Here is a 70,976-nt window from a genome sequence, read left to right as displayed (position 1 = left end):
CCTCTCTGCCCGTCTCCCGTGGGTGAGGGGACACAGCCAGATCCACACTGCGCCTTGTCTGCCCGTCTCCCGTGGGTGAGTGGACACATCCAGATCCACACTGCGCACTGCCTGACCGCCTGCTGTGGGTGCGTGGACACAGCCAGATCCGCACTGCGCCCTGCCTGCCCGTCTGCCGTGGCCGAGTGGACACAGCCAGATCCGCACTGCGCCCTGCCTGCCCGTCTCCAGTGGGCGAGTGGACACAGCCAGATCCGCACTGCGCCCTGCCTGCCCGTCTGCCGTGGGCGAGTGGACACAGCCAGATCCGCACTTCGCCCTGCCTGACCGTCTGCCGTGGGTGAGTGGACACAGCCAGATCCGCACTGCGCCCTGCCTGACCGCCTGTCGTGGGTGAGTGGTCACAGCCAGATCCGTACTGCGCCCTGCCTGCCCATCTGCCGTGAGTCAGTGGACATAGCCAGATCCACACAGCACCGCCTCTGCCCATCTGCCGTGGGTGAGTGGACACAGCCGGATCCGCACTGCGCCCTGCCTGCCTGTCTCCCGTGGGTGAGTGGACACAGCCTGATCGGCACTGCGCCCACCTGACCGTCTGCCGTGGGTGAGTGGACACAGCCAGACCGCACTGCGCCCTGCCTGCCCGTCTCCCGTGGGTGAGTGGACACAGCCAGATCCGCACTGCGCCCTGCCTGCCCGTCTCCCGTGGGCGATTGGACACAGCCAGATCCGCACTGCGCCCTGCCTGCCCGTCTGCCGTGGGCGAGTGGACACAGCCAGATCCACACTGCGCCCTGCCTGACTGTCTGACGTGGGTGAGTGGACACAGCCAGATCCACACTGCGCCCTGCCTGCCCCTCTGCCGTGGGCGAGTGGACACAGCCAGATCCGCACTGCGCCCTGCCTGACCGTCTGTCGTGGGTGAGTGGACACAGCCAGATCCGCACTGCGCCCTGCCTGCCCGTCTCCCGTGGGCGAGTGGACACAGCCAGATCCGCACTGCGCCCTGCCTGCCCGTCTCCAGTGGGCGAGTGGACACAGCCAGATCCGCACTGCGCCCTGCCTGCCCGTCTGCCGTGGGCGAGTGGACACAGCCAGATCCGCACTTCGCCCTGCCTGACCGTCTGCCGTGGGTGTGTGGACACAGCCAGATCCGCACTGCGCCCTGCCTGACCGCCTGTCGTGGGTGAGTGGTCACAGCCAGATCCGTACTGCGCCCTGCCTGCCCATCTGCCGTGAGTCAGTGGACATAGCCAGATCCACACAGCACCGTCTCTGCCCATCTGCCGTGGGTGAGTGGACACAGCCGGATCCGCACTGCGCCCTGCCTGCCTGTCTCCCGTGGGTGAGTGGACACAGCCTGATCGGCACTGCGCCCTGCCTGCCCGTCTCCCGTGGGTGAGTGGACACAGCCAGATCCGCACTGCGCCCTGCCTGCCCGTCTCCCGTGGGCGATTGGACACAGCCAGATCCGCACTGCGCCCTGCCTGCCCGTCTCCGGTGGGCGAGTGCACACAGCCAGATCCGCACTGCGCCCTGCCTGCCCATCTGCCGTGGGCGAGTGGACACAGCCAGATCCGCACTGTGCCCTGCCTGACCGTCTGCCGTGGGTGAGTGGACACAGCCAGATCCGCACTGCGCCCTGCCTGCCCGTCTCCCGTGGGTGAGTGGACACAGCCAGATCCGCACTGCGCCCTGCCTGCCCGTCTCCCGTGGGCGATTGGACACAGCCAGATCCGCACTGCGCCCTGCCTGCCCGTCTCCGGTGGGCGAGTGCACACAGCCAGATCCGCACTGCGCCCTGCCTGCCCGTCTGCCGTGGGCGAGTGGACACAGCCAGATCCGCACTGTGCCCTGCCTGACCGTCTGCCGTGGGTGAGTGGACACAGCCAGATCCGTACTGCGCCCTGCCTGCCCGTCTGCCGTGGGTGAGTGGACACAGCCAGATCCGCACTGCGCCCTGCCTGCCCGTCTCCCGTGGGCGATTGGACACAGCCAGATCCGCACTGCGCCCTGCCTGCCCGTCTCCCGTGGGCGAGTGCACACAGCCAGATCCGCACTGCGCCCTGCCTGCCCGTCTCCCGTGGGCGAGTGGACACAGCCAGATCCGCACTGCGCCCTGCCTGCCCGTCTGCCGTGGGCGAGTGGCCACAGCCAGATCCGCACTGCGCCCTGCCTGCCCGTCTGCCGTGGGCGAGTGGACACAGCCAGATCCGCACTTCGCCCTGCCTGACCGTCTGCCGTGGGTGAGTGGACACAGCCAGATCCGCACTGCGCCCTGCCTGACCGCCTGTCGTGGGTGAGTGGTCACAGCCAGATCCGTACTGCGCCCTGCCTGCCCATCTGCCGTGAGTCAGTGGACATAGCCAGATCCACACAGCACCGTCTCTGCCCATCTGCCGTGGGTGAGTGGACACAGCCGGATCCGCACTGCGCCCTGCCTGCCTGTCTCCCGTGGGTGAGTGGACACAGCCTGATCGGCACTGCGCCCTGCCTGCCCGTCTGCCGTGGGTGAGTGGACACAGCCAGATCCGCACTGCGCCCTGCCTGCCCGTCTCCCGTGGGCGATTGGACACAGCCAGATCCGCACTGCGCCCTGCCTGCCCGTCTCCGGTGGGCGAGTGCACACAGCCAGATCCGCACTGCGCCCTGCCTGCCCATCTGCCGTGGGCGAGTGGACACAGCCAGATCCGCACTGTGCCCTGCCTGACCGTCTGCCGTGGGTGAGTGGACACAGCCAGATCCGCACTGCGCCCTGCCTGCCCGTCTCCCGTGGGTGAGTGGACACAGCCAGATCCGCACTGCGCCCTGCCTGCCCGTCTCCCGTGGGCGATTGGACACAGCCAGATCCGCACTGCGCCCTGCCTGCCCGTCTCCGGTGGGCGAGTGCACACAGCCAGATCCGCACTGCGCCCTGCCTGCCCGTCTGCCGTGGGCGAGTGGACACAGCCAGATCCGCACTGTGCCCTGCCTGACCGTCTGCCGTGGGTGAGTGGACACAGCCAGATCCGTACTGCGCCCTGCCTGCCCGTCTGCCGTGGGTGAGTGGACACAGCCAGATCCGCACTGCGCCCTGCCTGCCCGTCTCCCGTGGGCGATTGGACACAGCCAGATCCGCACTGCGCCCTGCCTGCCCGTCTCCCGTGGGCGAGTGCACACAGCCAGATCCCCACTGCGCCCTGCCTGCCCGTCTCCCGTGGGCGAGTGGACACAGCCAGATCCGCACTGCGCCCTGCCTGCCCGTCTCCAGTGGGCGAGTGGACACAGCCAGATCCGCACTGCGCCCTGCCTGCCCGTCTCCCGTGGGTGAGTGGACACATCCAGATCCACACTGCGCACTGCCTGACCGCCTGCTGTGGGTGCGTGGACACAGCCAGATCCGCACTGCGCCCTGCCTGCCCGTCTGCCGTGGGCGAGTGGACACAGCCAGATCCGCACTGCGCCCTGCCTGCCCTTCTGCCGTGGGTGAGTGGACACAGCCAGATCCGCACTGCGCCCTGCCTGACCGTCTGCCGTGGGTGTGTGGACACAGCCAGATCCGCACTGCGCACTTCCTGACCACCTGTTGTGGGTGCGTGGACACAGCCAGATCCGCACAGCGCCCTGCCTGACCGCCTGCCGTGGGTGAGTGGACACAGCCAGATCCGTACTGCGCCCTGCCTGCCCGTCTGCCGTGGGTAAGTGGACATAGCCAGATCCGTACTGCGCCCTGCCTGCCCGTCTGCCGTGGGTAACTGGACATAGCCAGATCCACACAGCACCGTCTCTGCCCATCTCCCGTACGTGAGTGGACACAGCCGGATCCGCACTGCGCCCTGCCTGAACGTCTCCCGCGGGTCAGTGGACACGGCCAGATCCGCACTGCGCCCTGCCTGACCGCCTGTCGTGGGTGAGTGGTCACAGCCAGATCCGTACTGCGCCCTGCCTGCCCATCTGCCGTGAGTCAGTGGACATAGCCAGATCCACACAGCACCGTCTCTGCCCATCTGCCGTGGGTGAGTGGACACAGCCGGATCCGCACTGCGCCCTGCCTGCCTGTCTCCCGTGGGTGAGTGGACACAGCCTGATCGGCACTGCGCCCTGCCTGCCCGTCTCCCGTGGGTGAGTGGACACAGCCAGATCCGCACTGCGCCCTGCCTGCCCGTCTCCCGTGGGCGATTGGACACAGCCAGATCCGCACTGCGCCCTGCCTGCCCGTCTCCGGTGGGCGAGTGCACACAGCCAGATCCGCACTGCGCCCTGCCTGCCCATCTGCCGTGGGCGAGTGGACACAGCCAGATCCGCACTGTGCCCTGCCTGACCGTCTGCCGTGGGTGAGTGGACACAGCCAGATCCGCACTGCGCCCTGCCTGCCCGTCTCCCGTGGGTGAGTGGACACAGCCAGATCCGCACTGCGCCCTGCCTGCCCGTCTCCCGTGGGCGATTGGACACAGCCAGATCCGCACTGCGCCCTGCCTGCCCGTCTCCGGTGGGAGAGTGCACACAGCCAGATCCGCACTGCGCCCTGCCTGCCCGTCTGCCGTGGGCGAGTGGACACAGCCAGATCCGCACTGTGCCCTGCCTGACCGTCTGCCGTGGGTGAGTGGACACAGCCAGATCCGTACTGCGCCCTGCCTGCCCATCTGCCGTGGGTGAGTGGACACAGCCAGATCCGCACTGCGCCCTGCCTGCCCGTCTCCCGTGGGCGATTGGACACAGCCAGATCCGCACTGCGCCCTGCCTGCCCGTCTCCCGTGGGCGAGTGCACACAGCCAGATCCGCACTGCGCCCTGCCTGCCCGTCTCCCGTGGGCGAGTGGACACAGCCAGATCCGCACTGCGCCCTGCCTGCCCGTCTCCAGTGGGCGAGTGGACACAGCCAGATCCGCACTGCGCCCTGCCTGCCCGTCTCCCGTGGGTGAGTGGACACATCCAGATCCACACTGCGCACTGCCTGACCGCCTGCTGTGGGTGCGTGGACACAGCCAGATCCGCACTGCGCCCTGCCTGCCCGTCTGCCGTGGGCGAGTGGACACAGCCAGATCCGCACTGCGCCCTGCCTGACCGTCTGCCGTGGGTGTGTGGACACAGCCAGATCCGCACTGCGCACTTCCTGACCACCTGTTGTGGGTGCGTGGACACAGCCAGATCCGCACAGCGCCCTGCCTGACCGCCTGCCGTGGGTGAGTGGACACAGCCAGATCCGTACTGCGCCCTGCCTGCCCGTCTGCCGTGGGTAAGTGGACATAGCCAGATCCGTACTGCGCCCTGCCTGCCCGTCTGCCGTGGGTAAGTGGACATAGCCAGATCCACACAGCACCGTCTCTGCCCATCTCCCGTACGTGAGTGGACACAGCCGGATCCGCACTGCGCCCTGCCTGAACGTCTCCCGCGGGTCAGTGGACACGGCCAGATCCGCACTGCGCCTTGCCTGCCCGTCTCCCGTGGGTGAGTGGACACAGCCAGATCCGCACTGCGCCTTGCCTGCCCGTCTCCCTTCAGTGAGTCGACACAGCCAGATCCGCACTGCGCCCTGCCTGCCCGTCTCCCTTGGGCGAGTGGACACAGCCAGATCCACACTGCGCCCTGCCTGCCCGTCTCCCGTGGGCGAGTGGACACAGACAGATCCGCACTGCGCCCTGCCTGCCCGTCTGCCGTGGGCGAGTGGACACAGCCAGATCCGCACTGCGCCCTGCCTGCCCGTCTGCCGTGGGCGAGTGGACACAGCCAGATCCGCACTGCGCCCTGCCTGACCGTCTGCCGTGGGTGAGTGGACACAGCCAGATCCACACTGCGCCCTGTCTGCCCGTCTGCCGTTCGCGAGTGGACACAGCCAGATCCGCACTGCGCCCTGCCTGACCGTCTGCCGTGGGTGAGTGGACACAGCCAGATCCACACTGTGCCCTGCCTGCCCGTCTGCCGTGGGTGAGTGGACACAGCCAGATCCGCACTGCGCCCTGCCTGACCGCCTGCCATGGGTGAGTGGACACAGCCAGATCCGCACTGCGCCCTGCCTGACCGCCTGCCGTGGGTGAGTGGACACAGCCAGATCCTCACTGCGCCCTGCCTGCCAGTGTGCCGTGGGTAAGTGGACATAGCCAGATCCACACAGCACCATCTCTGCCCATCTCCCGTGGGTGAGTGGACACAGCCGGATCCGCACTGCGCGCTGCCTCCCCATCTCCCGTGGGTGAGTGGACACAGCCAGATCCGCACTGCGCCCTGCCTGACCGTCTGCCGTGGGTGAGTGGACACAGCCAGATCCGCACTGCGCCCTGCCTGCCCGTCTGCCGTGGGCGAGTGGACACAGCCAGATCCGCACTGCGCCCTGCCTGCCCTTCTGCCGTGGGTGAGTGGACACATCCAGATCCGCACTGCGCCCTGCCTGACCGCCTGTCGTGGGTGAGTGGTCACAGCCAGATCCGTACTGCGCCCTGCCTGCCCATCTGCCGTGAGTCAGTGGACATAGCCAGATCCACACAGCACCGTCTCTGCCCATCTGCCGTGGGTGAGTGGACACAGCCGGATCCGCACTGCGCCCTGCCTGCCTGTCTCCCGTGGGTGAGTGGACAAAGCCTGATCGGCACTGCGCCCACCTGACCGTCTGCCGTGGGTGAGTGGACACAGCCAGATCCGCACTGCGCCCTGCCTGCCCGTCTCCCGTGGGTGAGTGGACACAGCCAGATCCGCACTGCGCCCTGCCTGCCCGTCTCCCGTGGGCGATTGGACACAGCCAGATCCGCACTGCGCCCTGCCTGCCCGTCTCCGGTGGGCGAGTGCACACAGCCAGATCCGCACTGCGCCCTGCCTGCCCATCTGCCGTGGGCAGTGGACACAGCCAGATCCGCACTGTGCCCTGCCTGACCGTCTGCCGTGGGTGAGTGGACACAGCCAGATCCGCACTGCGCCCTGCCTGCCCGTCTCCCGTGGGTGAGTGGACACAGCCAGATCCGCACTGCGCCCTGCCTGACCGTCTGCCGTGGGTGAGTGGACACAGCCAGATCCGCACTGCGCCCTGCCTGCCCATCTGCCGTGGGTCAGTGGACATAGCCATATCCACACAGCACCCTCTCTGCCCGTCTCCCGTGGGAGAGTGGACACAGCCAGATCCGCACTGCGCCTTGCCTGCCCGTCTCCCGTGGGTGAGTGGACACAGCCAGATCCGCACTGCGCCTTGCCTGCCCGTCTCCCTTCAGTGAGTCGACACAGCCAGATCCGCACTGCGCCCTGCCTGCCCATCTCCCTTGGGCGAGTGGACACAGCCAGATCCGCACTGCGCCCTGCCTGACCGTCTGTCGTGGGTGAGTGGACACAGCCAGATCCGCACTGCGCCCTGCCTGCCCGTCTCCCGTGGGCGAGTGGACACAGCCAGATCCGCACTGCGCCCTGCCTGCCCGTCTCCAGTGGGCGAGTGGCCACAGCCAGATCCGCACTGCGCCCTGCCTGCCCGTCTGCCGTGGGCGAGTGGACACAGCCAGATCCGCACTTCGCCCTGCCTGACCGTCTGCCGTGGGTGAGTGGACACAGCCAGATCCGCACTGCGCCCTGCCTGACCGCCTGTCGTGGGTGAGTGGTCACAGCCAGATCCGTACTGCGCCCTGCCTGCCCATCTGCCGTGAGTCAGTGGACATAGCCAGATCCACACAGCACCGTCTCTGCCCATCTGCCGTGGGTGAGTGGACACAGCCGGATCCGCACTGCGCCCTGCCTGCCTGTCTCCCGTGGGTGAGTGGACACAGCCTGATCGGCACTGCGCCCTGCCTGCCCGTCTCCCGTGGGTGAGTGGACACAGCCAGATCCGCACTGCGCCCTGCCTGCCCGTCTCCCGTGGGCGATTGGACACAGCCAGATCCGCACTGCGCCCTGCCTGCCCGTCTCCGGTGGGCGAGTGCACACAGCCAGATCCGCACTGCGCCCTGCCTGCCCATCTGCCGTGGGCGAGTGGACACAGCCAGATCCGCACTGTGCCCTGCCTGACCGTCTGCCGTGGGTGAGTGGACACAGCCAGATCCGCACTGCGCCCTGCCTGCCCGTCTCCCGTGGGTGAGTGGACACAGCCAGATCCGCACTGCGCCCTGCCTGCCCGTCTCCCGTGGGCGATTGGACACAGCCAGATCCGCACTGCGCCCTGCCTGCCCGTCTCCGGTGGGCGAGTGCACACAGCCAGATCCGCACTGCGCCCTGCCTGCCCGTCTGCCGTGGGCGAGTGGACACAGCCAGATCCGCACTGTGCCCTGCCTGACCGTCTGCCGTGGGTGAGTGGACACAGCCAGATCCGTACTGCGCCCTGCCTGCCCGTCTGCCGTGGGCGAGTGGACACAGCCAGATCCGCACTGCGCCCTGCCTGCCCGTCTCCCGTGGGCGATTGGACACAGCCAGATCCGCACTGCGCCCTGCCTGCCCGTCTCCCGTGGGCGAGTGCACACAGCCAGATCCGCACTGCGCCCTGCCTGCCCGTCTCCCGTGGGCGAGTGGACACAGCCAGATCCGCACTGCGCCCTGCCTGCCCGTCTCCAGTGGGCGAGTGGACACAGCCAGATCCGCACTGCGCCCTGCCTGCCCGTCTCCCGTGGGTGAGTGGACACATCCAGATCCACACTGCGCACTGCCTGACCGCCTGCTGTGGGTGCGTGGACACAGCCAGATCGCACTGCGCCCTGCCTGCCCGTCTGCCGTGGGCGAGTGGACACAGCCAGATCCGCACTGCGCCCTGCCTGCCCTTCTGCCGTGGGTGAGTGGACACAGCCAGATCCGCACTGCGCCCTGCCTGACCGTCTGCCGTGGGTGTGTGGACACAGCCAGATCCGCACTGCGCACTTCCTGACCACCTGTTGTGGGTGCGTGGACACAGCCAGATCCGCACAGCGCCCTGCCTGACCGCCTGCCGTGGGTGAGTGGACACAGCCAGATCCGTACTGCGCCCTGCCTGCCCGTCTGCCGTGGGTAAGTGGACATAGCCAGATCCGTACTGCGCCCTGCCTGCCCGTCTGCCGTGGGTAAGTGGACATAGCCAGATCCACACAGCACCGTCTCTGCCCATCTCCCGTACGTGAGTGGACACAGCCGGATCCGCACTGCGCCCTGCCTGAACGTCTCCCGCGGGTCAGTGGACACGGCCAGATCCGCACTGCGCCTTGCCTGCCCGTCTCCCGTGGGTGAGTGGACACAGCCAGATCCGCACTGCGCCTTGCCTGCCCGTCTCCCTTCAGTGAGTCGACACAGCCAGATCCGCACTGCGCCCTGCCTGCCCGTCTCCCTTGGGCGAGTGGACACAGCCAGATCCACACTGCGCCCTGCCTGCCCGTCTCCCGTGGGCGAGTGGACACAGACAGATCCGCACTGCGCCCTGCCTGCCCTTCTGCCGTGGGCGAGTGGACACAGCCAGATCCGCACTGCGCCCTGCCTGCCCGTCTGCCGTGGGCGAGTGGACACAGCCAGATCCGCACTGCGCCCTGCCTGACCGTCTGCCGTGGGTGAGTGGACACAGCCAGATCCACACTGCGCCCTGTCTGCCCGTCTGCCGTTCGCGAGTGGACACAGCCAGATCCGCACTGCGCCCTGCCTGACCGTCTGCCGTGGGTGAGTGGACACAGCCAGATCCACACTGTGCCCTGCCTGCCCGTCTGCCGTGGGTGAGTGTACACAGCCAGATCCGCACTGCGCCCTGCCTGACCGCCTGCCATGGGTGAGTGGACACAGCCAGATCCGCACTGCGCCCTGCCTGACCGCCTGCCGTGGGTGAGTGGACACAGCCAGATCCTCACTGCGCCCTGCCTGCCAGTGTGCCGTGGGTAAGTGGACATAGCCAGATCCACACAGCACCATCTCTGCCCATCTCCCGTGGGTGAGTGGACACAGCCGGATCCGCACTGCGCGCTGCCTCCCCATCTCCCGTGGGTGAGTGGACACAGCCAGATCCGCACTGCGCCCTGACTGACCGTCTGCCGTGGGTGAGTGGACACAGCCAGATCCGCACTGCGCCCTGCCTGCCCGTCTGCCGTGGGCGAGTGGACACAGCCAGATCCGCACTGCGCCCTGCCTGCCCTTCTGCCGTGGGTGAGTGGACACATCCAGATCCGCACTGCGCCCTGCCTGACCGCCTGTCGTGCGTGAGTGGTCACAGCCAGATCCGTACTGCGCCCTGCCTGCCCATCTGCCGTGAGTCAGTGGACATAGCCAGATCCACACAGCACCGTCTCTGCCCATCTGCCGTGGGTGAGTGGACACAGCCGGATCCGCACTGCGCCCTGCCTGCCTGTCTCCCGTGGGTGAGTGGACAAAGCCTGATCGGCACTGCGCCCACCTGACCGTCTGCCGTGGGTGAGTGGACACAGCCAGATCCGCACTGCGCCCTGCCTGCCCGTCTCCCGTGGGTGAGTGGACACAGCCAGATCCGCACTGCGCCCTGCCTGCCCGTCTCCCGTGGGCGATTGGACACAGCCAGATCCGCACTGCGCCCTGCCTGCCCGTCTCCGGTGGGCGAGTGCACACAGCCAGATCCGCACTGCGCCCTGCCTGCCCATCTGCCGTGGGCAGTGGACACAGCCAGATCCGCACTGTGCCCTGCCTGACCGTCTGCCGTGGGTGAGTGGACACAGCCAGATCCGCACTGCGCCCTGCCTGCCCGTCTCCCGTGGGTGAGTGGACACAGCCAGATCCGCACTGCGCCCTGCCTGACCGTCTGCCGTGGGTGAGTGGACACAGCCAGATCCGCACTGCGCCCTGCCTGCCCATCTGCCGTGGGTCAGTGGACATAGCCATATCCACACAGCACCCTCTCTGCCCGTCTCCCGTGGGAGAGTGGACACAGCCAGATCCGCACTGCGCCTTGCCTGCCCGTCTCCCGTGGGTGAGTGGACACAGCCAGATCCGCACTGCGCCTTGCCTGCCCGTCTCCCTTCAGTGAGTCGACACAGCCAGATCCGCACTGCGCCCTGCCTGCCCATCTCCCTTGGGCGAGTGGACACAGCCAGATCCACACTGCGCCCTGCCTGCCCGTCTCCCGTGGGCGAGTGGACACAGACAGATCCGCACTGCGCCCTGCCTGCCCGTCTCCCGTGGGCGAGTGGACACAGACAGATCCGCACTGCGCCCTGCCTGCCCGTCTGCCGTGGGCGAGTGGACACAGCCAGATCCGCACTGCGCCCTGCCTGACCGTCTGCCGTGGGTGAGTGGACACAGCCAGATCCACACTGCGCCCTGTCTGCCCGTCTGCCGTTCGCGAGTGGACACAGCCAGATCCGCACTGCGCCCTGCCTGACCGTCTGCCGTGGGTGAGTGGACACAGCCAGATCCACACTGTGCCCTGCCTGCCCGTCTGCCGTGGGTGAGTGTACACAGCCAGATCCGCACTGCGCCCTGCCTGACCGCCTGCCGTGGGTGAGTGGACACAGCCAGATCCGCACTGCGCCCTGCCTGACCGTCTGTCGTGGGTGAGTGGACACAGCCAGATCCGCACTGCGCCCTGCCTGCCCGTCTCCCGTGGGCGAGTGGACACAGCCAGATCCGCACTGCGCCCTGCCTGCCCGTCTCCAGTGGGCGAGTGGACACAGCCAGATCCACACTGCGCCCTGCCTGCCCGTCTGCCGTGGGCGAGTGGACACAGCCAGATCCGCACTTCGCCCTGCCTGCCCGTCTGCCGTGGGTGAGTGTACACAGCCAGATCCGCACTGCGCCCTGCCTGACCGCCTGCCATGGGTGAGTGGACACAGCCAGATCCGCACTGCGCCCTGCCTGACCGCCTGCCGTGGGTGAGTGGACACAGCCAGATCCTCACTGCGCCCTGCCTGCCAGTGTGCCGTGGGTAAGTGGACATAGCCAGATCCACACAGCACCATCTCTGCCCATCTCCCGTGGGTGAGTGGACACAGCCGGATCCGCACTGCGCGCTGCCTCCCCATCTCCCGTGGGTGAGTGGACACAGCCAGATCCGCACTGCGCCCTGACTGACCGTCTGCCGTGGGTGAGTGGACACAGCCAGATCCGCACTGCGCCCTGCCTGCCCGTCTGCCGTGGGCGAGTGGACACAGCCAGATCCGCACTGCGCCCTGCCTGCCCTTCTGCCGTGGGTGAGTGGACACATCCAGATCCGCACTGCGCCCTGCCTGACCGCCTGTCGTGCGTGAGTGGTCACAGCCAGATCCGTACTGCGCCCTGCCTGCCCATCTGCCGTGAGTCAGTGGACATAGCCAGATCCACACAGCACCGTCTCTGCCCATCTGCCGTGGGTGAGTGGACACAGCCGGATCCGCACTGCGCCCTGCCTGCCTGTCTCCCGTGGGTGAGTGGACAAAGCCTGATCGGCACTGCGCCCACCTGACCGTCTGCCGTGGGTGAGTGGACACAGCCAGATCCGCACTGCGCCCTGCCTGCCCGTCTCCCGTGGGTGAGTGGACACAGCCAGATCCGCACTGCGCCCTGCCTGCCCGTCTCCCGTGGGCGATTGGACACAGCCAGATCCGCACTGCGCCCTGCCTGCCCGTCTCCGGTGGGCGAGTGCACACAGCCAGATCCGCACTGCGCCCTGCCTGCCCATCTGCCGTGGGCAGTGGACACAGCCAGATCCGCACTGTGCCCTGCCTGACCGTCTGCCGTGGGTGAGTGGACACAGCCAGATCCGCACTGCGCCCTGCCTGCCCGTCTCCCGTGGGTGAGTGGACACAGCCAGATCCGCACTGCGCCCTGCCTGACCGTCTGCCGTGGGTGAGTGGACACAGCCAGATCCGCACTGCGCCCTGCCTGCCCATCTGCCGTGGGTCAGTGGACATAGCCATATCCACACAGCACCCTCTCTGCCCGTCTCCCGTGGGAGAGTGGACACAGCCAGATCCGCACTGCGCCTTGCCTGCCCGTCTCCCGTGGGTGAGTGGACACAGCCAGATCCGCACTGCGCCTTGCCTGCCCGTCTCCCTTCAGTGAGTCGACACAGCCAGATCCGCACTGCGCCCTGCCTGCCCATCTCCCTTGGGCGAGTGGACACAGCCAGATCCACACTGCGCCCTGCCTGCCCGTCTCCCGTGGGCGAGTGGACACAGACAGATCCGCACTGCGCCCTGCCTGCCCGTCTCCCGTGGGCGAGTGGACACAGACAGATCCGCACTGCGCCCTGCCTGCCCGTCTGCCGTGGGCGAGTGGACACAGCCAGATCCGCACTGCGCCCTGCCTGACCGTCTGCCGTGGGTGAGTGGACACAGCCAGATCCACACTGCGCCCTGTCTGCCCGTCTGCCGTTCGCGAGTGGACACAGCCAGATCCGCACTGCGCCCTGCCTGACCGTCTGCCGTGGGTGAGTGGACACAGCCAGATCCACACTGTGCCCTGCCTGCCCGTCTGCCGTGGGTGAGTGTACACAGCCAGATCCGCACTGCGCCCTGCCTGACCGCCTGCCGTGGGTGAGTGGACACAGCCAGATCCGCACTGCGCCCTGCCTGACCGCCTGCCGTGGGTGAGTGGACACAGCCAGATCCGTACTGCGCCCTGCCTGCCAGTGTGCCGTGGGTAAGTGGACATAGCCAGATCCACACAGCACCATCTCTGCCCATCTCCCGTGGGTGAGTGGACACAGCCGGATCCGCACTGCGCGCTGCCTCCCCATCTCCCGTGGGTGAGTGGACACAGCCAGATCCGCACTGCGCCCTGCCTGACCGTCTGCCGTGGGTGAGTGGACACAGCCAGATCCGCACTGCGCCCTGCCTGCCCGTCTGCCGTGGGCGATTGGACACAGCCAGATCCGCACTGCGCCCTGCCTGACCGTCTGCCGTGGGCGAGTGGACACAGCCAGATCCGCACTGCGCCCTGCCTGCCCGTCTGCCGTGGGCGAGTGGACACAGCCAGATCCACACTGCGCCCTGCCTGACCGTCTGACGTGGGTGAGTGGACACAGCCAGATCCACACTGCGCCCTGCCTGCCCCTCTGCCGTGGGCGAGTGGACACAGCCAGATCCGCACTGCGCCCTGCCTGACCGTCTGTCGTGGGTGAGTGGACACAGCCAGATCCGCACTGCGCCCTGCCTTCCCGTCTCCCGTGGGCGAGTGGACACAGCCAGATCCGCACTGCGCCCTGCCTGCCCGTCTCCAGTGGGCGAGTGGACACAGCCAGATCCACACTGCGCCCTGCCTGCCCGTCTGCCGTGGGCGAGTGGACACAGCCAGATCCGCACTTCGCCCTGCCTGACCGTCTTCCGTGGGTGAGTGGACACAGCCAGATCCGCACTGCGCCCTGCCTGACCGCCTGTCGTGGGTGAGTGGTCACAGCCAGATCCGTACTGCGCCCTGCCTGCCCATCTGCCGTGAGTCAGTGGACATAGCCAGATCCACACAGCACCGTCTCTGCCCATCTGCCGTGGGTGAGTGGACACAGCCGGATCCGCACTGCGCCCTGCCTGCCTGTCTCCCGTGGGTGAGTGGACACAGCCTGATCGGCACTGCGCCCTGCCTGCCCGTCTCCCGTGGGTGAGTGGACACAGCCAGATCCGCACTGCGCCCTGCCTGCCCGTCTCCCGTGGGCGATTGGACACAGCCAGATCCGCACTGCGCCCTGCCTGCCCGTCTCCGGTGGGCGAGTGCACACAGCCAGATCCGCACTGCGCCCTGCCTGCCCATCTGCCGTGGGCGAGTGGACACAGCCAGATCCGCACTGTGCCCTGCCTGACCGTCTGCCGTGGGTGAGTGGACACAGCCAGATCCGCACTGCGCCCTGCCTGCCCGTCTCCCGTGGGTGAGTGGACACAGCCAGATCCGCACTGCGCCCTGCCTGCCCGTCTCCCGTGGGCGATTGGACACAGCCAGATCCGCACTGCGCCCTGCCTGCCCGTCTCCGGTGGGCGAGTGCACACAGCCAGATCCGCACTGCGCCCTGCCTGCCCGTCTGCCGTGGGCGAGTGGACACAGCCAGATCCGCACTGTGCCCTGCCTGACCGTCTGCCGTGGGTGAGTGGACACAGCCAGATCCGTACTGCGCCCTGCCTGCCCGTCTGCCGTGGGCGAGTGGACACAGCCAGATCCGCACTGCGCCCTGCCTGCCCGTCTCCCGTGGGCGATTGGACACAGCCAGATCCGCACTGCGCCCTGCCTGCCCGTCTCCCGTGGGCGAGTGCACACAGCCAGATCCGCACTGCGCCCTGCCTGCCCGTCTCCCGTGGGCGAGTGGACACAGCCAGATCCGCACTGCGCCCTGCCTGCCCGTCTCCAGTGGGCGAGTGGACACAGCCAGATCCGCACTGCGCCCTGCCTGCCCGTCTCCCGTGGGTGAGTGGACACATCCAGATCCACACTGCGCACTGCCTGACCGCCTGCTGTGGGTGCGTGGACACAGCCAGATCGCACTGCGCCCTGCCTGCCCGTCTGCCGTGGGCGAGTGGACACAGCCAGATCCGCACTGCGCGCTGCCTGCCCGTCTCCCGTGGGCGAGTGGACACAGCCAGATCCGCACTGGCCCTGCCTGCCCGTCTCCCGGGGGCGAGTGGACACAGCCAGATCCGCACTGCACCCTGCCTGACCGTCTGCCGTCGGTGAGTGGACACAGCCAGATCCACACTGCGCCCTGCCTGCCCGTCTGCCGTGGGCGAGTGGACACAGCCAGATCCGCACTGCTCACTGCCTGACCGTCTGCCGTGGGTGAGTCGACACAGCCAGATCCGCACTGCACCCTGCCTGCCCGTCTCCCGGGGGCGAGTGGACACAGCCAGATCCGCACTGCGCCCTGCCTGCCCTTCTGCCGTGGGTGAGTGGACACAGCCAGATCCGCACTGCGCCCTGCCTGACCGTCTGCCGTGGGTGAGTGGACACAGCCAGATCCACACTGCGCCATGCCTGCCCGTCTGCCGTGGGTGAGTGGACACAGCCAGATCCGCACTGCGCCCTGCCTGACCGTCTGCCCTGGATGAGTGGACACCGCCAGATCCGCACTGCGCACTGCCTGACCGCCGGCTGCGGGTGCGTGGACACAGCCAGATCCGCACTGCGCCCTGCCTGACCGCCTGCCGTGGGTGAGTGGACACAGCCAGATCCGTACTGCGCCCTGCCTGCCCGTCTGCCGTTGGTCAATGGACATAGCCAGATCCACACAGCACCGTCTCTGTCCATCTCCCGTGGGTGAGTGGACACAGCCGGATCCGCACTGCGCCTTGCCTGCCCGTCTCACGTGGGTGAGTGGACACAGCCAGATCCGCACTGCGCCCTGCCTGACCGTCTGCCGTGGGTGAGTGGACACAGCCAGATCCACACTGTGCATTGCCTGCCCGTCTGCCGTGGGTGAGTGTACACAGCCAGATCTGCACTGCGCCCTGCCTGACCGCCTGCCGTGGGTGAGTGGACACAGCCAGATCCGTACTGCGCCCTGCCTGACCGCCTGCCGTGGGTGAGTGGACACAGCCCGATCCGTACTGCGCCCTGCCTGCCAGTGTGCCGTGGGTCAGTGGACATAGAAAGATCCACACAGCACCATCTCTGCCCATCTCCCGTGGGTGAGTGACACAGCCGGATCCGCACTGCGCGCTGCCTGCCCATCTCCCGTGGGTGAGTGGACACAGCCAGATCCGCACTGCGCCCTGCCTAACCGTCTGCCGTGGGTGAGTGGACACAGCCAGATCCGCACTGCGCCCTGCCTGCCCGTCTCCCGTGTTTGAGTGGACACAGCCAGATCCGCACTGCGCCCTGCCTGCCCGTCTCCCGTCAGTGAGTGGACACAGCCAGATCCGCACTGCGCCCTGCCTGCCCGTCTCCCGTGGGTGAGTGGACACAGCCAGATCCGCACTGCGCCTTGCCTGCCCGTCTCACGTGGGTGAGTGGACACAGCCAGATCCGCACTGCGCCCTACCTGCCCGTCTCCCGTGGGTCAGTGGACACAGCCTGATCCGCACTGCGCCCTGCCTGACCGTCCTTCGTGGGTGAGTGGACACCGCCAGATCCGCACTGCGCCCTGCCTGCCCGTCTCCCGTGGGTGAGTGGACACAGCCAGATCCGCACTGCGCCCTGCCTGCCCGTCTCCCGTCAGTGAGTGGACACAGCCAGATCCGCACTGCGCCCTGCCTGCCCGTCTCCCGTGGGTGAGTGGACACAGCCAGATCCACACTGCGCCCTGCCTGCCCGTCTGCCGTGGGCGAGTGGACACAGCCAGATCCGCACTGCTCACTGCCTGACCGTCTGCCGTGGGTGAGTCGACACAGCCAGATCCGCACTGCGCCCTGCCTGACCGCCTGCCGTGGGTGAGTGGACACAGCCAGATCCGCACTGCGCCCTGCCTGCCCGTCTCCCGTGGGTGAGTGGACACAGCCAGATCCACACTGCGCCCTGCCTGTCCGTCTGCCGTGGGCGAGTGGACACAGCCAGATCCGCACTGCTCACTGCCTGACCGTCTGACGTGGGTGAGTGGACACAGCGAGATCCACACTGCGCCCTTCCTGCCCATCTGCCGTGGGTGAGTGGACACAGCCAGATCCGTACTGCGCCCTGCCTCTCCGTCTCCCGTGGGTGAGTGGACACAGCCAGATCCGCACTGCGCCCCGCCTGCCCGTCTCCCGTGGGTGAGTGGACACAGCCATATCCGCACTGCGCCTTGCCTGCCCGTCTCCCGTCAGTGAGCGGACATAGCCAGATCCGCACTGCGCCCTGCCTGCCCGTCTCCCGTGGGTGAGTGGACACAGCCAGATCCGCACTGCGCCCTGCCTGCCCGTCTGCCGTGGGCGAGTGGACACAGCTAGATCCGCACTGTGCCCTGCCTGACCGTCTGCCGTGGGTGAGTGGACACAGCCAGATCCGCACTGCGCCCTGCCTGACCGCCTACCGTGGGTGAGTGGACACAGCCAGATCCTCACTGCGCCCTGCCTGCCCGTCTGCTGTGGGCGAGTGGACACAGCCAGATCCGCACTGCGCCCTGCCTGCCCGTCTCCCGTGGGCGAGTGGACACAGCCAGATCCGCACTGCGCCCTGCCTGCCCTTCTGCCGTGGGTGAGTGGACACAGCCAGATCCGCACTGCGCCCTGCCTGACCGTCTGCCGTGGGTGAGTGAACACCGCCAGATCCACACTGCGCCATGCCTGCCCGTCTGCCGTGGGTGAGTGGACACAGCCAGATCCGCACTGCGCCCTGCCTGACCGTCTGCCCTGTATGAGTGGACACAGCCAGATCCGCACTGCGCACTGCCTGACCGCCGGCTGTGGGTGCGTGGACACAGCCAGATCCGCACTGCGCCCTGCCTGACCGCCTGCCGTGGGTGAGTGGACACAGCCAGATCCGTACTGCGCCCTGCCTGCCCGTCTGCCGTTGGTCAATGGACATAGCCAGATCCACACAGCACCGTCTCTGTCCATCTCCCGTGGGTGAGTGGACACAGCCGGATCTGCACTGCGCCCTGACTGACCGTCTACCGTGGGTGAGTGGACACAACCAGATCCGCACTGCGCCTTGCCTGCCCGTCTCACGTGGGTGAGTGGACACAGCCAGATCCGCACTGCGCCCTGCCTGACCGTCTGCCGTGGGTGAGTGGACACAGCCAGATCCACACTGTGCCCTGCCTGCCCGTCTGCCGTGGGTGAGTGTACACAGCCAGATCCGCACTGCGCCCTGCCTGACCGCCTGCAGTGGGTGAGTGGACACAGCCAGATCTGCACTGCGCCCTGCCTGACCGCCTGCCGTGGGTGAGTGGACACAGCCAGATCCGTACTGCGCCCTGCCTGCCAGTGTGCCGTGGGTCAGTGGACATAGCCAGATCCACACAGCACCATCTCTGCCCATCTCCCGTGGGTGAGTGACACAGCCGGATCCGCACTGCGCGCTGCCTGCCCATCTCCCGTGGGTGAGTGGACACAGCCAGATCCGCACTGCGCCCTGCCTGACCGTCTGCCGTGGGTGAGTGGACACAGCCAGATCCGCACTGCGCCCTGCCTGACCGTCTCCCGTGGGTGAGTGGACACAGCCAGATCCGCACTGCGCCCTGCCTGCCCGTCTCCCGTCAGTGAGTGGACACAGCCAGATCCGCACTGCGCCCTGCCTGCCCGTCTCCCGTGGGTGAGTGGACACAGACAGATCCGCACTGCGCCCTGCCTGCCCGTCTCCTGTGGGCGAGTGGACACAGCCAGATCCGAACTGCGCCCTGCCTGCCCGTCTGCCGTGGGCGAGGGGACACTGCCAGATCCGCACTGCACCCTGCCTGACCGTCTGCCGTGGGTGAGTGGACACAGCCAGATCCACACTGCACCCTGTCTGCCCGTCTGCCGTTCGCGAGTGGACACAGCCAGATCCGCACTGCGCACTGCCTCACCGTCTGACGTGGGTGAGTGGACACAGCCAGATCCACACTGCGCCCTGCCTGCCCCTCAGCCGTGGGCGAGTGGACACAGCCAGATCCGCACTGCGCCCTGCCTGACCGTCTGCCGTGTGTGAGTGGACACAGCCAGATCCGCACTGCGCCCTGCCTGCCCGTCTCCCGTGGGCGAGTGGACACAGCCAGATCCGCACTGCGCCCTGCCTGCCCGTCTCCAGTTGGCGAGTGGACACAGCCAGATCCGCACTGCGCATTGCCTGCCCGTCTGCCGTGGGCGAGTGGACACAGCCAGATCCGCACTGCGCCCTGCCTGACCGTCTGCCGTGGGTGAGTGGACACAGCCAGATCCGCACTGCGCCCTGCCTGACCGCCTGTCGTGGGTGAGTGGTCACAGCCAGATCCGTACTGCGCCCTGCCTGCCCGTCTGCCGTGGGTCAGTGGACATAGCCAGATCCACACAGCACCGTCTCTGCCCATCTGCCGTGGGTGAGTGGACACAGCCAGATCCTCACTGCGCCCTGCCTGCCCGTCTCCCGTGGGTGAGTGGACACAGCCAGATCCGCACTGCGCCCTGCCTGCCCGTCTCCCGTGGGCGATTGGACACAGCGAGATCCGCACTGCGCCCTGCCTCCCCGTCTCCCGTGGGCGAGTGCACACAGCCAGATCCGCACTGCGCCCTGCCTGACCGCCTGCCGTGGGCGAGTGGACACAGCCAGATCCGCACTGCGCCCTGCCTGACCGTCTGCCGTGGGTGAGTGGACACAGCCAGATCCGCACTGCGCCCTGCCTGCCCGTCTGCCGTGGGCGAGTGGACAGAGCCAGATCCGCACTGCACCCTGCCTGACCGTCCTTCGTGGGTGAGTGGACACCGCCAGATACGCACTGCGCCCTGCCTGCCCGTCTCCCGTGGGTGAGTGGACACAGCCAGATCCGCACTGCGCCCTGCCTGCCCGTCTCCCGTGGGTGAGTGGACACAGCCAGATCCGCACTGCGCCCTGCCTGCCCGTCTCCCGTCAGTGAGTGTACACAGCCAGATCCGCACTGCGCCCTGCCTGCCCGTCTCCCGTGGGTGAGTGGACACAGCCAGATCCGCACTGCGCGCTGCCTGCCCGTCTCCCGTGGGCGAGTGGACACAGCCAGATCCGCACTGCGCCCTGCCTGCCCGTCTCCCGGGGGCGAGTGGACACAGCCAGATCCGCACTGCACCCTGCCTGACCGTCTGCCGTCGGTGAGTGGACACAGCCAGATCCACACTGCGCCCTGCCTGCCCGTCTGCCGTGGGCGAGTGTACACAGCCAGATCCGCACTGCTCACTGCCTGACCGTCTGCCGTGGGTGAGTCGACACAGCCAGATCCGCACTGCGCCCTGCCTGACCGCCTGCCGTGGGTGAGTGGACACAGCCAGATCCGCACTGCGCCCTGCCTGCCCGTCTCCCGTGGGTGAGTGGACACAGCCAGATCCGCACTGCGCGCTGCCTGCCCGTCTCCCGTGGGCGAGTGGACACAGCCAGATCCGCACTGCGCCCTGCCTGCCCGTCTCCCGGGGGCGAGTGGACACAGCCAGATCCGCACTGCACCCTGCCTGACCGTCTGCCGTCGGTGAGTGGACACAGCCAGATCCACACTGCGCCCTGCCTGCCCGTCTGCCGTGGGCGAGTGTACACAGCCAGATCCGCACTGCTCACTGCCTGACCGTCTGCCGTGGGTGAGTCGACACAGCCAGATCCGCACTGCGCCCTGCCTGACCGCCTGCCGTGGGTGAGTGGACACAGCCAGATCCGCACTGCGCCCTGCCTGCCCGTCTCCCGTGGGTGAGTGGACACAGCCAGATCCACACTGCGCCCTGCCTGCCCGTCTGCCGTGGGCGAGTGGACACAGCCAGATCCGCACAGCGCCCTGTCTGACCGTCTGCCGTGGGTGAGTGGACACAGCCAGATCCGCACTGCGCCCTGCCTGACCGCCTGCCGTGGGTGAGTGGACACAGCGAAATCCGCACTGCACCCTGCCTACCCGTCTCCCGGGGGCGAGTGGACACAGCCAGATCCGCACTGCGCCCTGCCTCCCCTTCTGCTGTGGGTGAGTGGACACAGCCAGATCCGCACTGCGCCCTGCCTGCCCGTCTGCTGTGGGCGAGTGGACACAGCCAGATCCGCACTGCGCCCTGCCTGCCCGTGTGCCGTGGGCGAGTGGACACAGCCAGATCCGCACTGCGCCCTGCCTGACCGTCTGCCGTGGGTGAGTGGACACAGCCAGATCCGCACTGCGCCCTGCCTGCCCGTCTCCCGTGGGTGAGTGGACACAGCCAGATCCGCACTGCGCCTTGCCTGCCCGTCTCCCGTCAGTGAGTGGACACAGCCAGATCCGCACTGCGCCCTGCCTGCCGGTGTCCCGTGGGCGAGTGGACACTGCCAGATCCACACTGCGCCCTGCCTGCCTGTCTGCCGTGGGCGAGTGGACACAGCCAGATCCGCACTGCACCCTGCCTGACCGTCTGCCGTGTGTGAGTGGACACAGCCAGATCCGCACTGCGCCCTGCCTGACCGCCTGCCGTGGGTGAGTGGACACAGCCAGATCCGCACTGCGCCCTGCCTGACCGCCTGCCGTGGGTGAGTGGACACAGCCAGATCCACACAGCGCTCTGCCTGCCAGTCTGCCGTGGGTTAGTGGACATAGCCAGATCCACACAGCACCGTCTCTGCCCATCTCCCGTGGGTGAGTGGACACAGCCGGATCCGCACTGCGCCCTGCCTGACCGTCTGCCGTGGGTGAGTGGACACAGCCAGATCCACACTGCGCCCTGCCTGCCCGTCGGCCGTGGGTGAGTGGACACACCCAGATCCGCACTGCGCCCTGCCTGACCATCTGCCGTGGGTGAGTGGACACAGCCAGATCCACACTGCGCCCTGCCTGCACGTCAGCCGTGGGCGAGTGGACACAGCCAGATCCGCACTGCACCCTGCCTGACCGTCTGCCGGGGGTGAGTGGACACAGCCAGATCCGCACTGCGCCCTGCCTAACCGCCTCCCATGGGTGAGTGGACACAGCCAGATCCGCACTGCGCCGTGCCTGCCCGTCTCCCGTGGGCGAGTGGACACAGCCAGATCCGCACTGCGCCCTGCCTGCCCGTCTGCCGTGGGTGAGTGGACACAGCCAGATCCGCACTGCGCCCTGCCTGACCGTCTGCCGTGGGTGAGTGGACACAGCCAGATCCGCAGTGCGCCCTGCCTGACCGCCAGGCGTGGGTGAGTGGACACAGTAAGATGCGCACTGTCCCCTGCCTGCCCGTCTCCCGTGGGCGAGTGGACACAGCCAGATCCGCACTGCGCCCTGCCTGACCGCCTGCCGTGGGTGAGTGGACACAGCCAGATCCGCACTGCGCCCTGCCTGCCCGTCTCCTGTGGGCGAGTGGACACAGCCAGATCCGCACTGCGCCCTGCCTGCCCTTCTGCCGTGGGTGAGTGGACACAGCCAGATCCGCACTGCGCCCTGCCTGCCCGTCTCCCGTCAGTGACTGGAAACAGCCAGATCGGCACTGCGTCCTTCCTGCCCGTCTCCCGTGGGTGAGTGGACACAGCCAGATCCGCACTGCGCGCTGCCTGCCCGTCTCCCGTGGGGGAGTGGACACAGCCAGATCCGCACTGCGCCCTGCCTGCCCGTCTGCCGTGGGCGAGTGGACACAGCCAGATCCGCACTGCGCCCTGCCTGACCGTCTGCCGTGGGTGAGTGGACACAGCCAGATCCACACTGCGCCCTGCCTGCCCGTCTGCCGTGGGTGAGTGGACACAGCCAGATCCGCACTGCGCCCTGCCTGACCGTCTGCCGTGGGTGAGTGGACACAGCCAGATCCGCACTGCGCCCTGCCTGACCGCCTGTCGTGGGTGAGTGGTCACAGCCAGATCCGTACTGCGCCCTGCCTGCCCGTCTGCTGTGGGTCAGTGGACATAGCCAGATCCACACAGCACCGTCTCTGCCCATCTGCCTTGTGTGAGTGGACACAGCCGGATCCGCACTGCGCCCTGCCTGCCTGTCTCCCGTGGGTGAGTGGACACAGCCAGATTGGCACTGCGCCCGCCTGACCGTCTGCCGTGGGTGAGTGGGCACAGCCAGATCCGCACAGCGCCCTGCCTGCCCGTCTCCTGTGGGTGAGTGGACACAGCCAGATCCGCACTGCGCCTTGCCTGCCCGTCTCCCGTCAGTGAGTGGACACAGCCAGATCCGCACTGCGCCCAACCTGCCCATCTCCCGTGGGCGAGTGGACACAGCCAGATCCGCACTGCGCCCTGCCTGCCCGTCTGCCGTGGGCGAGTGGACACAGCCAGATCCGCACTGTGCCCTGCCTGACCGTCTGCCGTGGGTGAGTGGACACAGCCAGATCCACACTGCGCCCTGCCTGCACGTCTGCCGTGGGCGAGTGGACACAGCCAGATCCGCACTGCACCCTGCCTGACCGTCTGCCGGGGGTGAGTGGACACAGCCAGATCCGCACTGCGCCCTGCCTAACCGCCTCCCGTGGGTGAGTGGACACAGCCAGATCCACACTGCGCCCTGCCTGCCCGTCTCCCGTGGGCGAGTGGACACAGCCAGATCCGCACTGCGCCCTGCCTGACCGTCTGACGTGGGTGAGTGGACACAGCGAGATCCACACTGCGCCCTTCCTGCCCATCTGCCGTGGGTGAGTGGACACAGCCAGATCCGTACTGCGCCCTGCCTCTCCGTCTCCCGTGGGTGAGTGGACACAGCCAGATCCGCACTGCGCCCTGCCTGCCCGTCTCCCGTGGGTTAGTGGACACAGCCAGATCCGCACTGCGCCTTGTCTGCCCGTCTCCCGTCAGTGAGCGGACACAGCCAGATCCGCACTGCGCCCTGCCTGCCCGTCTCCCGTGGGTGAGTGGACACAGCCAGATCCGCACTGCGCCCTGCCTGACCGCCTGTCGTGGGTGAGTGGACACAGCCAGATCCGCACTGCACCCTGCCTGACCGTCCTTCGTGGGTGAGTGGACACCGCCAGATCCGCACTGCGCCCTGCCTGCCCGTCTCCCGTGGGTGAGTGGACACAGCCAGATCCGCACTGCGCCCTGCCTGACCGCCTCCCGTGGGTGAGTGGACACAGCCAGATCCGCACTGCGCCCTGCCTGACAGTCTGCCGTGGGTGAGTGGACACAGCCAGATCCGCACTGCGCCCTGCCTGCCCGTCTCCGGTGGGCGATTGGACACAGCGAGATCCGCACTGCGCCCTGCCTGCCCGTCTCCCGTGGGCGAGTGCACACAGCCAGATCCGCACTGCGCCCTGCCTGACCGCCTGCCGTGGGCGAGTGGACACAGCCAGATCCGCACTGCGCCCTGCCTGACCGTCTTCCGTGGGTGAGTGGACACAGCCAGATCCGCACTGCGCCCTGCCTGCCCGTCTGCCGTGGGCGAGTGGACAGAGCCAGATCCGCACTGCACCCTGCCTGACCGTCCTTCGTGGGTGAGTGGACACCGCCAGATCCGCACTGCGCCCTGCCTGCCCGTCTCCCGTGGGTGAGTGGACACAGCCAGATCCGCACTGCGCCCTGCCTGCCCGTCTCCCGTCAGTGAGTGGACACAGCCAGATCCGCACTGCGCCCTGCCTGACCGTCTGCTGTGGGTGAGTCGACACAGCCAGATCCGCACTGCGCCCTGCCTGACCGCCTGCCGTGGGTGAGAGGACAAGCCAGATCTGCACTGCGCCCTGCCTGACCGTCTCCCGTGGGTGAGTGGACACAGCCAGATCCGCACTGCGCCTTGCCTGCCCGTCTCACGTGGGTGAGTGGACACAGCCAGATCCGCACTGCGCCCTACCTGCCCGTCTCCCGTGGGTGAGTGGACACAGCCTGATCCGCACTGCGCCCTTCCTGACCGTCCTTCGTGGGTGAGTGGACATCGCCAGATCCGCACTGCGCCCTGCCTGCCCGTCTCCCGTGGGTGAGTGGACACAGCCAGATCCGCACTGCGCCCTGCCTGCCCGTCTCCCGTCAGTGAGTGGACACAGCCAGATCCGCACTGCGCCCTGCCTGCCCGTCTCCCGTGGGTGAGTGGACACAGCCAGATCCGCACTGCGCGCTGCCTGCCCGTCTCCCGTGGGCGAGTGGACACAGCCAGATCCGCACTGCGCCCTGCCTGCCCGTCTCCCGGGGGCGAGTGGACACAGCCAGATCCGCACTGCACCCTGCCTGACCGTCTGCCGTCGGTGAGTGGACACAGCCAGATCCACACTGCGCCCTGCCTGCCCGTCTGCCGTGGGCGAGTGTACACAGCCAGATCCGCACTGCTCACTGCCTGACCGTCTGCCGTGGGTGAGTCGACACAGCCAGATCCGCACTGCGCCCTGCCTGACTGCCTGCCGTGGGTGAGTGGACACAGCCAGATCCGCACTGCGCCCTGCCTGCCCGTCTCCCGTGGGTGAGTGGACACAGCCAGATCCACACTGCGCCCTGCCTGCCCGTCTGCCGTGGGCGAGTGGACACAGCCAGATCCGCACAGCGCCCTGTCTGACCGTCTGCCGTGGGTGAGTGGACACAGCCAGATCCGCACTGCGCCCTGCCTGACCGCCTGCCGTGGGTGAGTGGACATAGCGAAATCCGCACTGCACCCTGCCTGCCCGTCTCCCGGGGGCGAGTGGACACAGCCAGATCCGCACTGCGCCCTGCCTGCCCTTCTGCTGTGGGTGAGTGGACACAGCCAGATCCGCACTGCGCCCTGCCTGCCCGTCTGCTGTGGGCGAGTGGACACAGCCAGATCCGCACTGCGCCCTGCCTGCCCGTCTGCCGTGGGCGAGTGGACACAGCCAGATCCGCACTGCGCCCTGCCTGACCGTCTGCCGTAGGTGAGTGGACACAGCCTGATCCGCACTGCGCCCTCCCTGCCCGTCTCCCGTGGGTGAGTGGACACAGCCAGATCCGCACTGCGCCTTGCCTGCCCGTCTCCCGTCAGTGAGTGGACACAGCCAGATCCGCACTGCGCCCTGCCTGCCGGTCTCCCGTGGGCGAGTGGACACAGCCAGATCCACACTGCGCCCTGCCTGCCCGTCTGCCGTGGGCGAGTGGACACAGCCAGATCCGCACTGCGCCCTGCCTGACCGCCTGCCGTGTGTGAGTGGACACAGCCAGATCCGCACTGCGCCCTGCCTGACCGCCTGCCGTGGGTGAGTGGACACAGCCAGATCCGCACTGCGCCCTGCCTGACCGCCTGCCGTGGGTGAGTGGACACAGCCAGATCCACACAGCGCTCTGCCTGCCAGTCTGCCGTGGGTTAGTGGACATAGCCAGATCCACACAGCACCGTCTCTGCCCATCTCCCGTGGGTGAGTGGACACAGCCGGATCCGCACTGCGCCCTGCCTGACCGTCTGCCGTGGGTGAGTGGACACAGCGAGATCCGCACTGCGCCCTGCCTGCCCGTCGGCCGTGGGTGAGTGGACACACCCAGATCCGCACTGCGCCCTGCCTGACCATCTGCCGTGGGTGAGTGGACACAGCCAGATCCACACTGCGCCCTGCCTGCACGTCAGCCGTGGGCGAGTGGACACAGCCAGATCCGCACTGCACCCTGCCTGACCGTCTGCCGGGGGTGAGTGGACACAGCCAGATCCGCACTGCGCCCTGCCTAACCGCCTCCCGTGGGTGAGTGGACACAGCCAGATCCGCACTGCGCCTTGCCTGCCCGTCTCCCGTGGGCGAGTGGACACAGCCAGATCCGCACTGCGCCCTGCCTGCCCGTCTGCCGTGGGTGAGTGGACACAGCCAGATCCGCACTGCGTCCTGCCTGACCGTCTGCCGTGGGTGAGTGGACACAGCCAGATCCGCAGTGCGCCCTGCCTGACCGCCAGGCGTGGGTGAGTGGACACAGTCAGATGCGCACTGTGCCCTGCCTGCCCGTCTCCCGTGGGCGAGTGGACACAGCCAGATCCGCACTGCGCCCTGCCTGACCGCCTGCCGTGGGTGAGTGGACACAGCCAGATCCGCACTGCGCCCTGCCTGCCCGTCTCCTGTGGGCGAGTGGACACAGCCAGATCCGCACTGCGCCCTGCCTGCCCTTCTGCCGTGGGTGAGTGGACACAGCCAGATCCGCACTGCGCCCTGCCTGCCCGTCTCCCGTCAGTGACTGGACACAGCCAGATCCGCACTGCGTCCTTCCTGCCCGTCTCCCGTGGGTGAGTGGACACAGCCAGATCCGCACTGCGCGCTGCCTGCCCGTCTCCCGTGGGCGAGTGGACACAGCCAGATCCGCACTGCGCCGTGCCTGCCCGTCTGTCGTGGGCGAGTAGACACAGCCAGATCCGCACTGCGCCCTGCCTGCCCGTCTGCCGTGGGCGAGTAGACACAGCCAGATCTGCACTGCGCCCTGCCTGCCCGTCTGCCATGGGTGAGTGGACACAGCCAGATCCACACTGCGCCCTGCCTGCCCATCTGCCGTGGGTGAGTGGACACAGCCAGATCCGTACTGCGCCCTGCCTGACCGTCTCCCGTGGGTGAGTGGACACAGCCAGATCCGCACTGCGCCCTGCCTGCCCGTCTCCCGTGGGCGAGTGCACACAGCCAGATCCGCACTGCGCCCTGCCTGACCGGCTGCCGTGGGCGAGTGGACACAGCCAGATCCGCACTGCGCCCTGCCTGACCGTCTGCCGTGGGTGAGTGGACACATCCAGATCCGCACTGCGCCCTGCCTGCCCGTCTGCCGTGGGCGAGTGGACAGAGCCAGATCCGCACTGCACCCTGCCTGACCGTCCTTCGTGGGTGAGTGGACACCGCCAGATCCGCACTGCGCCCTGCCTGCCCGTCTCCCGTGGGTGAGTGGACACAGCCAGATCCGCACTGCGCCCTGCCTGCCCGTCTCCCGTCAGTGAGTGGACACAGCCAGATCCGCACTGCGCCCTGCCTGACCGTCTGCTGTGGGTGAGTCGACACAGCCAGATCCGCACTGCGCCCTGCCTGACCGCCTGCCGTGGGTGAGTGGACAAGCCAGATCTGCACTGCGCCCTGCCTGACCGTCTCCCGTGGGTGAGTGGACACAGCCAGATCCGCACTGCGCCTTGCCTGCCCGTCTCACGTGGGTGAGTGGACACAGCCAGATCCGCACTGCGCCCTACCTGCCCGTCTCCCGTGGGTGAGTGGACACAGCCTGATCCGCACTGCGCCCTGCCTGACCGTCCTTCGTGGGTGAGTGGACATCGCCAGATCCGCACTGCGCCCTGCCTGCCCGTCTCCCGTGGGTGAGTGGACACAGCCAGATCCGCACTGCGCCCTGCCTGCCCGTCTCCCGTCAGTGAGTGGACACAGCCAGATCCGCACTGCGCCCTGCCTGCCCGTCTCCCGTGGGTGAGTGGACACAGCCAGATCCGCACTGCGCGCTGCCTGCCCGTCTCCCGTGGGCGAGTGGACACAGCCAGATCCGCACTGCGCCCTGCCTGCCCGTCTCCCGTGGGTGAGTGGACACAGCCAGATTCGCACTGCGCGCTGCCTGCCCGTCTCCCGTGGGCGAGTGGACACAGCCAGATCCGCACTGCGCCCTGCCTGCCCATCTCCCGTGGGCGAGTGGACACAGCCAGATCCGCACTGCACCCTGCCTGACCGTCTGCCGGGGGTGAGTGGACACAGCCAGATCCGCACTGCGCCCTGCCTAACCGCCTCCCATGGGTGAGTGGACACAGCCAGATCCGCACTGCGCCGTGCCTGCCCGTCTCCCGTGGGCGAGTGGACACAGCCAGATCCGCACTGCGCCCTGCCTGCCCGTCTGCCGTGGGTGAGTGGACACCGCCAGATCCGCACTGCGCCCTGCCTGACCGTCTGCCGTGGGTGAGTGGACACAGCCAGATCCGCAGTGCGCCCTGCCTGACCGCCAGGCGTGGGTGAGTGGACACAGTAAGATGCGCACTGTGCCCTGCCTGCCCGTCTCCCGTGGGCGAGTGGACACAGCCAGATCCGCACTGCGCCCTGCCTGACCGCCTGCCGTGGGTGAGTGGACACAGCCAGATCCGCACTGCGCCCTGCCTGCCCGTCTCCTGTGGGCGAGTGGACACAGCCAGATCCGCACTGCGCCCTGCCTGCCCTTCTGCCGTGGGTGAGTGGACACAGCCAGATCCGCACTGCGCCCTGCCTGCCCGTCTCCCGTCAGTGACTGGACACAGCCAGATCGGCACTGCGTCCTTCCTGCCCGTCTCCCGTGGGTGAGTGGACACAGCCAGATCCGCACTGCGCGCTGCCTGCCCGTCTCCCGTGGGCGAGTGGACACAGCCAGATCCGCACTGCGCCCTGCCTGCCCGTCTGCCGTGGGCGAGTGGACACAGCCAGATCCGCACTGCGCCCTGCCTGACCGTCTGCCGTGGGTGAGTGGACACAGCCAGATCCACACTGCGCCCTGCCTGCCCGTCTGCCGTGGGTGAGTGGACACAGCCAGATCCGCACTGCGCCCTGCCTGACCGTCTGCCGTGGGTGAGTGGACACAGCCAGATCCGCACTGCGCCCTGCCTGACCGCCTGTCGTGGGTGAGTGGTCACAGCCAGATCCGTACTGCGCCCTGCCTGCCCGTCTGCTGTGGGTCAGTGGACATAGCCAGATCCACACAGCACCGTCTCTGCCCATCTGCCTTGTGTGAGTGGACACAGCCGGATCCGCACTGCGCCCTGCCTGCCTGTCTCCCGTGGGTGAGTGGACACAGCCAGATCGGCACTGCGCCCGCCTGACCGTCTGCCGTGGGTGAGTGGGCACAGCCAGATCCGCACAGCGCCCTGCCTGCCCGTCTCCTGTGGGTGAGTGGACACCGCCAGATCCGCACTGTGCCCTGCCTGACCGTCTGCCGTGGGTGAGTGGACACAGCCAGATCCACACTGCGCCCTGCCTGCACGTCTGCCGTGGGCGAGTGGACACAGCCAGATCCGCACTGCACCCTGCCTGACCGTCTGCCGGGGGTGAGTGGACACAGCCAGATCCGCACTGCGCCCTGCCTAACCGCCTCCCGTGGGTGGGTGGACACAGCCAGATCCGCACTGCGCCCTGCCTGCCCGTCTCCCGTGGGCGAGTGGACACAGCCAGATCCGCACTGCGCCCTGCCTGACCGTCTGACGTGGGTGAGTGGACACAGCGAGATCCACACTGCGCCCTTCCTGCCCATCTGCCGTGGGTGAGTGGACACAGCCAGATCCGTACTGCGCCCTGCCTCTCCGTCTCCCGTGGGTGAGTGGACACAGCCAGATCCGCACTGCGCCCTGCCTGCCCGTCTCCCGTGGGTGAGTGGACACAGCCAGATCCGCACTGCGCCTTGTCTGCCCGTCTCCCGTCAGTGAGCGGAAACAGCCAGATCCGCACTGCGCCCTGCCTGCCCGTCTCCCGTGGGTGAGTGGACACAGCCAGATCCGCACTGCGCCCTGCCTGACCGCCTGTCGTGGGTGAGTGGACACAGCCAGATCCGCACTGCACCCTGCCTGACCGTCCTTCGTGGGTGAGTGGACACCGCCAGATCCGCACTGCGCCCTGCCTGCCCGTCTCCCGTGGGTGAGTGGACACAGCCAGATCCGCACTGCGCCCTGCCTGACCGCCTCCCGTGGGTGAGTGGACACAGCCAGATCCGCACTGCGCCCTGCCTGCCCGTCTCCCGTCAGTGAGTGGACACAGCCAGATCCGCACTGCGCCCTGCCTGACCGTCTGCTGTGGGTGAGTCGACACAGCCAGATCCGCACTGCGCCCTGCCTGACCGCCTGCCGTGGGTGAGTGGACAAGCCAGATCTGCACTGCGCCCTGCCTGACCGTCTCCCGTGGGTGAGTGGACACAGCCAGATCCGCACTGCGCCCTGCCTGCCCGTCTCCCGTCAGTGAGTGGACACAGCCAGATCCGCACTGCGCCCTGCCTGCCCGTCTCCCGTGGGTGAGTGGACACAGCCAGATCCGCACTGCGCGCTGCCTGCCCGTCTCCCGTGGGCGAGTGGACACAGCCAGATCCGCACTGCGCCCTGCCTGCCCGTCTCCCGGGGGCGAGTGGACACAGCCAGATCCGCACTGCACCCTGCCTGACCGTCTGCCGTCGGTGAGTGGACACAGCCAGATCCACACTGCGCCCTGCCTGCCCGTCTGCCGTGGGCGAGTGTACACAGCCAGATCCGCACTGCTCACTGCCTGACCGTCTGCCGTGGGTGAGTCGACACAGCCAGATCCGCACTGCGCCCTGCCTGACTGCCTGCCGTGGGTGAGTGGACACAGCCAGATCCGCACTGCGCCCTGCCTGCCCGTCTCCCGTGGGTGAGTGGACACAGCCAGATCCACACTGCGCCCTGCCTGCCCGTCTGCCGTGGGCGAGTGGACACAGCCAGATCCGCACAGCGCCCTGTCTGACCGTCTGCCGTGGGTGAGTGGACACAGCCAGATCCGCACTGCGCCCTGCCTGACCGCCTGCCGTGGGTGAGTGGACACAGCGAAATCCGCACTGCACCCTGCCTGCCCGTCTCCCGGGGGCGAGTGGACACAGCCAGATCCGCACTGCGCCCTGCCTGCCCTTCTGCTGTGGGTGAGTGGACACAGCCAGATCCGCACTGCGCCCTGCCTGCCCGTCTGCTGTGGGCGAGTGGACACAGCCAGATCCGCACTGCGCCCTGCCTGCCCGTCTGCCGTGGGCGAGTGGACACAGCCAGATCCGCACTGCGCCCTGCCTGACCGTCTGCCGTGTGTGAGTGGACACAGCCTGATCCGCACTGCGCCCTCCCTGCCCGTCTCCCGTGGGTGAGTGGACACAGCCAGATCCGCACTGCGCCTTGCCTGCCCGTCTCCCGTCAGTGAGTGGACACAGCCAGATCCGCACTGCGCCCTGCCTGCCGGTCTCCCGTGGGCGAGTGGACACAGCCAGATCCACACTGCGCCCTGCCTGCCCGTCTGCCGTGGGCGAGTGGACACAGCCAGATCCGCACTGCGCCCTGCCTGACCGCCTGCCGTGTGTGAGTGGACACAGCCAGATCCGCACTGCGCCCTGCCTGACCGCCTGCCGTGGGTGAGTGGACACAGCCAGATCCGCACTGCGCCCTGCCTGACCGCCTGCCGTGGGTGAGTGGACACAGCCAGATCCACACAGCGCTCTGCCTGCCAGTCTGCCGTTGGTTAGTGGACATAGCCAGATCCACACAGCACCGTCTCTGCCCATCTCCCGTGGGTGAGTGGACACAGCCGGATCCGCACTGCGCCCTGCCTGACCGTCTGCCGTGGGTGAGTGGACACAGCCAGATCCGCACTGCGCCCTGCCTGCCCGTCGGCCGTGGGTGAGTGGACACACCCAGATCCGCACTGCGCCCTGCCTGACCATCTGCCGTGGGTGAGTGGACACAGCCAGATCCTCACTGCGCCCTGCCTGCACGTCAGCCGTGGGCGAGTGGACACAGCCAGATCCGCACTGCACCCTGCCTGACCGTCTGCCGGGGGTGAGTGGACACAGCCAGATCCGCACTGCGCCCTGCCTAACCGCCTCCCGTGGGTGAGTGGACACAGCCAGATCCGCACTGCGCCTTGCCTGCCCGTCTCCCGTGGGCGAGTGGACACAGCCAGATCCGCACTGCGCCCTGCCTGCCCGTCTGCCGTGGGTGAGTGGACACAGCCAGATCCGCACTGCGTCCTGCCTGACCGTCTGCCGTGGGTGAGTGGACACAGCCAGATCCGCAGTGCGCCCTGCCTGACCGCCAGGCGTGGGTGAGTGGACACAGTCAGATGCGCACTGTGCCCTGCCTGCCCGTCTCCCGTGGGCGAGTGGACACAGCCAGATCCGCACTGCGCCCTGCCTGACCGCCTGCCATGGGTGAGTGGACACAGCCAGATCCGCACTGCGCCCTGCCTGCCCGTCTCCTGTGGGCGAGTGGACACAGCCAGATCTGCACTGCGCCCTGCCTGCCCTTCTGCCGTGGGTGAGTGGACACAGCCAGATCCGCACTGCGCCCTGCCTGCCCGTCTCCCGTCAGTGACTGGACACAGCCAGATCCGCACTGCGTCCTTCCTGCCCGTCTCCCGTGGGTGAGTGGACACAGCCAGATCCGCACTGCGCGCTGCCTGCCCGTCTCCCGTGGGCGAGTGGACACAGCCAGATCCGCACTGCGCCGTGCCTGCCCGTCTGTCGTGGGCGAGTAGACACAGCCAGATCCGCACTGCGCCCTGCCTGCCCGTCTCCCGTGGGCGAGTGGACACAGCCAGATCTGCACTGCGCCCTGCCTGCCCGTCTGCCATGGGTGAGTGGACACAGCCAGATCCACACTGCGCCCTGCCTGCCCATCTGCCGTGGATGAGTGGACACAGCCAGATCCGTACTGCGCCCTGCCTGACCGTCTCCCGTGGGTGAGTGGACACAGCCAGATCCGCACTGCGCCCTGCCTGCCCGTCTCCCGTGGGCGAGTGCACACAGCCAGATCCGCACTGCGCCCTGCCTGACCGCCTGCCGTGGGCGAGTGGACACAGCCAGATCCGCACTGCGCCCTGCCTGACCGTCTGCCGTGGGTGAGTGGACACAGCCAGATCCGCACTGCGCCCTGCCTGCCCGTCTGCCGTGGGCGAGTGGACAGAGCCAGATCCGCACTGCACCCTGCCTGACCGTCCTTCGTGGGTGAGTGGACACCGCCAGATCCGCACTGCGCCCTGCCTGCCCGTCTCCCGTGGGTGAGTGGACACAGCCAGATCCGCACTGCGCCCTGCCTGCCCGTCTCCCGTCAGTGAGTGGACACAGCCAGATCCGCACTGCGCCCTGCCTGACCGTCTGCTGTGGGTGAGTCGACACAGCCAGATCCGCACTGCGCCCTGCCTGACCGCCTGCCGTGGGTGAGTGGACAAGCCAGATCTGCACTGCGCCCTGCCTGACCGTCTCCCGTGGGTGAGTGGACACAGCCAGATCCGCACTGCGCCTTGCCTGCCCGTCTCACGTGGGTGAGTGGACACAGCCAGATCCGCACTGCGCCCTACCTGCCCGTCTCCCGTGGGTGAGTGGACACAGCCTGATCCGCACTGCGCCCTGCCTGACCGTCCTTCGTGGGTGAGTGGACATCGCCAGATCCGCACTGCGCCCTGCCTGACCGTCTGACGTGGGTGAGTGGACACAGCCAGATCCACACTGCGCGCTGCCTGCCCGTCTCCCGTGGGCGAGTGGACACAGCCAGATCCGCACTGCGCCCTGCCTGCCCGTCTGCCGTGGGCGAGTGGACACAGCCAGATCCGCACTGCGCCCTGCCTGACCGTCTGCCGTGGGTGAGTGGACACAGCCAGATCCACACTGCGCCCTGCCTGCCCGTCTGCCGTGGGTGAGTGGACACAGCCAGATCCGCACTGCGCCCTGCCTGACCGTCTGCCGTGGGTGAGTGGACACAGCCAGATCCGCACTGCGCCCTGCCTGACCGCCTGTCGTGGGTGAGTGGTCACAGCCAGATCCGTACTGCGCCCTGCCTGCCCGTCTGCTGTGGGTCAGTGGACATAGCCAGATCCACACAGCACCGTCTCTGCCCATCTGCCTTGTGTGAGTGGACACAGCCGGATCCGCACTGCGCCCTGCCTGCCTGTCTCCCGTGGGTGAGTGGACACAGCCAGATCGGCACTGCGCCCGCCTGACCGTCTGCCGTGGGTGAGTGGGCACAGCCAGATCCGCACAGCGCCCTGCCTGCCCGTCTCCTGTGGGTGAGTGGACACCGCCAGATCCGCACTGTGCCCTGCCTGACCGTCTGCCGTGGGTGAGTGGACACAGCCAGATCCACACTGCGCCCTGCCTGCACGTCTGCCGTGGGCGAGTGGACACAGCCAGATCCGCACTGCACCCTGCCTGACCGTCTGCCGGGGGTGAGTGGACACAGCCAGATCCGCACTGCGCCCTGCCTAACCGCCTCCCGTGGGTGAGTGGACACAGCCAGATCCGCACTGCGCCCTGCCTGCCCGTCTCCCGTGGGCGAGTGGACACAGCCAGATCCGCACTGCGCCCTGCCTGACCGTCTGACGTGGGTGAGTGGACACAGCGAGATCCACACTGCGCCCTTCCTGCCCATCTGCCGTGGGTGAGTGGACACAGCCAGATCCGTACTGCGCCCTGCCTCTCCGTCTCCCGTGGGTGAGTGGACACAGCCAGATCCGCACTGCGCCCTGCCTGCCCGTCTCCCGTGGGTGAGTGGACACAGCCAGATCCGCACTGCGCCTTGTCTGCCCGTCTCCCGTCAGTGAGCGGAAACAGCCAGATCCGCACTGCGCCCTGACTGCCCGTCTCCCGTGGGTGAGTGGACACAGCCAGATCCGCACTGCGCCCTGCCTGACCGCCTGTCGTGGGTGAGTGGACACAGCCAGATCCGCACTGCACCCTGCCTGACCGTCCTTCGTGGGTGAGTGGACACCGCCAGATCCGCACTGCGCCCTGCCTGCCCGTCTCCCGTGGGTGAGTGGACACAGCCAGATCCGCACTGCGCCCTGCCTGACCGCCTCCCGTGGGTGAGTGGACACAGCCAGATCCGCACTGCGCCCTGCCTGCCCGTCTCCCGTCAGTGAGTGGACACAGCCAGATCCGCACTGCGCCCTGCCTGACCGTCTGCTGTGGGTGAGTCGACACAGCCAGATCCGCACTGCGCCCTGCCTGACCGCCTGCCGTGGGTGAGTGGACAAGCCAGATCTGCACTGCGCCCTGCCTGACCGTCTCCCGTGGGTGAGTGGACACAGCCAGATCCGCACTGCGCCCTGCCTGCCCGTCTCCCGTCAGTGAGTGGACACAGCCAGATCCGCACTGCGCCCTGCCTGCCCGTCTCCCGTGGGTGAGTGGACACAGCCAGATCCGCACTGCGCGCTGCCTGCCCGTCTCCCGTGGGCGAGTGGACACAGCCAGATCCGCACTGCGCCCTGCCTGCCCGTCTCCCGGGGGCGAGTGGACACAGCCAGATCCGCACTGCACCCTGCCTGACCGTCTGCCGTCGGTGAGTGGACACAGCCAGATCCACACTGCGCCCTGCCTGCCCGTCTGCCGTGGGCGAGTGTACACAGCCAGATCCGCACTGCTCACTGCCTGACCGTCTGCCGTGGGTGAGTCGACACAGCCAGATCCGCACTGCGCCCTGCCTGACTGCCTGCCGTGGGTGAGTGGACACAGCCAGATCCGCACTGCGCCCTGCCTGCCCGTCTCCCGTGGGTGAGTGGACACAGCCAGATCCACACTGCGCCCTGCCTGCCCGTCTGCCGTGGGCGAGTGGACACAGCCAGATCCGCACAGCGCCCTGTCTGACCGTCTGCCGTGGGTGAGTGGACACAGCCAGATCCGCACTGCGCCCTGCCTGACCGCCTGCCGTGGGTGAGTGGACACAGCGAAATCCGCACTGCACCCTGCCTGCCCGTCTCCCGGGGGCGAGTGGACACAGCCAGATCCGCACTGCGCCCTGCCTGCCCTTCTGCTGTGGGTGAGTGGACACAGCCAGATCCGCACTGCGCCCTGCCTGCCCGTCTGCTGTGGGCGAGTGGACACAGCCAGATCCGCACTGCGCCCTGCCTGCCCGTCTGCCGTGGGCGAGTGGACACAGCCAGATCCGCACTGCGCCCTGCCTGACCGTCTGCCGTGTGTGAGTGGACACAGCCTGATCCGCACTGCGCCCTCCCTGCCCGTCTCCCGTGGGTGAGTGGACACAGCCAGATCCGCACTGCGCCTTGCCTGCCCGTCTCCCGTCAGTGAGTGGACACAGCCAGATCCGCACTGCGCCCTGCCTGCCGGTCTCCCGTGGGCGAGTGGACACAGCCAGATCCACACTGCACCCTGCCTGCCCGTCTGCCGTGGGCGAGTGGACACAGCCAGATCCGCACTGCGCCCTGCCTGACCGCCTGCCGTGTGTGAGTGGACACAGCCAGATCCGCACTGCGCCCTGCCTGACCGCCTGCCGTGGGTGAGTGGACACAGCCAGATCCGCACTGCGCCCTGCCTGACCGCCTGCCGTGGGTGAGTGGACACAGCCAGATCCACACAGCGCTCTGCCTGCCAGTCTGCCGTTGGTTAGTGGACATAGCCAGATCCACACAGCACCGTCTCTGCCCATCTCCCGTGGGTGAGTGGACACAGCCGGATCCGCACTGCGCCCTGCCTGACCGTCTGCCTTGGGTGAGTGGACACAGCCAGATCCGCACTGCGCCCTGCCTGCCCGTCGGCCGTGGGTGAGTGGACACACCCAGATCCGCACTGCGCCCTGCCTGACCATCTGCCGTGGGTGAGTGGACACAGCCAGATCCACACTGCGCCCTGCCTGCACGTCAGCCGTGGGCGAGTGGACACAGCCAGATCCGCACTGCACCCTGCCTGACCGTCTGCCGGGGGTGAGTGGACACAGCCAGATCCGCACTGCGCCCTGCCTAACCGCCTCCCGTGGGTGAGTGGACACAGCCAGATCCGCACTGCGCCTTGCCTGCCCGTCTCCCGTGGGCGAGTGGACACAGCCAGATCCGCACTGCGCCCTGCCTGCCCGTCTGCCGTGGGTGAGTGGACACAGCCAGATCCGCACTGCGTCCTGCCTGACCGTCTGCCGTGGGTGAGTGGACACAGCCAGATCCGCAGTGCGCCCTGCCTGACCGCCAGGCGTGGGTGAGTGGACACAGTCAGATGCGCACTGTGCCCTGCCTGCCCGTCTCCCGTGGGCGAGTGGACACAGCCAGATCCGCACTGCGCCCTGCCTGACCGCCTGCCATGGGTGAGTGGACACAGCCAGATCCGCACTGCGCCCTGCCTGCCCGTCTCCTGTGGGCGAGTGGACACAGCCAGATCCGCACTGCGCCCTGCCTGCCCTTCTGCCGTGGGTGAGTGGACACAGCCAGATCCGCACTGCGCCCTGCCTGCCCGTCTCCCGTCAGTGACTGGACACAGCCAGATCCGCACTGCGTCCTTCCTGCCCGTCTCCCGTGGGTGAGTGGACACAGCCAGATCCGCACTGCGCGCTGCCTGCCCGTCTCCCGTGGGCGAGTGGACACAGCCAGATCCGCACTGCGCCGTGCCTGCCCGTCTGTCGTGGGCGAGTAGACACAGCCAGATCCGCACTGCGCCCTGCCTGCCCGTCTCCCGTGGGCGAGTGGACACAGCCAGATCTGCACTGCGCCCTGCCTGCCCGTCTGCCATGGGTGAGTGGACACAGCCAGATCCACACTGCGCCCTGCCTGCCCATCTGCCGTGGATGAGTGGACACAGCCAGATCCGTACTGCGCCCTGCCTGACCGTCTCCCGTGGGTGAGTGGACACAGCCAGATCCGCACTGCGCCCTGCCTGCCCGTCTCCCGTGGGCGAGTGCACACAGCCAGATCCGCACTGCGCCCTGCCTGACCGCCTGCCGTGGGCGAGTGGACACAGCCAGATCCGCACTGCGCCCTGCCTGACCGTCTGCCGTGGGTGAGTGGACACAGCCAGATCCGCACTGCGCCCTGCCTGCCCGTCTGCCGTGGGCGAGTGGACAGAGCCAGATCCGCACTGCACCCTGCCTGACCGTCCTTCGTGGGTGAGTGGACACCGCCAGATCCGCACTGCGCCCTGCCTGCCCGTCTCCCGTGGGTGAGTGGACACAGCCAGATCCGCACTGCGCCCTGCCTGCCCGTCTCCCGTCAGTGAGTGGACACAGCCAGATCCGCACTGCGCCCTGCCTGACCGTCTGCTGTGGGTGAGTCGACACAGCCAGATCCGCACTGCGCCCTGCCTGACCGCCTGCCGTGGGTGAGTGGACAAGCCAGATCTGCACTGCGCCCTGCCTGACCGTCTCCCGTGGGTGAGTGGACACAGCCAGATCCGCACTGCGCCTTGCCTGCCCGTCTCACGTGGGTGAGTGGACACAGCCAGATCCGCACTGCGCCCTACCTGCCCGTCTCCCGTGGGTGAGTGGACACAGCCTGATCCGCACTGCGCCCTGCCTGACCGTCCTTCGTGGGTGAGTGGACATCGCCAGATCCGCACTGCGCCCTGCCTGCCCGTCTCCCGTGGGTGAGTGGACACAGCCAGATCCGCACTGCGCCCTGCCTGCCCGTCTCCCGTCAGTGAGTGGACACAGCCAGATCCGCACTGCGCCCTGCCTGCCCGTCTCCCGTGGGTGAGTGGACACAGCCAGGTCCGCACTGCGCGCTGCCTGCCCGTCTCCCGTGGGCGAGTGGACACAGCCAGATCCGCACTGCGCCCTGCCTGCCCGTCTCCCGTGGGTGAGTGGACACAGCCAGATCCGCACTGCGCGCTGCCTGCCCGTCTCCCGTGGGCGAGTGGACACAGCCAGATCCGCACTGCGCCCTGCCTGCCCGTCTCCCGGGGGCGAGTGGACACAGCCAGATCCGCACTGCACCCTGCCTGACCGTCTGCCGTGGGCGAGTGTACACAGCCAGATCCGCACTGCTCACTGCCTGACCGTCTGCCGTGGGTGAGTGGACACAGCCAGATCCGCACTGCGCCCTGCCTGACCGCCTGCCGTGGGTGAGTGGACACAGCCAGATCCGCACTGCGCCCTGCCTGCCCGTCTCCCGTGGGTGAGTGGACACAGCCAGATCCACACTGCGCCCTGCCTGCCCGTCTGCCGTGGGCGAGTGGACACAGCCAGATCCGCACAGCGCCCTGTCTGACCGTCTGCCGTGGGTGAGTGGACACAGCCAGATCCGCACTGCGCCCTGCCTGACCGCCTGCCGTGGGTGAGTGGACACAGCGAAATCCGCACTGCACCCTGCCTGCCCGTCTCCCGGGGGCGAGTGGACACAGCCAGATCCGCACTGCACCCTGCCTGCCCTTCTGCTGTGGGTGAGTGGACACAGCCAGATCCGCACTGCGCCCTGCCTGCCCGTCTGCCGTGGGCGAGTGGACACAGCCAGATCCGCACTGCGCCCTGCCTGCCCGTCTGCCGTTGGCGAGTGGACACAGCCAGATCCGCACTGCGCCCTGCCTGACCGTCTGCCGTGGGTGAGTGGACACAGCCAGATCCGCACTGCGCCCTGCCTGCCCGTCTCCCGTGGGTGAGTGGACACAGCCAGATCTGCACTGCGCCTTGCCTGCCCGTCTCCCGTCAGTGAGTGGACACAGCCAGATCCGCACTGCGCCCTGCCTGACCGCCTGCCGTGGGTGAGTGGACACAGCCAGATCCACACAGCGCTCTGCCTGCCAGTCTGCCGTGGGTTAGTGGACATAGCCAGATCCACACAGCACCGTCTCTGCCCATCTCCCGTGGGTGAGTGGACACAGCCGGATCCGCACTGCGCCCTGCCTGACCGTCTGCCGTGGGTGAGTGGACACAGCCAGATCCGCACTGCGCCCTGCCTGCCCGTCGGCCGTGGGTGAGTGGACACACCCAGATCCGCACTGCGCCCTGCCTGATCATCTGCCGTGGGTGAGTGGACACAGCCAGATCCACACTGCGCCCTGCCTGCACGTCAGCCGTGGGCGAGTGGACACAGCCATATCCGCACTGCACCCTGCCTGACCGTCTGCCGGGGGTGAGTGGACACAGCCAGATCCGCACTGCGCCCTGCCTAACCGCCTCCCGTGGGTGAGTGGACACAGCCAGATCCGCACTGCGCCTTGCCTGCCCGTCTCCCGTGGGCGAGTGGACACAGCCAGATCCGCACTGCGCCCTGCCTGCCCGTCTGCCGTGGGTGAGTGGACACAGCCAGATCCGCACTGCGTCCTGCCTGACCGTCTGCCGTGGGTGAGTGGACACAGCCAGATCCGCAGTGCGCCCTGCCTGACCGCCAGGCGTGGGTGAGTGGACACAGTCAGATGCGCACTGTGCCCTGCCTGCCCGTCTCCCGTGGGCGAGTGGACACAGCCAGATCCGCACTGCGCCCTGCCTGACCGCCTGCCGTGGGTGAGTGGACACAGCCAGATCCGCACTGCGCCCTGCCTGCCCGTCTCCTGTGGGCGAGTGGACACAGCCAGATCCGCACTGCGCCCTGCCTGCCCTTCTGCCGTGGGTGAGTGGACACAGCCAGATCCGCACTGCGCCCTGCCTGCCCGTCTCCCGTCAGTGACTGGACACAGCCAGATCCGCACTGCGTCCTTCCTGCCCGTCTCCCGTGGGTGAGTGGACACAGCCAGATCCGCACTGCGCGCTGCCTGCCCGTCTCCCGTGGGCGAGTGGACACAGCCAGATCCGCACTGCGCCGTGCCTGCCCGTCTGTCGTGGGCGAGTAGACACAGCCAGATCCGCACTGCGCCCTGCCTGCCCGTCTCCCGTGGGCGAGTGGACACAGCCAGATCTGCACTGCGCCCTGCCTGCCCGTCTGCCATGGGTGAGTGGACACAGCCAGATCCACACTGCGCCCTGCCTGCCCATCTGCCGTGGGTGAGTGGACACAGCCAGATCCGTACTGCGCCCTGCCTGACCGTCTCCCGTGGGTGAGTGGACACAGCCAGATCCGCACTGCGCCCTGCCTGACCGTCTGCCGTGGGTGAGTGGACACAGCCAGATCCACACTGCGCCCTGCCTGCCCGTCTGCCGTGGGTGAGTGGACACAGCCAGATCCGCACTGCGCCCTGCCTGACCGTCTGCCGTGGGTGAGTGGACACAGCCAGATCCGCACTGCGCCCTGCCTGACCGCCTGTCGTGGGTGAGTGGTCACAGCCAGATCCGTACTGCGCCCTGCCTGCCCGTCTGCTGTGGGTCAGTGGACATAGCCAGATCCACACAGCACCGTCTCTGCCCATCTGCCTTGGGTGAGTGGACACAGCCGGATCCGCACTGCGCCCTGCCTGCCTGTCTCCCGTGGGTGAGTGGACACAGCCAGATCGGCACTGCGCCCGCCTGACCGTCTGCCGTGGGTGAGTGGACACAGCCAGATCCGCACAGCGCCCTGCCTGCCCGTCTCCTGTGGGTGAGTGGACACAGCCAGATCCGCACTGCGCCTTGCCTGCCCGTCTCCCGTCAGTGAGTGGACACAGCCATATCCGCACTGCGCCCTGCCTGACCACCAGGCGTGGGTGAGTGGACACAGTCAGATGCGCACTGCGCCCTGCCTGCCCGTCTCCCGTGGGCGAGTGGACACAGCCAGATCCGCACTGCGCCCTGCCTGACCGCCTGCCGTGGGTGAGTGGACACAGCCAGATCCGCACTGCGCTCTGTCTGCCCGTCTCCCGTGGGCGAGTGGACACAGCCAGATCCGCACTGCGTCCTGCCTGCCCTTCTGCCGTGGGTGAGTGGACAAAGCCAGATCCGCACTGCGCCCTGCCTGCCCGTCTCCCGTCAGTGACTGGACACAGCCAGATCCGCACTGCGTCCTTCCTGCCCGTCTCCCGTGGGTGAGTGGACACAGCCAGATCCGCACTGCGTGCTGCCTGCCCGTCTCCCGTGGGCGAGTGGACACAGCCAGATCCGCACTGCGCCGTGCCTGCCCGTCTATCGTGGGCGAGTGGACACAGCCAGATCCGCACTGCGCCCTGCCTGCCCGTCTCCCGTGGGCGAGTGGACACAGCCAGATCCACACTACGCCCTGCCTGCCCGTCTGCCATGGGTGAGTGGACACAGCCAGATCCGCACTGCGCACTGCCTGCCCGTCTCCCGTGGGTGAGTGGACACAGCCAGATCCGCACTGCGCCTTGCCTGCCCGTCTCCCGTCAGTGAGTGGACACAGCCAGATCCGCACTGCGCCCTGCCTGACCGTCTGACGTGGGTGAGTGGACACAGCGAGATCCACACTGCGCCCTTCCTGCCCATCTGCCGTGGGTGAGTGGACACAGCCAGATCCGTACTGCGCCCTGCCTCTCCGTCTCCCGTGGGTGAGTGGACACAGCCAGATCCGCACTGCGCCCCGCCTGCCCGTCTCCCGTGGGTGAGTGGACACAGCCAGATCCGCACTGCGCCTTGCCTGGCCGTCTCCCGTCAGTGAGCGGACACAGCCAGATCCGCACTGCGCCCTGCCTGCCCGTCTCCCGTGGGTGAGTGGACACAGCCAGATCCGCACTGCGCCCTGCCTGCCCCTCTGCCGTGGGTGAGTGGACACAGCCAGATCCACACTGCGCCCTGCCTGCCCGTCTGCCGTGGGTGAGCGGACACAGCCAGATCCGCACTGCGCACTGCCTGACCGTCTGCCGTGGGTGAGTGGACACAGCGAGATCCGCACTGCGCCCTGCCTGACCGCCTGTCGTGGGTGAGTGGACACAACCAGATCCGCACTGCGCCCTGCCTGACCGTCTGCCGTGGGTGAGTGGACACAGCCAGATCCACACTGCGCCCTGCCTGCCCGTCTGCCGTGGGTGAGTGGAAACAGCCAGATCAGCACTGCGCCCTGCCTGACCGTCTCCCGTGGGTGAGTGGACACAGCCAGATCTGCACTGCGCCTTGCCTGCCCGTCTCACGTGGGTGAGTGGACACAGCCAGATCCGCACTTTGCCCTACCTGCCCGTCTCCCGTGGGTGAGTGGACACAGCCAGATCCGCACTGCACCCTGCCTGACTGTCCTTCGTGGGTGAGTGGACACCGCCAGATCTGCACTGCGCCCTGCCTGCCCGTCTCCCGTGGGTGAGTGGACACAGCTAGATCCGCACTGCGCCGTGCCTGCCCATCTCCCGTCAGTGAGTGGACAGAGCCAGATCCGCACTGCGCCCTGCCTGCCCGTCTCCCGTGGGTGAGTGGACACAGCCAGATCCGCACTGCGCCCTGCCTGACCGTCTGCCGTGGGTGAGTGGACACAGCCAGATCCGCACTGCGCCCTGCCTGACCGCCAGGCGTGGGTGAGTGGACACAGTCAGATGCGCACTGCGCCCTGCCTGCCCGTCTCCCGTGGGCGAGTGGACACAGCCAGATCCGCACTGCGCCCTGCCTGACCGCCTGCCGTGGGTGAGTGGACACAGCCAGATCCGCAGTGCGCCCTGCCTGACCGTCTCCCGTGGGCGAGTGGACACAGCCAGATCCGCACTGCGCCGTGCCTGCCCTTCTGCCGTGGGTGAGTGGACACACCCAGATCCGCACTGCGCCCTGCCTGCCCGTCTCCCATCAGTGACTGTACACAGCCAGATCCGCACTGCGTCCTTCCTGCCCGTCTCCCGTCAGTGAGTGGACACAGCCAGATCCGCACTGCGCCCTGCCTGACCGTCTGACGTGGGTGGGTGGACACAGCGAGATCCACACTGCGCCATTCCTGCCCATCTGCCGTGGGTGAGTGGACACAGCCATATCCGTACTGCGCCCTGCCTCTCCGTCTCCCGTGGATGAGTGGACACAGCCAGATCCGCACTGCGCCCTGCCTGCCCGTCTCCCGTGGGTGAGTGGACACAGCCAGATCCGCACTGCGCCTTGCCTGCCCGTCTCCCGTCAGAGAGCGGACACAGCCAGATCCGCACTGCGCCCTGCCTGCCCGTGTCTCGTGGGTGAGTGGACACAGCCAGATCCGCACTGCCCCCTGCCTGACCGCCTGTCGTGGGTGAGTGGACACAGCCAGATCCGCACTGCACCCTGCCTGACCGTCCTTCGTGGGTGAGTGGACACCGCCAGATTCGCACTGCGCCCTGCCTGCCCGTCTCCCGTGGGTGAGTGGACACAGCCATATCCGCACTGCGCCCTGTCTGCCCGTCTCCCGTGGGCGAGTGGACACAGCCAGATCCGCACTGCGCCCTGCCTGCCCGTCTGCCGTGGGTGAGTGGACACAGCCAGATCCGCACTGCGCCCTGCCTGCCCGTCTGCCGTGGGTGAGTGGACAAAGCCAGATCCGCACTGCGCCCTGCCTGACCGCCAGGCGTGGGTGAGTGGACACAGTCAGATGCGCACTGCGCCCTGCCTGCCCGTCTCCCGTGGGCGAGTGGACACAGCCAGATCCGCACTGTGCCCTGCCTGACCGCCTGCCGTGGGTGAGTGGACACAGCCAGATCCGCACTGCGCCCTGCCTGCCCGTCTCCCGTGGGCGAGTGGACACAGCCAGATCCGCACTGCGTCCTGCCTGCCCTTCTGCCGTGGGTGATTGGACACAGCCAGATCCGCACTGCGCCCTGCCTGCCCGTCTCCCGTCAGTGACTGGACACAGCCAGATCCGCACTGCGTCCTTCCTGCCCGTCTCCCGTGGGTGAGTGGACACAGCCAGATCCGCACTGCGCCCTGCCTGCCCGTCTCCCGTGGGCGACTGGACACAGCCAGATCCAAACTGCGCCGTGCCTGCCCGTCTGTCGTGGGCGAGTGGACACAGCCAGACGCACTGCGCCCTGCCTGCCCGTCTTCCGTGGGCGAGTGGACACAGCCAGATCCGCACTGCGCCCCGCCTGCCCGTCTCCCGTGGGTGAGTGGACACAGCCAGATCTGCACTGCGCCTTGCCTGCCCGTCTCCCGTCAGTGAGCGGACACAGCCAGATCCGCACTGCGCCCTGCTTGCCCGTCTCCCGTGGGTGAGTGGACACAGCCAGATCCGCACTGCGCCCTGCCTGACCGCCTGTCGTGGGTGAGTGGACACAGCCAGATCCGCACTGCGCCCTGCCTGCCCGTCTCCCGTGGGTGAGTGGACACAGCCAGATCCGCACTGCGCCCTGCCTGCCCATCTGCCGTGGGCGAGTGGACACAGCCAGATCCGCACTGCGCCCTGCCTGACCGTCTGCCGTGGGTGAGAGGACACAGCAAGATCCGCACTGTGCCCTGCCTAACCGCTTCCCGTGGGTGAGTGGACACAGCCAGATCCGCACTGCGCCCTGCCTGCCCGTCTCCCCTGGGCGAGTGGACACAGCCAGATCCGCACTGTGCCCTGCCTGCCCGTCTGCCGTGGGTGAGTGGACACAGCCAGATCCGCACTGCGCCTTGCCTGCCCGTGTCCCGTCAGTGAGTGGACACAGCCAGATCCGCACTGCGCCCTGCCTGCCCGTCTCCCGTGGGTGAGTCGACACAGCCAGATCCGCACTGCGCCCTGCCTGACCGTCTGCCGTGGGTAAGTGGACACAGCCAGATCCGCACTGCGCCCTGCCTGACCGCCAGCCGTGGGTTAGTGGACACAGCCAGATCCGCACTGCGCCCTGCCTGACCGCCAGCCGTGGGTGAGTGGACACAGCCAGATCCGCACTACGCCCTGCCTGACCGTCTGCTGTGGGTGAGTGGACACAGCCAGATCCGCACTGCGCCCTGCCTGACTGTCTGCCGTGGGTGAGTGGACACAGCCAGATCCGCACTGCGCCCTTCCTGACCGCCTGCCGTGGGTGAGTGGACACAGCCAGATCCACACTGCGCCCTGCCTGTCCGTCTGCCGTGCGCAAGTGGACACAGCCATATCCGCACTGCGCCCTGCCTGACCGTCTGCCGTGGGTGAGTGGACACAGCCAGATCCGCACTGCGCCCTGCCTGACCGCCAGCCGTGGGTGAGTGGACACAGCCAGATCCGCACTGCGCCCTGCCTGACCGCCAGCCGTGGGTGAGTGGACACAGCCAGATCCGCACTACGCCCTGCCTGACCGTCTGCCGTGGGTGAGTGGACACAGCCAGATCCGCACTTCGCCCTGCCTGACCGTCTGCCGTGGGTGAGTGGACACAGCCAGATCCGCACTGCGCCCTGCCTGACCGCCTGCCGTGGGTGAGTGGACACAGCCAGATCCGCACTGCGCCCTGCCTGCCCGTCTCCCGTGGGCGAGTGGACACTGCCAGATCCGCACTGCGCCCTGCCTGCCCTTCTGCCGTGGTAGAGTGGACACAGGCAGATCCGCACTGCGCGCTGCCTGACCGTCTGCCGTGGGTGAGTGGACACAGCCAGATCCGCACTGCGCCCTGCCTGACCGCCTATCGTGGGTGAGTGGTCACAGCCAGATCCACACAGCGCTCTGCCTGCCAGTCTGCCGTGGGTTAGTGGACATAGCCAGATCCACACAGCACCGTCTCTGCCCATCTCCAGTGGGTGAGTGGACACAGCCGGATCCGCACTGCGCCCTGCCTGACCGTCTGCCGTGGGTGAGTGGACACAGCCAGATCCGCACTGCGCCCTGCCTGCCCGTCAGCCGTGGGTGAGTGGAGACACCCAGATCCGCACTGCGCCCTGCCTGACCGTCTGCCGTGGGTGAGTGGAAACAGCCAGATCTGCACTGCGCCCTGCCTGCCCGTCTCCCGTGGGTGAGTGGACACAGCCAGATCCGCACTGCGCCCTGCCTCCCCGTCTCCAGTGGGCGAGTGGACACAGCCAGATCCACACTGCGCCCTTCCTGCCCGTCTGCCGTGGGCGAGTGGACACAGCCAGATCCGCACTGCGCCCTGCCTGCCCGTCTGCCGTGGGCGAGTGGACACAGCCAGATCCACACTGCGCCCTGCCTGTCCGTCTGCCGTGGGCTAGTGGACACAGCCAGATCCGCACTGCGCCCTGCCTGACCGTCTGCCGTGGGCGAGTGGACACAGCCAGATCCGCACTGCACCCTTCGTGACTGCCAGCCGTGGGTGAGTGGACACAGCCAGATCCGCACTGCGCCCTGCCTGCCCGTCTCCCGTGGGCGAGTGGACACAGCCAGATCCGCACTGCGTCCTGCTTGCCCGTCTGCCGTGGGCGAGTGGACACAGCCAGATCCGCACTGCGCCCTGCCTGACCGTCTGCCGTGGGTGAGTGGACACAGCCAGATCCACACTGCGCCCTGCCTGCCCCTCTCCCGTGGGCGAGTGGACACAGCCAGATCCGCACTGCGCCCTGCCTGACCGTCTGCCGTGGGTGAGTGGACACAGCGAGATCCGCACTGCGCCCTGCGTGACCGCCTGCCGTGGGTGAGTGGACACAGCCAGATCCGCACTGCGCCCTGCCTGCCCGTATCCCGTGGGTGAGTGGACACAGCCAGATCCGCACTGCGCCCTGCCTGACCGTCTGCTGTAGGTGAGTGGACACAGACAGATTCGCACTGCGCCCTGCCTGACCGTCTGTCGTGGGCGTGTGGACACAGCCAGATCCACACTGCACCCTGCCTGTCCGTCTGCCGTGGGCGAGCGGACACAGCCAGATCCGCACTGCTCCCTGCCTGACCGTCTGCCGTGGGTGAGTGGACACAGCCAGATCCGCACTGCGCCCTGCCTGACCGCTTGCCGTGGGTGAGTGGACACAGCCAGATCCGCACTGCGCCCTTCCTGACCACCTGCCGTGGGTGAGTGGACACAGCCAGATCCACACTGCGCTCTGCCTGCCAGTCCGCCGTGGGTTAGTGGACATAGCCAGATCCACACAGCACCGTCTCTGCCCATCTCCCGTGGGTGAGTGGACACAGCCAGATCCGCACTGCGCCCTACATGCCCGTCTCCCGTGGGCGAGTGGACACAGCCAGATCCGCATTGCGCCCTGCCGGCCCGTCTGCCGTGTGTGAGTGGACACAGGCAGATCCGCACTGCGCCTTGCCTGCTGTCTCCCGTCAGTGAGTGGACACAGCCAGATCCTCACTGCGCCCTGCCTGCCCGTCTCCCGTGAGTGAGTGGACACAGCCAGATCCGCACTGCGCCCTGCCTACCCGTCTCCAGTGGGAGAGTGGACACAGCCAGATCCGCACTGCGCCCTGCCTGACCGCCTGCCGTGGGTGAGTGGACACAGCCAGATCCGCACTGCGCCCTGCCTGACCGTCTGCCGTTGGTTAGTGGACACAGCCAGATCCACACTGCGACCTGCCTGCCCGTCTGCCGTGGGCGAGTGGACACAGCCAGATCCGCACTGCGCCCTGCCTGACCGTCTGCCGTGGGTGAGTGGACACAGCCAGATCCACACTGCGCCCTGCCTGACCGTCTGCCGTGGGTGAGTGGACACAGCCAGATCCACACTGCGCCCTGCCTGCCCGTCTGCCGTGGGCGAGCGGACACAGCCAGATCCGCACTGCGCACTGCCTGCCCGTCTTCCGTGGGTGAGTGGACACAGCCAGATCCGCACTGCGCCCTGCCTGACCGCCTGTCGTGGGTGAGTGGACACAGCCAGATCCGCACTGCGCCCTTTCTGCCCGTCTCCCGAGGGTGAGTGGACACAGCCAGATCCGCACTGCGCCCTGCCTGCCCATCTGCCGTGGGCGAGTGTACACAGCCAGATCCGCACTGCGCCCTGCCTGACCGTCTGCCGTGGGTGAGTGGACACAGCCAGATCCACACTGGGCCCTGCCTGCCCCTCTGCCGTGGGCGAGTGGACACAGCCAGATCCACACTACGCCCTGCCTGACCGTCTGCCGTGGGTGAATGGACACAGCCTGATCCGCACTGCGCCCTGCGTGACCGCCTGCCGTGGGTGAGTGGACACAGCCACATCCGCACTGCTCCCTTCCTGCCCGTCTCCCGTGGGTGAGTGGACACAGCCAGATCCGCACTGCGCCCTACCTGCCCGTCTCCCGTGGGGGAGTGGACACAGCCCGATCCGCACTGCGCCCTGCCTGCCCGTCTGCCGTGGGTGAGTGGACACAGCCAGAACCGCACTGCGCCCTGCCTGCCGGTCTCCAGTGGGCGAGTGGACACAGCCAGATCCGCACTGCGCCCATCCTGTCCGTCTGCCGTGGGCGAGTGGACACAGCCAGATCCGCACTGCGCACTGCCTGACCGTCTGCCGTGGGTGAGTGGACACAGCCAGATCCGCACTGCGCCCTGCCTCACCGTCTGCCGTGGGTGAGTGGACACAGCCAGATCCGCACTGCGCCCTGCCTGACCGCCTGCCGTTGGTGAGTGGACACAGCCAGATCCGCACTGCGCCCTGCCTGACCGTCTGCCGTGGGTGAGTGGACACAACCAGATCCGCACTGCGCGCTGCCTGCCCGTCTGCCGTGTGTGAGTGGACACAGCCAGATCCGCACTGCGCCCTGCGTGACCGTCTGCCGTGGGTGAGTGGACACAGCCATATCCGCACTGCGCCCTGCCTGACCGCCTATCGTGGGTGAGTGGTCACAGCCAGATCCGTACTGCGCCCTGCCTGCCCGTCTGCCGTGGGTCAGTGGACATAGCCAGATCCACACAGCACAGTCTCTGCCCATCTCCCGTGGGTGAGTGGACACAGCCGGATCCGGACTGCGCCCTGCCTGCCTGTCTCCCGTGGGTGAGTGGACACAGCCAGATCGGCACTGCGCCCTGCCTCACCGTCTGCCGTGGGTGAGTGGACACAGCCAGATCCGCACTGCGCCCTGCCTGACCGCCTGCCGTGGGTGAGTGGACACAGCCAGATCCGCACTGCGCCCTACCTGCCCATCTCCCGTGGGCGAGTGGACACAGCCAGATCCGCACTGCGCCCTGCCTGCCCGTCTGCCGTGGGTGAGTGGACACAGCCAGATCCGCACTGCGCTTTGCCTTCCCGTCTCCCGTCAGTGAGTGGACACAGCCAGAACCGCACTGCGCACTGCCTGCCCGTCTCCCGTGGGTGAGTCGACACAGCCAGATCCGCACTGCGCCCGGCCTGACCGTCTGCCGTGGGAGAGTGGACACAGCCAGATCCGCACTGCGCCCTGCCTGACCGCCAGCCGTGGGTGAGTGGACACAGCCAGATCCGCACTGCGCCCTGCCTGACCGCCAGCCGTGGGTGAGTGGACACAGCCAGATCCGCACTACGCCCTGCCTGACCGTCTGCCGTGGGTGAGTGGACACAGCCACATTCGCACTGCGCCCTGCCTGACCGTCTGCCGTGGGTGTGTGGACACAGCCAGATCCGCACTGCGCCCTGCCTGACCGCCTGCCGGGGGTGAGTGGACACAGCCAGATCCACACTGCGCCCTGCCTGTCCGTCTGCCGTGCGTGAGTGGACACAGCCAGATCCGCACTGCGCCCTGCCTGCCCGTCTCCCGTGGGCGAGTGGACACTGCCAGATCCGCACTGCGCCCTGCCTGCCCTTCTGCAGTGGTAGAGTGGACACAGCCAGATCCGCACTGCGCCCTGCCTGACCGTCTGCCGTGGGTGAGTGGACACAGCCAGATCCGCACTGCGCACTGCCTGACCGCTTGCCGTGGGTGAGTGGACACAGCAAGATCCGCACTGCGCCCTGCCTGACCGCCTGCCGTGGGTGAGTGGACACAGCCAGATCCACACTGCGCTCTGCCTTCCAGTCTGCCGTGGGTTAGTCGACATAGCCAGATCCACACAGCACCGTCTCTGCCCATCTCCCGTGGGTAAGTGGACACAGCCGGATCCGCACTGCGCCCTGCCTGACCGTCTGCCGTGGGTGAGTGGACACAGCCAGATCCGCACTGCGCCCTGCCTGACCGTCTGCCGTGGGTGAGTGAACACAGCCAGATCCGCACTGCGCGCTGCCTGCCCGTCTCACGTGGGTGAGTGGACACAGCCAGATCCGCACTGCGCCCTGCCTGCCCGTCTCCCGTGGGTGAGTGGACACAGCCAGATCCGCACTGCGCCCTGCCTGACCGTCTGCCGTGGGTGAGTGGACACAGCCAGATCCGCACTGCGCCCTGCCTGCCCGACTCCCGTGGGTGAGTGGACACAGCCAGATCCGCACTGCGCCTTGCCTGCCCGTCTCCCGTCAGTGAGTGGACACCGCCAGATCCGCACTGCGCCCTGCCTGACCGCCTGCCGTGGGCGAGTGGACACAGCCAGATCCGCACTGCGCCCTGCCTGACCGTCTGCCGTGTGTGAGTGGACACAGCCAGATCCGCACTGCGCCCTGCCTGACCGCCTGCCGTGGGTGAGTGGACACAGCCAGATCCGCACTGTGCCCTGCCTGCCCGTCTCCCGTGGGCGAGAGGACACTGCCAGATATGCACTGCGCACTGCCTGCCATTCTGCCGTGGGTGAGTGGACACAGCCAGATCCGCACTGCTCCCTGCCTGACCGTCTGTCGTGGGTGAGTGGACACAGCCAGATCTGAACTGCGCCCTGCCTGACCGCTTGCCGTGGGTGAGTGGACACAGCCAGATCCGCACTGCGCCCTGCCTGACCGCCTGCCGTGGGTGAGTGGACACAGCCAGATCCACACAGCGCTCTGCCTGCCAGTCTGCCGTGGGTTATTGGACATAGCCAGATCCACACAGCACCGTCTCTGCCCATCTCCCGTGGGTGAGTGGACACAGCCGGATCCGCACTGCGCCCTGCCTGCCCTTCTGCCGTGGGTGAGTGGACACAGCCAGATCCGCACTGCGCCCTGCCTGACCGTCTGCCGTGGGTGAGTGGACACAGCCAGATCCACACTGCGCGCTGCCTGCCCGTCTGCCGTGGGTGAGTGGACACAGCCAGATCCGCACTGCGCCCTGCCTGACCGTCTGCCGTGGGTGAGTGGACACAGCCAGATCCGCACTGCGCCCTGCCTGACCGCCTATCGTGGGTGAGTGGTCACAGCCAGATCCGTACTGCGCCCTGCCTGACCGTCTGCCGTGGGTCAGTGGACATAGCCAGATCCACACAGCACCGTCTCTGCCCAACTCCCGTGTGTGAGTGGACACAGCCGGATCCGGACTGCGCCCTGCCTGCCTGTCTCCCGTGGGTGAGTTGACACAGCCAGATCGGCACTGCGCCCTGCCTCACCGTCTGCCGTGGGTGAGTGGACACAGCCAGATCCGCACTGCGCCCTGCCTGACCGCCTGCCGTGGGTGAGTGGACACAGCCAGATCCGCACTGCGCCCTACCTGCCCGTCTCCCGTGGGCGAGTGGACACAGCCAGATCCGCACTGCGCCCTGCCTGCCCGTCTGCCGTGGGTGAGTGGACTCAGCCAGATCCGCACTGCGCCTTGCCTTCCCGTCTCCCGTCAGTGAGTGGACACAGCCAGAACCGCACTGCGCCCTGCCTGCCCGTCTCCCGTGGGTGAGTCGACACAGCGAGATCCGCACTGCGCCCTGCCTGACCGTCTGCCGTGGGTGAGTGGACACAGCCAGATCCGCACTGCGCCCTGGCTGACCGCCAGCCGTGGGTGAGTGGACACAACCAGATCCGCACTGCGCCCTGCCTGACCGCCAGCCGTGGGTGAGTGGACACAGCCAGATCCGCACTACGCCCTGCCTGACCGTCTGCCGTGGGTGAGTGGACACAGCCAGATCCGCACTGCGCCCTGCCTGACCGTCTGCCGTGGGTGAGTGGACACAGCCAGATCCGTACTGCGCCCTGCCTGACCGCCTGCCGGGGGTGAGTGGACACAGCCAGATCCACACTGCGCCCTGCCAGTTTGTCTGCCGTGCGTGAGTGGACACAGCCATATCCGCACTGCGCCCTGCCTGACTGTCTGCCGTGGGTGAGTGGACACAGCCAGATCCGCACTGCGCCCTGCCTGACCGCCAGCCGTGGGTGAGTGGACACAGCCAGATCCGCACTACGCCCTGCCTGACCGTCTGCCGTGGGTGAGTGGACACAGCCAGATCCGCACTGCGCCCTGCCTGACCGCCTGCCGTGGGTGAGTGGACACAGCCAGATTCGCACTGCGCCCTGCCTGCCCGTCTCCCGTGGGCGAGTGGACACAGCCAGATCCGCACTGCGCCCTGCCTGCCCGTCTCCCGGGGGCGAGTGGACACAGCCAGATCCGCACTGCACCCTGCCTGACCGTCTGCCGTCGGTGAGTGGACACAGCCAGATCCACACTGCGCCCTGCCTGCCCGTCTGCCGTGGGCGAGTGTACACAGCCAGATCCGCACTGCGCCCTGCCTGACCGTCTGCCGTGGGTGAGTGGACACAGCCAGATCCGCACTGCGCCCTGCCTGACCGCCTATCGTGGGTGAGTGGTCACAGCCAGATCCGTACTGCGCCCTGCCTGCCCGTCTGCCGTGGGTCAGTGGACATAGCCAGATCCACACAGCACCGTCTCTGCCCAACTCCCGTGGGTGAGTGGACACAGCCGGATCCGGACTGCGCCCTGCCTGCCTGTCTCCCGTGGGTGAGTTGACACAGCCAGATCGGCACTGCGCCCTGCCTCACCGTCTGCCGTGGGTGAGTGGACACAGCCAGATCCGCACTGCGCCCTGCCTGACCGCCTGCCGTGGGTGAGTGGACACAGCCAGATCCGCACTGCGCCCTACCTGCCCGTCTCCCGTGGGCGAGTGGACACAGCCAGATGCGCACTGCGCCCTGCCTGCCCGTCTGCCGTGGGTGAGTGGACACAGCCAGATCCGCACTGCGCCTTGCCTTCCCGTCTCCCGTCAGTGAGTGGACACAGCCAGAACCGCACTGCGCCCTGCCTGCCCGTCTCCCGTGGGTGAGTCGACACAGCCAGATCCGCACTGCGCCCTGCCTGACCGTCTGCCGTGGGTGAGTGGACACAGCCAGATCCGCACTGCGCCCTGCCTGACCGCCAGCCGTGGGTGAGTGGACACAGCCAGATCCGCACTGCGCCCTGCCTGACCGCCAGCCGTGGGTGAGTGGACACAGCCAGATCCGCACTGCGCCCTGCCTGACCGTCTGCCGTGGGTGAGTGGACACAGCCAGATCCGCACTGCGCCCTGCCTGACCGTCTGCCGTGGGTGAGTGGACACAGCCAGATCCGCACTGCGCCCAGCCTGACCGCCAGCCGTGGGTGAGTGGACACAGCCAGATCCGCACTGCGCCCTGCCTGACCGCCAGCCGTGGGTGAGTGGACACAGCCAGATCCGCACTACGCCCTGCCTGACCGTCTGCCGTGGGTGAGTGGACACAGCCAGATCCGCACTGCGCCCTGCCTGACCGTCTGCCGTGGGCGAGTGGACACAGGCAGATCCGCACTGCGCCCTGCCTGACCGCCTGCCGTGGGTGAGTGGACACAGCCAGATCCGCACTGCGCCCTGCCTGCCCGTCTCCCGTGGGCGAGTGGACACTGCCAGATCCGCACTGCGCCCTGCCTGCCCTTCTGCCGTGGTAGAGTGGACACAGCCAGATCCGCACTGCGCCCTGCCTGACCGCCTGCCGTGGGTGAGTGGACACAGCCAGATCCGCACTGCGCCCTGCCTGCCCGTCTCCCGTGGGCGAGTGGACACTGCCAGATCCGCACTGCGCCCTGCCTGCCCTTCTGCCGTGGTAGAGTGGACACAGCCAGATCCGCACTGCGCCCTGCCTGACCGTCTGCCGTGGGTGAGTGGACACAGCCAGATCCGCACTGCGCCCTGCCTGACCGCTTGCCGTGGGTGAGTGGACACAGCAAGATCCGCACTGCGCCCTGCCTGACCGCTTTCCGTGGGTGAGTGGACACAGCAAGATCCGCACTGCGCCCTGCCTGACCGCCTGCCGTGGGTGAGTGGACACAGCCAGATCCACACTGCGCTCTGCCTTCCAGTCTGCCGTGGGTTAGTGGACATAGCCAGATCCACACAGCACCGTCTCTGCCCTTCTCCCGTGGGTAAGTGGACATAGCCGGATCCGCACTGGGCCCCGCCTGACCGTCTGCCGTGGGTGAGTGGACACAGCCAGATCCGCACTGCGCCCTGCCTGACCGTCTGCCGTGGGTGAGTGGACACAGCCAGATCCGCACTGCGCGCTGCCTGCCCGTCTCACGTGGGTGAGTGGACACAGCCAGATCCGCACTGCGCCCTGCCTGCCCGTCTCCCGTGGGTGAGTGGACACAGCCAGATCCGCACTGCGCCCTGCCTGACCGTCTGCCATGGGTGAGTCGACACAGCCAGATCCGCACTGCGCCCTGCCTGCCCGACTCCCGTGGGTGAGTGGACACAGCCAGATCCGCACTGCGCCTTGCCTGCCCGTCTCCCGTCAGTGAGTGGATACAGCCAGATCCGCACTGCGCCCTGCCTGACTGCCTGCCGTGGGCGAGTGGACACAGCCAGATCCGCACTGCGCCCTGCCTGACCGTCTGCTGTGTGTGAGTGGACACAGCCAGATCCGCACTGCGCTCTGCATGACCGCCTGCCGTGGGTGAGTGGACACAGCCAGATCCGCACTGTGCCCTGCCTGCCCGTCTCCCGTGAGCGAGTGGACACTGCCAGATACGCACTGCGCCCTGCCTGCCCTTCTGCCGTGGGTGAGTGGACACAGCCAGATCCGCACTGCTCCCTGCCTGACCGTCTGTCGTGGGTGAGTGGACACAGCCAGATCTGAACTGCGCCCTGCCTGACCGCTTGCCGTGGGTGAGTGTACACAGCCAGATCCGCACTGCGCCCTGCCTGACCGCCTGCCGTGGGTGAGTGGACACAGCCAGATCCACACAGCGCTCTGCCTGCCAGTCTGCCGTGGGTTAGTGGACATAGCCAGATCCACACAGCACCATCTCTGCCCATCTCCCGTGGGTGAGTGGACACAGCCGGATCCGCACTGCGCCCTGCCTGACCGTCTGCCGTGAGTAAGTGGACACAGCCAGATCCGCACTGCTCCCTGCCTGCTTGTCGGCCGTGGGTGAGTGGACACACCCTGATCCGCACTGCACCCTGCCTGACCGTCTGCCGTGGTTGAGTGGACACAGCCAGATCCGCACTGCGCCCTGCCTGCCCGTCTCCCGTGGGTGAGTGGACACAGCCAGATCCGCACTGCGCCCTGCCTCCCCGTCTCCAGTGGGCGAGTGGACACAGCCAGATCCACACTGCGCCCTTCCTGCCCGTCTGCCGTGGGCGAGTGGACACAGCCAGATCCGCACTGCGCCCTGCCTGACCGTCTGCCGTTGGCGAGTGGACACAGCCAGATCCACACTGCGCCCTGCCTGTCCGTCTGCCGTGGGCGAGTGGACACACCCAGATCCGCACTGCGCCCTGCCTGACCGTCTGCCGTGGGTGAGTGGACACAGCCAGATCCGCACTGCGCCCTTCTTTACCGCCAGCCGTGGGTGAGTGGACATAGCCAGATCCGCACTGCGCCCTGCCTGCCCGTCTGCCGTGGGTCAGTGGACATAGCCAGATCCACACAGCACCGTCTCTGCCCAACTCCCGTGGGTGAGTGGACACAGCCGGATCCGGACTGCGCCCTGCCTGCCTGTCTCCCGTGGGTGAGTTGACACAGCCAGATCGGCACTGCGCCCTGCCTCACCGTCTGCCGTGGGTGAGTGGACACAGCCAGATCTGCACTGCGCCCTGCCTGACCGCCTGCCGTGGGTGAGTGGACACAGCCAGATCCGCACTGCGCCCTACCTGCCCGTCTCCCGTGGGCGAGTGGACACAGCCAGATGCGCACTGCGCCCTGCCTGCCCGTCTGCCGTGGGTGAGTGGACACAGCCAGATCCGCACTGCGCCTTGCCTTCCCGTCTCCCGTCAGTGAGTGGACACAGCCAGAACCGCACTGCGCCCTGCCTGCCCGTCTCCCGTGGGTGAGTCGACACAGCCAGATCCGCACTGCGCCCTGCCTGACCGTCTGCCGTGGGTGAGTGGACACAGCCAGATCCGCACTGCGCCCTGCCTGACCGCCAGCCGTGGGTGAGTGGACACAGCCAGATCCGCACTGCGCCCTGCCTGACCGCCAGCCGTGGGTGAGTGGACACAGCCAGATCCGCACTGCGCCCTGCCTGACCGTCTGCCGTGGGTGAGTGGACACAGCCAGATCCGCACTGCGCCCTGCCTGACCGTCTGCCGTGGGTGAGTGGACACAGCCAGATCCGCACTGCGCCCAGCCTGACCGCCAGCCGTGGGTGAGTGGACACAGCCAGATCCGCACTGCGCCCTGCCTGACCGCCAGCCGTGGGTGAGTGGACACAGCCAGATCCGCACTACGCCCTGCCTGACCGTCTGCCGTGGGTGAGTGGACACAGCCAGATCCGCACTGCGCCCTGCCTGACCGTCTGCCGTGGGCGAGTGGACACAGGCAGATCCGCACTGCGCCCTGCCTGACCGCCTGCCGTGGGTGAGTGGACACAGCCAGATCCGCACTGCGCCCTGCCTGCCCGTCTCCCGTGGGCGAGTGGACACTGCCAGATCCGCACTGCGCCCTGCCTGCCCTTCTGCCGTGGTAGAGTGGACACAGCCAGATCCGCACTGCGCCCTGCCTGACCGCCTGCCGTGGGTGAGTGGACACAGCCAGATCCGCACTGCGCCCTGCCTGCCCGTCTCCCGTGGGCGAGTGGACACTGCCAGATCCGCACTGCGCCCTGCCTGCCCTTCTGCCGTGGTAGAGTGGACACAGCCAGATCCGCACTGCGCCCTGCCTGACCGTCTGCCGTGGGTGAGTGGACACAGCCAGATCCGCACTGCGCCCTGCCTGACCGCTTGCCGTGGGTGAGTGGACACAGCAAGATCCGCACTGCGCCCTGCCTGACCGCTTTCCGTGGGTGAGTGGACACAGCAAGATCCGCACTGCGCCCTGCCTGACCGCCTGCCGTGGGTGAGTGGACACAGCCAGATCCACACTGCGCTCTGCCTTCCAGTCTGCCGTGGGTTAGTGGACATAGCCAGATCCACACAGCACCGTCTCTGCCCTTCTCCCGTGGGTAAGTGGACATAGCCGGATCCGCACTGGGCCCCGCGTGACCGTCTGCCGTGGGTGAGTGGACACAGCCAGATCCGCACTGCGCCCTGCCTGACCGTCTGCCGTGGGTGAGTGGACACAGCCAGATCCGCACTGCGCGCTGCCTGCCCGTCTCACGTGGGTGAGTGGACACAGCCAGATCCGCACTGCGCCCTGCCTGCCCGTCTCCCGTGGGTGAGTGGACACAGCCAGATCCGCACTGCGCCCTGCCTGACCGTCTGCCATGGGTGAGTCGACACAGCCAGATCCGCACTGCGCCCTGCCTGCCCGACTCCCGTGGGTGAGTGGACACAGCCAGATCCGCACTGCGCCTTGCCTGCCCGTCTCCCGTCAGTGAGTGGATACAGCCAGATCCGCACTGCGCCCTGCCTGACCGCCTGCCGTGGGCGAGTGGACACAGCCAGATCCGCACTGCGCCCTGCCTGACCGTCTGCCGTGTGTGAGTGGACACAGCCAGATCCGCACTGCGCTCTGCATGACCGCCTGCCGTGGGTGAGTGGACACAGCCAGATCCGCACTGTGCCCTGCCTGCCCGTCTCCCGTGGGCGAGTGGACACTGCCAGATACGCACTGCGCCCTGCCTGCCCTTCTGCCGTGGGTGAGTGGACACAGCCAGATCCGCACTGCTCCCTGCCTGACCGTCTGTCGTGGGTGAGTGGACACAGCCAGATCTGAACTGCGCCCTGCCTGACCGCTTGCCGTGGGTGAGTGTACACAGCCAGATCCGCACTGCGCCCTGCCTGACCGCCTGCCGTGGGTGAGTGGACACAGCCAGATCCACACAGCGCTCTGCCTGCCAGTCTGCCGTGGGTTAGTGGACATAGCCAGATCCACACAGCACCATCTCTGCCCATCTCCCGTGGGTGAGTGGACACAGCCGGATCCGCACTGCGCCCTGCCTGACCGTCTGCCGTGAGTAAGTGGACACAGCCAGATCCGCACTGCGCCCTGCCTGCTTGTCGGCCGTGGGTGAGTGGACACACCCTGATCCGCACTGCACCCTGCCTGACCGTCTGCCGTGGTTGAGTGGACACAGCCAGATCCGCACTGCGCCCTGCCTGCCCGTCTCCCGTGGGTGAGTGGACACAGCCAGATCCGCACTGCGCCCTGCCTCCCCGTCTCCAGTGGGCGAGTGGACACAGCCAGATCCACACTGCGCCCTTCCTGCCCGTCTGCCGTGGGCGAGTGGACACAGCCAGATCCGCACTGCGCCCTGCCTGACCGTCTGCCGTTGGCGAGTGGACACAGCCAGATCCACACTGCGCCCTGCCTGTCCGTCTGCCGTGGGCTAGTGGACACACCCAGATCCGCACTGCGCCCTGCCTGACCGTCTGCCGTGGGCGAGTGGACACAGCCAGATCCGCACTGCGCCCTTCGTGACCGCCAGCCGTGGGTGAGTGGACACAGCCAGATCCGCACTGCGCCCTGCCTGCCCGTCTCCCGTGGGCGAGTGGACACAGCCAGATTCGCACTGCGCCCTGCCTGCCCGTCTCCCGTGGGCGAGTGGACACAGCCAGATCCGCACTGCGCCCTGCCTGACCGCCTGCCGTGGGTGAGTGGACATAGCCAGATCCGCACTGCGCCCTGCCTGCCCGTCTCCCGTGGGCGAGTGGACACAGCCAGATCCGCACTGCGCCCTGCCTGCCCGTCTGCCGTGCGTGAGTGGACACAGCCAGATCCGCACTGCGCCTTGCCTGCCCGTCTACCGTCAGTTAGTGGACACAGCCAGATCCGCACTGCGCCCTGCCTGCCCATCTCCCGTGGGTGAGTGGACACAGCCAGATCCGCACTACACCCTGCCTGCCCGTCTGCCGTGGGCGAGCGGACACAGCCAGATCCGCACTGCGCCCTACCTGCCCGTCTCCCGTGGGCGAGTGGACACAGCCAGATCCGCACTGCGCCCTCCCTGCCCATCTGCCGTGGGTTAGTGGACACAGCCAGATCCGCACTGCGCCCTACCTGCCCGTCTCCCGTGGGCGAGTGGACACAGCCAGATCCGCACTGCGCCCTGCCTAACCGTCTGCTGTGGGTGAGTGGACACAGCCAGATCCACACTGCGCCCTGCCTGCCCGTCTGCCGTGGGCGAGTGGACACAGCCAGATCCGCACTGCGCCCTGCCTGACCGTCTGCCGTGGGTGAGTGGACACAGACAGATCCACACTGCGCCCTGCCTGACCGTCTGCCGTGGGTGAGTGGACACAGCCAGATCCACACTGCACCCTGCCTGCCCGTCTGCCGTGGGCGAGCGGACACAGCCAGATCCGCACTGCGCACTGCCTGACCGTCTGCCGTGGGTGAGTTGACACAGCCAGATCCGCACTGCGCCCTGCCTGACCGCCTGTCGTGGGTGAGTGGACACAGCCAGATCCGCACTGCGCCCTGTCTGCCCGTCTCCCGTGGGTGAGTGGACACAGCCTGATCCGCACTGCGCCCTGCCTGCCCTTCTGCCGTGGGTGAGTGGACACAGCCAGATCCGCACTGCGCCCTGCCTGACCGTCTGCCGTGGGTGAGTGGACACAGCCAGATCCGCACTGCGCACTGCCTGACCGCCTGTCGTGGGTGAGTGGTCACAGCAAGATCCGTACTGCGCCCTGCCTGCCCGTCTGCCGTGGGTCAGTGGACATAGCCATATCCACACAGCACCGTCTCTGCCCATCTCCCGTGGGTGAGTGGACACAGCCAGATCCGCACTGCGCCCTACCTGCCCGTCTCCCGTGGGCGAGTGGACACAGCCAGATCCGCATTGCGCCCTGCCTGCCCGTCTGCCGTGGGTGAGTGGACACAGGCAGATCCGCATTGCGCCTTGCCTGCCCGTCTCCCGTCAGTGAGTGGACACAGCCAGATCCGCACTGCGCCCTGCCTGCCCGTCTCCCGTGAGTGAGTGGACACAGCCAGATCCGCACTGCGCCCTGCCTGCCCGTCTCCAGTGGGAGAGTGGACACAGCCAGATCCGCACTGCGCCCTGCCTGCCCGTCTGCCGTGGGCGAGTGGACACAGCCAGATCCGCACTGCGCCATGCCTGACCGCCTGCCGTGGGTGAGTGGACACAGCCAGATCCGCACTGCGCCCTGCCTGACCGTCTGCCGTGGGTTAGTGGACACAGCCAGATCCACACTGCGACCTGCCTGCCCGTCTGCCGTGGGCGAGTGGACACAGCCAGATCCGCACTGCGCCCTGACTGACCGTCTGCCGTGGGTGAGTGGACACAGCCAGATCCACACTGCGCCCTGCCTGACCGTCTGCCGTGGGTGAGCGGACACAGCCAGATCCGCACTGCGCCCTGCCTGCCCGTCTGCCGTGGGCGAGCGGACACAGCCAGATCCGCACTGCGCACTGCCTGCCCGTCTTCCGTGGGTGAGTGGACACAGCCAGATCCGCACTGCGCACTGCCTGACCGCCTGTCGTGGGTGAGTGGACACAGCCAGATCCGCACTGCGCCCTTTCTGCCCGTGTCCCCTGGGTGAGTGGACACAGCCAGATCCGCACTGCGTCCTGCCTGCCCGTCTGCCGTGGGCGAGTGTACACAGCCAGATCCGCACTGCGCCCTGCCTGACCGTCTGCCGTGGGTGATTGGACACAGCCAGATCCACACTGCGCCCTGCCTGCCCCTCTGCCGTGGGCGAGTGGACACAGCCAGATCCGCACTGCGCCCTGCCTGACCGTCTGCCGTGGGTGAGTGGACACAGCCAGATCCGCACTGCGCCCTGCCTGACCGTCTGCCGTGGGTGATTGGACACAGCCAGATCCGCACTGCGCCCTGCCTGACCGCCTGCCGGGGGTGAGTGAACACAGCCAGATCCACACTGCGCCCTGCCTGTCCGTCTGCCGTGCGTGAGTGGACACAGCCATATCCGCACTGCGCCCTGCCTGACTGTCTGCCGTGGGTGAGTGGACACAGCCAGATCCGCACTGCGCCCTGCCTGACCGCCAGCCGTGGGTGAGTGGACACAGCCAGATCCGCACTGCGCCCTGCCTGACCGCCAGCCGTGGGCGAGTGGACACAGCCAGATACGCACTGCGCCCTGCCTGTCCGTCTGCCGTGGGCGAGTGGACACAGCCAGATCCGCACTGCGCACTGCCTGCCCGTCTGCCGTGGGTGAGTGGACACAGCCAGATCCGCACTGCGCCCTGCCTGACCGCCTGCCGTGGGTGAGTGGACACAGCCAGATCCGCACTGCGCCTTGCCTGACCGCCTGCCGTGGGTGAGTGGACACAGCCAGATCCGCACTGCGCCCTGCCTGCCCGTCTCCCGTGGGCGAGTGGACACAGCCAGATCCGCACTGCGCCCTGCCTGACCGCCTGCCGTGGGTGAGTGGACACAGCCAGATCCGCACTGCGCCCTGCCTGCCCGTCTCCCGTGGGCGAGTGGACACAGCCAGATCCGCACTGCGCCCTGCCTGCCCTTCTGCCGTGGGTCAGTGGACACAGCCAGATCCGCACTGCGCCCTGCCTGACCATCTGCCGTGGGTGAGTGGACACAGCCAGATCCACACTGCGCGCTGCCTGCCCGTCAGCCGTGGGTGAGTGGACACAGCCAGATCCGCACTGCGCCCTGCCTGACCGTCTCCCGTGGGTGAGTGGACACAGCCAGATCCGCACTGCGCCCTGCCTGACCGCCTATCGTGGGTGAGTGGTCACAGCCAGATCCGTACTGCGCCCTGCCTGCCCGTCTGCCGTGGGTCAGTGGACATAGCCAGATCCACACAGCACCGTCTCTGCCCAACTCCCGTGGGTGAGTGGACACAGCCGGATCCGGACTGCACCCTGCCTGCCTGTCTCCCGTGGGTGAGTTGACACAGCCAGATCGGCACTGCGCCCTGCCTCACCGTCTGCCGTGGGTGAGTGGACACAGCCAGATCCGCACTGCGCCCTGCCTGACCGCCTGCCGTGGGTGAGTGGACACAGCCAGATCCGCACTGCGCCCTACCTGCCCGTCTCCCGTGGGCGAGTGGACACAGCCAGATCCGCACTGCGCCCTGCCTGCCCGTCTGCCGTGGGTGAGTGGACTCAGCCAGATCCGCACTGCGCCTTGCCTTCCCGTCTCCCGTCAGTGAGTGGACACAGCCAGAACCGCACTGCGCCCTGCCTGCCCGTCTCCCGTGGGTGAGTCGACACAGCGAGATCCGCACTGCGCCCTGCCTGACCGTCTGCCGTGGGTGAGTGGACACAGCCAGATCCGCACTGCGCCCTGGCTGACCGCCAGCCGTGGGTGAGTGGACACAACCAGATCCGCACTGCGCCCTGCCTGACCGCCAGCCGTGGGTGAGTGGACACAGCCAGATCCGCACTACGCCCTGCCTGACCGTCTGCCGTGGGTGAGTGGACACAGCCAGATCCGCACTGCGCCCTGCCTGACCGTCTGCCGTGGGTGAGTGGACACAGCCAGATCCGCACTGCGCCCTGCCTGACCGCCTGCCGGGGGTGAGTGGACACAGCCAGATCCACACTGCGCCCTGCCTGTTTGTCTGCCGTGCGTGAGTGGACACAGCCATATCCGCACTGCGCCCTGCCTGACTGTCTGCCGTGGGTGAGTGGACACAGCCAGATCCGCACTGCGCCCTGCCTGACCGCCAGCCGTGGGTGAGTGGACACAGCCAGATCCGCACTACGCCCTGCCTGACCGTCTGCCGTGGGTGAGTGGACACAGCCAGATCCGCACTGCGCCCTGCCTGACCGCCTGCCGTGGGTGAGTGGACACAGCCAGATTCGCACTGCGCCCTGCCTGCCCGTCTCCCGTGGGCGAGTGGACACAGCCAGATCCGCACTGCGCCCTGCCTGCCCGTCTCCCGGGGGCGAGTGGACACAGCCAGATCCGCACTGCACCCTGCCTGACCGTCTGCCGTCGGTGAGTGGACACAGCCAGATCCACACTGCGCCCTGCCTGCCCGTCTGCCGTGGGCGAGTGTACACAGCCAGATCCGCACTGCGCCCTGCCTGACCGTCTGCCGTGGGTGAGTGGACACAGCCAGATCCGCACTGCGCCCTGCCTGACCGCCTATCGTGGGTGAGTGGTCACAGCCAGATCCGTACTGCGCCCTGCCTGCCCGTCTGCCGTGGGTCAGTGGACATAGCCAGATCCACACAGCACCGTCTCTGCCCAACTCCCGTGGGTGAGTGGACACAGCCGGATCCGGACTGCGCCCTGCCTGCCTGTCTCCCGTGGGTGAGTTGACACAGCCAGATCGGCACTGCGCCCTGCCTCACCGTCTGCCGTGGGTGAGTGGACACAGCCAGATCCGCACTGCGCCCTGCCTGACCGCCTGCCGTGGGTGAGTGGACACAGCCAGATCCGCACTGCGCCCTACCTGCCCGTCTCCCGTGGGCGAGTGGACACAGCCAGATGCGCACTGCGCCCTGCCTGCCCGTCTGCCGTGGGTGAGTGGACACAGCCAGATCCGCACTGCGCCTTGCCTTCCCGTCTCCCGTCAGTGAGTGGACACAGCCAGAACCGCACTGCGCCCTGCCTGCCCGTCTCCCGTGGGTGAGTCGACACAGCCAGATCCGCACTGCGCCCTGCCTGACCGCCAGCCGTGGGTGAGTGGACACAGCCAGATCCGCACTGCGCCCTGCCTGACCGCCAGCCGTGGGTGAGTGGACACAGCCAGATCCGCACTACGCCCTGCCTGACCGTCTGCCGTGGGTGAGTGGACACAGCCAGATCCGCACTGCGCCCTGCCTGACCGCTTGCCGTGGGTGAGTGGACACAGCAAGATCCGCACTGCGCCCTGCCTGACCGCTTGCCGTGGGTGAGTGGACACAGCAAGATCCGCACTGCGCCCTGCCTGACCGCCTGCCGTGGGTGAGTGGACACAGCCAGATCCACACTGCGCTCTGCCTTCCAGTCTGCCGTGGGTTAGTGGACATAGCCAGATCCACACAGCACCGTCTCTGCCCTTCTCTCGTGGGTAAGTGGACATAGCCGGATCCGCACTGGGCCCCGCCTGACCGTCTGCCGTGGGTGAGTGGACACAGCCAGATCCGCACTGCGCCCTGCCTGACCGTCTGCCGTGGGTGAGTGGACACAGCCAGATCCGCACTGCGCGCTGCCTGCCCGTCTCACGTGGGTGAGTGGACACAGCCAGATCCGCACTGCGCCCTGCCTGCCCGTCTCCCGTGGGTGAGTGGACACAGCCAGATCCGCACTGCGCCCTGCCTGACCGTCTGCCATGGGTGAGTCGACACAGCCAGATCCGCACTGCGCCCTGCCTGCCCGACTCCCGTGGGTGAGTGGACACAGCCAGATCCGCACTGCGCCTTGCCTGCCCGTCTCCCGTCAGTGAGTGGATACAGCCAGATCCGCACTGCGCCCTGCCTGACCGCCTGCCGTGGGCGAGTGGACACAGCCAGATCCGCACTGCGCCCTGCCTGACCGTCTGCCGTGTGTGAGTGGACACAGCCAGATCCGCACTGCGCCCTGCATGACCGCCTGCCGTGGGTGAGTGGACACAGCCAGATCCGCACTGTGCCCTGCCTGCCCGTCTCCCGTGGGCGAGTGGACACTGCCAGATACGCACTGCGCACTGCCTGCCCTTCTGCCGTGGGTGAGTGGACACAGCCAGATCCGCACTGCTCCCTGCCTGACCGTCTGTCGTGGGTGAGTGGACACAGCCAGATCTGAACTGCGCCCTGCCTGACCGCTTGCCGTGGGTGAGTGTACACAGCCAGATCCGCACTGCGCCCTGCCTGACCGCCTGCCGTGGGTGAGTGGACACAGCCAGATCCACACAGCGCTCTGCCTGCCAGTCTGCCGTGGGTTAGTGGACATAGCCAGATCCACACAGCACCGTCTCTGCCCATCTCCCGTGGGTGAGTGGACACAGCCGGATCCGCACTGCGCCCTGCCTGACCGTCTGCCGTGAGTGAGTGGACACAGCCAGATCCGCACTGCGCCCTGCCTGCCCGTCGGCCGTGGGTGAGTGGACACACCCTGATCCGCACTGCACCCTGCCTGACCGTCTGCCGTGGTTGAGTGGACACAGCCAGATCCGCACTGCGCCCTGCCTGCCCGTCTCCCGTGGGTGAGTGGACACAGCCAGATCCGCACTGCGCCCTGCCTCCCCGTCTCCAGTGGGCGAGTGGACACAGCCAGATCCACACTGCGCCCTTCCTGCCCGTCTGCCGTGGGCGAGTGGACACAGCCAGATCCGCACTGCGCCCTGCCTGACCGTCTGCCGTTGGCGAGTGGACACAGCCAGATCCACACTGCGCCCTGCCTGTCCGTCTGCCGTGGGCTAGTGGACACACCCAGATCCGCACTGCGCACTGCCTGACCGTCTGCCGTGGGCGAGTGGACACAGCCAGATCCGCACTGCGCCCTTCGTGACCGCCAGCCGTGGGTGAGTGGACACAGCCAGATCCGCACTGCGCCCTGCCTGCCCGTCTCCCGTGGGCGAGTGGACACAGCCAGATTCGCACTGCGCCCTGCCTGCCCGTCTCCCGTGGGCGAGTGGACACAGCCAGATCCGCACTGCGCCCTGCCTGACCGCCTGCCGTGGGTGAGTGGACATAGCCAGATCCGCACTGCGCCCTGCCTGCCCGTCTCCCGTGGGCGAGTGGACACAGCCAGATCCGCACTGCGCCCTGCCTGCCCGTCTGCCGTGCGTGAGTGGACACAGCCAGATCCGCACTGCGCCTTGCCTGCCCGTCTACCGTCAGTTAGTGGACACAGCCAGATCCGCACTGCGCCCTGCCTGCCCATCTCCCGTGGGTGAGTGGACACAGCCAGATCCGCACTACACCCTGCCTGCCCGTCTGCCGTGGGCGAGCGGACACAGCCAGATCCGCACTGCGCCCTACCTGCCCGTCTCCCGTGGGCGAGTGGACACAGCCAGATCCGCACTGCGCCCTCCCTGCCCATCTGCCGTGGGTTAGTGGACACAGCCAGATCCGCACTGCGCCCTACCTGCCCGTCTCCCGTGGGCGAGTGGACACAGCCAGATCCGCACTGCGCCCTGCCTAACCGTCTGCTGTGGGTGAGTGGACACAGCCAGATCCACACTGCGCCCTGCCTGCCCGTCTGCCGTGGGCGAGTGGACACAGCCAGATCCGCACTGCGCCCTGCCTGACCGTCTGCCGTGGGTGAGTGGACACAGACAGATCCACACTGCGCCCTGCCTGACCGTCTGCCGTGGGTGAGTGGACACAGCCAGATCCACACTGCACCCTGCCTGCCCGTCTGCCGTGGGCGAGCGGACACAGCCAGATCCGCACTGCGCACTGCCTGACCGTCTGCCGTGGGTGAGTTGACACAGCCAGATCCGCACTGCGCCCTGCCTGACCGCCTGTCGTGGGTGAGTGGACACAGCCAGATCCGCACTGCGCCCTGTCTGCCCGTCTCCCGTGGGTGAGTGGACACAGCCTGATCCGCACTGCGCCCTGCCTGCCCTTCTGCCGTGGGTGAGTGGACACAGCCAGATCCGCACTGCGCCCTGCCTGACCGTCTGCCGTGGGTGAGTGGACACAGCCAGATCCGCACTGCGCACTGCCTGACCGCCTGTCGTGGGTGAGTGGTCACAGCAAGATCCGTACTGCGCCCTGCCTGCCCGTCTGCCGTGGGTCAGTGGACATAGCCATATCCACACAGCACCGTCTCTGCCCATCTCCCGTGGGTGAGTGGACACAGCCAGATCCGCACTGCGCCCTACCTGCCCGTCTCCCGTGGGCGAGTGGACACAGCCAGATCCGCATTGCGCCCTGCCTGCCCGTCTGCCGTGGGTGAGTGGACACAGGCAGATCCGCATTGCGCCTTGCCTGCCCGTCTCCCGTCAGTGAGTGGACACAGCCAGATCCGCACTGCGCCCTGCCTGCCCGTCTCCCGTGAGTGAGTGGACACAGCCAGATCCGCACTGCGCCCTGCCTGCCCGTCTCCAGTGGGAGAGTGGACACAGCCAGATCCGCACTGCGCCCTGCCTGCCCGTCTGCCGTGGGCGAGTGGACACAGCCAGATCCGCACTGCGCCATGCCTGACCGCCTGCCGTGGGTGAGTGGACACAGCCAGATCCGCACTGCGCCCTGCCTGACCGTCTGCCGTGGGTTAGTGGACACAGCCAGATCCACACTGCGACCTGCCTGCCCGTCTGCCGTGGGCGAGTGGACACAGCCAGATCCGCACTGCGCCCTGACTGACCGTCTGCCGTGGGTGAGTGGACACAGCCAGATCCACACTGCGCCCTGCCTGACCGTCTGCCGTGGGTGAGCGGACACAGCCAGATCCGCACTGCGCCCTGCCTGCCCGTCTGCCGTGGGCGAGCGGACACAGCCAGATCCGCACTGCGCACTGCCTGCCCGTCTTCCGTGGGTGAGTGGACACAGCCAGATCCGCACTGCGCCCTTTCTGCCCGTGTCCCCTGGGTGAGTGGACACAGCCAGATCCGCACTGCGCCCTTTCTGCCCGTGTCCCCTGGGTGAGTGGACACAGCCAGATCCGCACTGCGTCCTGCCTGCCCGTCTGCCGTGGGCGAGTGTACACAGCCAGATCCGCACTGCGCCCTGCCTGACCGTCTGCCGTGGGTGATTGGACACAGCCAGATCCACACTGCGCCCTGCCTGCCCCTCTGCCGTGGGCGAGTGGACACAGCCAGATCCGCACTGCGCCCTGCCTGACCGTCTGCCGTGGGTGAGTGGACACAGCCAGATCCGCACTGCGCCCTGCCTGACCGTCTGCCGTGGGTGATTGGACACAGCCAGATCCGCACTGCGCCCTGCCTGACCGCCTGCCGGGGGTGAGTGAACACAGCCAGATCCACACTGCGCCCTGCCTGTCCGTCTGCCGTGCGTGAGTGGACACAGCCATATCCGCACTGCGCCCTGCCTGACTGTCTGCCGTGGGTGAGTGGACACAGCCAGATCCGCACTGCGCCCTGCCTGACCGCCAGCCGTGGGTGAGTGGACACAGCCAGATCCGCACTGCGCCCTGCCTGACCGCCAGCCGTGGGCGAGTGGACACAGCCAGATACGCACTGCGCCCTGCCTGTCCGTCTGCCGTGGGCGAGTGGACACAGCCAGATCCGCACTGCGCACTGCCTGCCCGTCTGCCGTGGGTGAGTGGACACAGCCAGATCCGCACTGCGCCCTGCCTGACCGCCTGCCGTGGGTGAGTGGACACAGCCAGATCCGCACTGCGCCTTGCCTGACCGCCTGCCGTGGGTGAGTGGACACAGCCAGATCCGCACTGCGCCCTGCCTGCCCGTCTCCCGTGGGCGAGTGGACACAGCCAGATCCGCACTGCGCCCTGCCTGACCGCCTGCCGTGGGTGAGTGGACACAGCCAGATCCGCACTGCGCCCTGCCTGCCCGTCTCCCGTGGGCGAGTGGACACAGCCAGATCCGCACTGCGCCCTGCCTGCCCTTCTGCCGTGGGTCAGTGGACACAGCCAGATCCGCACTGCGCCCTGCCTGACCATCTGCCGTGGGTGAGTGGACACAGCCAGATCCACACTGCGCGCTGCCTGCCCGTCAGCCGTGGGTGAGTGGACACAGCCAGATCCGCACTGCGCCCTGCCTGACCGTCTCCCGTGGGTGAGTGGACACAGCCAGATCCGCACTGCGCCCTGCCTGACCGCCTATCGTGGGTGAGTGGTCACAGCCAGATCCGTACTGCGCCCTGCCTGCCCGTCTGCCGTGGGTCAGTGGACATAGCCAGATCCACACAGCACCGTCTCTGCCCAACTCCCGTGGGTGAGTGGACACAGCCGGATCCGGACTGCACCCTGCCTGCCTGTCTCCCGTGGGTGAGTTGACACAGCCAGATCGGCACTGCGCCCTGCCTCACCGTCTGCCGTGGGTGAGTGGACACAGCCAGATCCGCACTGCGCCCTGCCTGACCGCCTGCCGTGGGTGAGTGGACACAGCCAGATCCGCACTGCGCCCTACCTGCCCGTCTCCCGTGGGCGAGTGGACACAGCCAGATCCGCACTGCGCCCTGCCTGCCCGTCTGCCGTGGGTGAGTGGACTCAGCCAGATCCGCACTGCGCCTTGCCTTCCCGTCTCCCGTCAGTGAGTGGACACAGCCAGAACCGCACTGCGCCCTGCCTGCCCGTCTCCCGTGGGTGAGTCGACACAGCGAGATCCGCACTGCGCCCTGCCTGACCGTCTGCCGTGGGTGAGTGGACACAGCCAGATCCGCACTGCGCCCTGGCTGACCGCCAGCCGTGGGTGAGTGGACACAACCAGATCCGCACTGCGCCCTGCCTGACCGCCAGCCGTGGGTGAGTGGACACAGCCAGATCCGCACTACGCCCTGCCTGACCGTCTGCCGTGGGTGAGTGGACACAGCCAGATCCGCACTGCGCCCTGCCTGACCGTCTGCCGTGGGTGAGTGGACACAGCCAGATCCGCACTGCGCCCTGCCTGACCGCCTGCCGGGGGTGAGTGGACACAGCCAGATCCACACTGCGCCCTGCCTGTTTGTCTGCCGTGCGTGAGTGGACACAGCCATATCCGCACTGCGCCCTGCCTGACTGTCTGCCGTGGGTGAGTGGACACAGCCAGATCCGCACTGCGCCCTGCCTGACCGCCAGCCGTGGGTGAGTGGACACAGCCAGATCCGCACTACGCCCTGCCTGACCGTCTGCCGTGGGTGAGTGGACACA

Source organism: Microcebus murinus, chromosome 3, assembly GCF_040939455.1.
Source record: "Microcebus murinus isolate Inina chromosome 3, M.murinus_Inina_mat1.0, whole genome shotgun sequence".
Taxonomy (NCBI): domain Eukaryota; kingdom Metazoa; phylum Chordata; class Mammalia; order Primates; family Cheirogaleidae; genus Microcebus; species Microcebus murinus.
The sequence above is the reverse complement of the archived record's forward strand: the minus strand, read 5'-3'. Positions refer to the sequence as shown.